Source organism: Leuciscus leuciscus, assembly GCF_965113295.1.
Source record: "Leuciscus leuciscus genome assembly, chromosome: 4".
Taxonomy (NCBI): domain Eukaryota; kingdom Metazoa; phylum Chordata; class Actinopteri; order Cypriniformes; family Leuciscidae; genus Leuciscus; species Leuciscus leuciscus.
The window spans coordinates 46,838,237-46,910,325 of record NC_138728.1 but is presented as its reverse complement, the minus strand read 5'-3'; the positions used below and the strand labels follow the sequence as shown (position 1 = coordinate 46,910,325).

At 39.3% G+C, this 72,089-nt stretch overlaps 3 protein-coding genes across 3 annotated transcripts in view; 2 read left to right on the top strand and 1 right to left on the bottom strand.

Annotated features, from left to right (window-relative positions):
• LOC309496535 (tripartite motif-containing protein 16-like) overlaps positions 1 to 7,518 on the bottom strand; it is a 20,546-nt gene extending 13,028 nt beyond the window's left edge. Inside the window, exons 1-3 of the mRNA XM_082166526.1 lie at positions 6,770 to 7,518; positions 2,759 to 2,854; positions 2,439 to 2,672 (exon numbers count right to left, since the gene is read on the bottom strand). Coding sequence (XP_082022652.1) covers positions 2,439 to 2,672; positions 2,759 to 2,854; positions 6,770 to 7,342 — 903 coding nt within the window. The 5' untranslated portion in view covers positions 7,343 to 7,518. The remainder of the gene's footprint in view (positions 1 to 2,438; positions 2,673 to 2,758; positions 2,855 to 6,769) is intronic.
• An 8,856-nt stretch (positions 7,519 to 16,374) lies between these two features.
• On the top strand, positions 16,375 to 29,915 carry LOC309496544 (uncharacterized protein). Its single transcript, XM_082166542.1, has 3 exons — positions 16,375 to 16,434; positions 19,379 to 19,535; positions 28,667 to 29,915. The coding sequence occupies exons 2-3, from the start codon at positions 19,451 to 19,453 to the stop codon at positions 29,839 to 29,841; spliced, it is 1,260 nt and encodes a 419-aa protein (XP_082022668.1). The 5' UTR covers positions 16,375 to 16,434; positions 19,379 to 19,450; the 3' UTR covers positions 29,842 to 29,915.
• Positions 29,916 to 53,396: 23,481 nt separating this feature from the next.
• LOC309496539 (uncharacterized protein) lies at positions 53,397 to 67,973 on the top strand. Its single transcript, XM_082166537.1, has 3 exons — positions 53,397 to 53,429; positions 54,814 to 54,948; positions 63,814 to 67,973. The coding sequence occupies exons 2-3, from the start codon at positions 54,864 to 54,866 to the stop codon at positions 65,052 to 65,054; spliced, it is 1,326 nt and encodes a 441-aa protein (XP_082022663.1). The 5' UTR covers positions 53,397 to 53,429; positions 54,814 to 54,863; the 3' UTR covers positions 65,055 to 67,973.
• Positions 67,974 to 72,089: the final 4,116 nt, after the last annotated feature.

Genomic DNA, 72,089 nt, shown 5'->3' with positions numbered 1-72,089 from the left:
AGTTCAAGCCGCCACCTCCATGTATATCACTAGATCCGGCAGAGTCTTTAGGCCAAATACAAAATACATGAACTGAACTTGCTGCTCAAGTCTAATGAATCCAAAAAGGTCAGAAATAATACTGTGTTCTTTAGGATTTGCATAATGTTTAATTTTCTTGACAATCCATTTAGTTGTGGGACACCCACAGAGTTCAGTTTGATGTAAACTAGGTCATATTTGCAAATTTATCATAAAACTGCTGTTAGTGCAGAAGTATGTGATTCTAAGTTTCTCATGTTCAGGAGCCACAGCTAAAGAAAGGGGATGTAGATAGTGGTACTGTTGGACTGTTTTGACCCTAAAGTGTAACCGTACCAGGAGTAAATCTCACGGGAGGGGCGGGTAAAAAAGAACGTGAATGTATGTGCAGCGGGAACTGAATGACTCTGTTATAGTGGCTGTTAATAAAGAAGAATCAAGCTTTCATTCTTATACTTTATTGATCAACAACACACTATATGTGAACTTTCTAGGAAATCATTTGGATGATAAAGCATCTGCCAATAACATAAATGTAACCGATCAAGCACATCAGTGGTGTCACATTGAGGGCTGTTTCTAGACACAGGTGAAATAGTTAACACAGTAACATAAAGACACTGCATTTTAGCAGAAAATCATCATGTGCAAAGAACATTTAAGCATAAGACACATATTGGCATAAGAAAGATATTTTTTAAACGTTATTAGAAAGACTGCGATCATGAATCCAAATATTTAGTGTATATTTAAATTACATATTTAAAAAAATTTTTATTAATGACAGCAACAGCAACATTCTGTCATGGTTACACAGAAGAGCAGACACACAGTTGAGGAGGTTTTTTGAAAGAGAATCAACAGATAAGCAAAACTTGGCTCAATGAGAGTCTGTATTCGTAGTCAGCAGATGCAGGGACGAGAAAAAACATTTGTCCAGAAACCATGAAAGTGATCCATTCAAATACTACCAATATACCAAAATCTATCTTTTATTAATTATTTTAAATAATCATAACCTTATCTGCTAACACTTTACAATAATGTTCAGTTTTACGTTTTCAGTTAATGATGAACTAGTCATTTACAAAACATGACTATAGTGTACATGACTAACATGACGTTGTGCAGTTTATTAATACTCAAAACAAGATCAAACGTTAAACAAAGGCAAGATTTGACTTGACTTAAAGACCATAACCTCGACGACAGTGGTACATGGCCAAAACTTGACAAGGAACAAGGCAAACATGAGGGCTTAAATACACAAGGCTAAATCACAAGACAATGGACACCTGTGAACATGATCAGATGAGAATAATTATATAACACAACACACAGAATTCCCGACAACATTGCAGTCTCATGCTCAATTCCACTATGGCCTCGTTTACACTGTCAGTGAAATATGACCCAATTCCGATTTTCTGCTCATATGTACAACAGATCGGATGTGTTCTATGACAGTGTAAACAGGAAAAAAAATGCATGCATTCGGATATTTCGAGATCGGTTTCAGGCCTTGCTCATATGTGGAAATAAATCAGATATAAATCATATGTGTGCCAATGCGACTCTCATGTAAACAGGCAGATCGGATTTTCTGAGGCATTAGGCAACGTATCCGCGGTTTAATGACGAGTGCAACCCCAATGCGCATCTGCAATGGGACGGATGGCCCGACGAAACGTTGTGTCGTCGTAGGAGATGAATGTGGACACATGTTGACACAACATATCAAAGGTTGGCTTCCTCATCCTAAAATTTTGGTCTGCTCCTCGTTAAAGCCTGCCACGATCACATGAAAGTGCGTATCTATAGCACAAATTTTATTTCTCGTGCCATTTATGCCAAAAATATTTTTTGCATGCATATGATACACCGTTTTTGCGTGCATATGATATGCACTTTATGGCGTGTAATACACACGCACTCCACACCCCTAATCATACCCAAGAGATTATCATGCACGGAAAAACTATTTTTGGCATATAAATGGCACAAGAAATAAAATGTGTACACTTTCATGAGATCGTGTTGTAGGCCTAGGTTCCCACCAGCCATGAGATCTCTCTCGCACACAATAACTGAAGCATATGCACAGACTGCAATGATGGCCCTTTTCGTCGTCCTCTGCCTCAAAATCATGGTGATGTTTGGCGAACTTCGCATTTATCGCAAAGCTAGCATCAAGCATATTTTGCGTCTGTCCATCTGTGCAAAAAAAACCTTTAAGTATGCGTGATGATTCAGATAGTATGTCAAGTGTAAACGCATGAATCGGATATGGGTCACAATTGAAAGAATGTGTAAACGGACGGTCAAAAAAATTGGATATAGGCAACAAATCAGAACTGGGCATCAAGACCTGCAGTGTAAACGAGGCCTATGACCCTGTTCTTCTAGATCTCTGTTACCTGCAGGAACTGGATGTGATCCTGTGTGTGTGAAAGCTGCTCCAGCTCAGCGTCTCTCCTCCTCAGATCATTGATCTCCTGCTCCAGTCGCTCCAGTCGTCCTTCAGCTCGACTCACTGCAGTCTTTTCCTGATCTCTGATCCGCTGTGTCGCCTCAGAGCGGCTTCTCTCAATGGAGCGGATGAGCTCAGTGAAGATCTTCTCACTGTCCTTCACTGCTGTCTGTGCAGAGCGCTGTTACACACACATCACAATCACACAGTGAGCTTCAGTGAGTCCTGACTGAGACATCTCAAACTTCTCTTCTTCTCCAGACTCACCTTATGAGACGCCACAGCCTCTCTCAGCTGCTGAAGATCTTTCTCTCTCTGCTGGATCCTCTGCTGGAACGACCTCTGCGTCTCCTTCAGCTGCTTCTGCACCACAAATCAATAACAGAGATGTCAGTTTATACTGCTGTCACTATATCTGTCAGGGTTCTGTCACTTTGGTCTAGTTTATTCTTGGTTTTGTGACAGAGCCCTGAGCGTACGGTCTCTTGTCTGTGTGCCGTGTTTCATGTTCGAAGTGTGATGTTCGGATTCCGGCACTCATGTTTAGTTTGGTTTTGGTTATGTGTTTCATTCATGCTTCGTGTGTTTGTATTCTGTTGTGAGTGCACAGGATGAGCATTCGCTCGTTCTTGTGCACTCTGTCTTGTTGTGAAGGCATGCGGTTTCGAGTTCGCTCTGGCCATACGCTCTTCTGTCTGTGTGTGGTGTTCTGTTCTGTGTAGCACGCGATTTATGTTTCCATCGACCGGGTGCTTTCATGTTATGTTTAGTCTTGTGCTGAGCTGGCTGCGTGCTTTCATGTTTTCACACGACTTATGAGTGTTATTTTGTTTTGTTTGAACACATGGCTTGTGATTGTGTTCACTGGCCATGTGCTCATGTTTTTGTCATGTTTGGTGTGAGCACATGGCTTGTCATATTTGTTTCCTTGTGCCATGTGCTCTCCTGTCTAATGGTGCGTTCACACCGGACGCGAATAGCGCGTCAGGTGCGAGTGATTTCAATGTTAAGTCAATGCAAAGACGCGTTACGCGCGTAAAAAATTCCTGCGGCGCGAATGAGGCGTAGAACGCGGCGTGGCAGACGCAAATACGCCTCATTCGCGCGTCAAGTTCGCGCGAATTGAGCGTCTGGCGCGTTAAGCGCATTACGCGCGAATGATTTTATGTAGTGCTTTTTGTGCATTCACGCGTTTGACGCGAATTTGCGTCTGCCGCCCGAGTTGAAAAATCTGAACTTCTGCGTCAATTCGCGCCGCGTTAACCAATCAGGAGCCTGCTTGCTGCTGTCACGTGGTGAAGTGACAGTTTATAATGTTATTTTATGTTTGGCCTCAATAAATTATTTTGTAATATGACTAAAATGCTTGGTGTGGTTCTTGCACAACAAAGCAAATCTTTCACATAAAAACTCGATTTCAATATATGAGAGATACTCATTTTGTATTGAATGCTATTTATTCCACATCTATTCTAGATTATATGAAAGATTATTATTCTAATGTAAAGACAACAAACACAATTTAGTGTATAAAAACTTTTTAAAAAATCACAGGACAGTTTTCACTTTTGGAGGCTGGCTCCATTTATTATCAAAACAAAAATAAATGACAGATTAGGTGGGTGCGGGCGAGGGTGAACCTCGCGCCGGGCTGTAGAGCGCGGGCTGTAGAGCGCGGGCTCGTCAGGCAGCGACCACTCGAGGCCGAGGCCTTATACGGCCTACGCTGTCCTCGTCAGCGTCCTCAACGTTAGGTCCACAAACCTAGCTCCTGGAGCAAATTGTGAAACTCCTAAAACCCTCCGGAGGGTCTGGTGGACCTGAGTACAGCGACGATGTCCCCTACGCAGCTGTTTCTGCTCTCCAGAGCATATACGAGCGGTGACTCTCTCGATTAATGCTAATGCTAGATAAACATCTAAAAAAGATGGCCGCCAACGGGTTTCGAAACTTTCGCCTCCGGATTTCGCCTCTGACGGGGTTACTGTGCGTTCACACCGGACGCGAATAGCGTGTCAAATTCGTGCCTGCCGCGTCTAGTTATACACTTGACCAATTTGTGTTAATTCGCGCGTCAAGAGTAGGGATGGCTGACGCGAAACAGTCGTTCCGAAGCTTTGCGAGATCCCGAAGCGCAGATGTTTTCGAAACACTGATCCGAAGCGTGATTCAAAACTCCCATGTCACGTGACTATGGCCAAACAAAGCCTCGAAGTGTTTCACTAAGTGTTTCATCAGGTGTGGTCCGCCGAATCAGCGTTTGATTGACACGGTCGGGAACAGACCACACAATCGCGCATCTGTATAAAAGTGAAATCAACGCATATTGACCTCGTGGGTTTTTGTGAGAGGAGTTTGATTTTGAGATAGCGGATTTTTGGTGATATAGTGACATAGTGTGATTTGATTAGTTATAGGCTATTTAGGCTTACATTTAAATTTACACAACACATTGACTGATAGGCTAGAGACAGACAGAGTATACATATAGTGACACATTAATAGATACATATATATAAATATATAGACAGCTAGATTAATAGACAGATACATATATAGATTATAGATCATACAAATACATAGATAGATTATAGATAGATACATATATAGATTATATCTAGATACATATCTAGGTACATATCTAGATACATAGATAGATTATAGATACATATCTAGATACATAGATAGATTCATATAGATAGATACATAGATAGATTTGGATAGGCTAGATAGATAAAATAGAGGCTCCCCAGAAGAGATGCCGTACATCTGTGGTGTGGGAGCATTTCCATTTAGAAACCCCAAATAAAGTGAGATGTGTGTATTGTGATATTGTGTCAACATCAGACCCATCATCATCATCATCACCATCACCATCACCATCAACATCAACACCAGTAGAAACACAGGACGTATTTGCGTAAATGCGTATTTGCCCAGAACTCATGATCCACTACTTACTGGAAAGAGAGAGCAGTAATCTTTCCTCATTTGTATGTCCTAGCTAAAACATATATTTGCATGCCAGCAACAAGTGTCCCTTGTGAGAGGATTTTTTCAAAGGCTGGAGAAATTATATGTAAAAAAAGAAGTAGGCTAAGTCCTTCCACAGCAGAGAAATTAATATTTTTGAATAAAAATGTCAAAAAAAGTGAGACATTGTGGCTTGATTTCTTTTATTAATATTCATTTTGCAGGACCAAAATAACATTATGCACAGTGAGGAGCCTATAGGTTACAAGCTTCACATATTAGAAAAATACAATAATAAAACATTTTTTTAATGGCTCGTCAAGGTTGTTTCAGATCAACACCTGCAAGTGACCACTAGGTGTCACCGTTGAGACGGGTGTCGGATTGATTCGAAGCCTCGAAACAATATGGCCCATTTGGTTCAACTGTTTCATTGCTTCACGAAGCTTCGATCTGCCCACCACTAGTCAAGAGTGAAATTGACGCGCGTAAAAACTAAAGTTTGAAGCGAAATTTACGCGCGTCAATTTCGCTCTTGACACGCGAATTAACACAAAGTGGTCAAGTGTATAACTAGACGCGGCAGGCGCGAATTTGACGCGCTATTCGCGTCCGGTGTGAACGCACAGTAACCCCGCCCATTTTGTTACCTGATCATTGGATCATTTGCCCCACCTGTTTTCCCTAATCACCTGCCTTATTTGCTCCCTAATTATTCTCCTTGTGTTTGCAGTCCTGTGCCAGATCGTCGTCAAATGTTCCCCTTGTGTCCTGTCCTGCCAAATCTTATTTGCCTAGCCTAATAGTAATAATAATAATAATAATAATAATAGATTTTATTTATAACGCACTTTTCATTCGTAGCCAAGCCTAGCCATGCCTTGTCCAGTCATTTGTGGTACATAAAATTTACAGTAAAGCTATAAATGAGTTTATATGGACTGAGACAGATTTACTGAAAAAAAAGTGTTTTTGTCTGTCGTTGCATTTAACTTGTGTTATTCTTGACAGAGATATATTTTGTCAAACAACCGGTGAATATTTTACATTATTTTATGTTACTTCATCAAAGTCTGTTTTACAAAAGTTTGTGGTGGTGGTGGTAAATATGTTTACGGTACATTTTCACCATATTTTCTGTTAAGTTCAGTGCAGAGCACAGATACGCTCAGCAGTGAATGTCCACTTGCAGCCTCTGTTCACTTCTGCTGACGTCTGCAGTGTGAATGATGTTACCTGATCATATGGGTGCCTATATAAATAATGTCAACTTTATTTCATCAGTGTCTAGTTTAAAGTTCATACCTGTTTCTCTGTCCTCTGTGCTTCAGCTGATACAGTGTAGTGGTTTTTATGTTCAGCCATCATGCACAGCACACATATACATTTCTGTTCAGTGCGGCAGAAAACCTCAAGGAGCTTGTCGTGTTTCTGGCAGATCATCTCCTGCAGTCGTCCAGTGGCATCAGTCAGATTGTGTCTCTTTCTTTTAAAGAAACTCTCATGTTGTTCAAGGTGATTCTGACAGTAAGACTCCAGACACCCCAGACAGGACTTGACGGCTTTGCGTTTTCTTCCATTACAGACGTCACACTGCACATCTCCAGCTCCAGCGTAACAGTCAGCAGGAAGTTTAGTCTTCTTCAGTTTCTCCACCACTTCAGCCAGAATGGTGTTTTTAGCTAAAGCAGGTCTTGGACTGAAGGTCTGTCTGCACTGAGGGCAGCTGTAGACTCTCATCTGATCCTCCTGATCCCAGCGGCCTGTAATACAGCTCTTACAGAAACTGTGTCCACAGGGAATGGTCACTGGGTCCTTCAGGAGATCTAGACACACTGAACACAGGAACTCATCCTGAGAAAACCTGGCTTCTGCCATTTTACTGCATGAACACAGACACAAACACACAACAGCTCAACTTCACTTCAGTTTCAGTTTCTCTGAACAGAAGAGTTTCCTGTTTCCTGGTTCTGTGTTTGAGTGACGTGTGAAAAACACGTGTCTGCAAATCTGTAAAGCAGGTTCCTCACTCCTGGTGTAGTGGGTTTCCGCCTGCGTTGTTTTCTTCTTAATAGAAGAGATCCCACACGATGATGCAGTTGTCATGTGATTTACTCTCGGCTTCTCTCAGTTTCTGTGTCAAAATATAACAGACCCCATCAGACACTTCTAACAAGGAGAATCTCTGGTCCATGCCTCTCATCGCTATGACATCCCGTGAAAGAGAGAGGGCGCCTGGTAATTACAGTACATCAGCTTTACCCTCACCCTTACATGACATACAGTCAAACCAAAAAATTATTCTGACACCTTCAACATTTCTCACATTATCAGAGTTTTTTTTCCTATAGTTTAGAATAAAATATGACAAGAACTCAGAGTTATCAAATCAGTTGATATTTCCCTGGTTTTGGCCATCCTTCTGTCAGATGTCTCACAAATGAATTAGGTTGAATAGCTGTCAACTGTTAAATTTAAGTACACAATTAGATAATACCAATTTAGGTCAACCAATTACCAAGCAATGCTTAATTTTGTCCAGTCTGTGGTGTAAAAAGGAATTTCGCATTAGCAATTAAAGAAAAAACACTTAAGCAAAATATGGTCTGGTCAAAGTGTCTGAATCATTTTTGGCCCCAAATTTTTATATATTTTACTGGTGGTCCACTGTATGAAGAATTTTTGGGAATAATGTGTCATAATTTACTTTATTTTGCTATCCTCCTTGCATAAATGAACCATAGTGTCATACACCCACTAGTATAAAAAAAATAAAAATAATAATAATAATATATATATATATATATATATATATATATATATATATATATATATATATATATATATATAGTCTGAATAGTTATTGGTTTGACTAACTTACGCAATGGTGCTTCCTTAACATTTTATCCAGATTAACACATTTATAAAAATGGTAAAACAAAGACTAACATTGAAATACATATATATATATATATATATATATATATATATATATATATATATGTGTGACCGAACGGTTACCGGAGAGACAGGAGTCAGCTTAATCTAAAAGACAATTCCTAATATAATTTTTGTTTGTTGACTACATCACCTAGGGACTTACACCCTAAGAATTCATTACAAGCCACTTTTTACCTACTCAAAGCACACAGGTTCGTCATCAGTGAATGAATGGGCAGAATCATGGGTTCCACGCAGAAAAACACTATTATTCCAATAAAACTTCCGACACTTATAAACCTCTCTCCCGCAATAGGGCATTGGACTAAACACTTAATTCAAACATACTCAAGAGAATTGGCAAAAAAATTTAGTTGAAAAGTAAATATACAGCAACGGTATATCACAAAAATAAACAAACAACTCAAAAAGAAAAGAGACAAAAAAAAGCATTCATTCCAACCAAGGTCAAACACATTCATGAACACAACCATGCAGGGCTGAAGGACATCACCTACAAGAAAAGCAAAACACTCACTTAATACTCACACCCCACCACATTATTGAAGGTGAAATACAGCACTCTCAAGTGACTCGGGAGACCCTACTACGATTTTTAAATAATTAATTAGCATTTTATTTCATGACATAAGTATTTGATCACCTACCAACCAGTAAGAATTCCGGTTCTCACAGACCTGTTAGTTTTTCTTTAAGATGCCCTCCTGTTCTCCACTCATTACCTGTATTAACTGCACCTGTTTGAACTCGTTACCTGTATAAAAGACACCCGTCCACACACTCAAACAGACTCCAACCTCTCCACAATAGCCAAGACTAGAGAGCTGTGTAAGGACATGAGGGATAAAATTGTAGACCTGCACAAGGCTGGGATGGGCTACAGGACAATAGGCAAGCAGTTTGGTGAGAAGGCAACAACTGTTGGCGCAATTATTAGAAAATGGAAGAAGTTCAAGATGACGGTTGGGGCCTCGTTGGGTGGGGCACAATTTCCCACCCAAATCAAAATTGGGTGATTGAGGGAGTGACAGTGTGGCTGAGTCTGTGACACATACATACTGATACATTTGTTTATGTTTTGTTTTTTTAAATAATAAAACATTGGACGGTAATTTCCAGGATCATATCTATTTACTTTCTTGTATAATGAAATAACCTTGGCTATCTTCATGTTAGATGGGAGTATACCCTTTTCTAAAGAAAGATTCACAATAAATGTGACAGTTGGGAGATATAATATCTGCAGCATCTCTTAAAGGAACACTCCACCGTTTTTTGAAATAGGGCTTATTCACCTTCTTTCCTACATTTAGATAGGTGGGCAAATGCATTTTTGTCTCAGTGCATGCATTGTTTTAGTTTGACAGGGTCGGCGCTAGCTTAGCTTAGCATAATGAATGGAATCCTTTGTTGCCAGCTAGCATGTCCTGAGTAAAAAACCCACCTAATTACTTCTTGTGGCCTGCGTATTCACAACGAGTACAAATAGCGATGCAGATTAACACTAGGTGATTTCCTAGGCAGATATTGACTTGGGACTATATTAGGGGGAAGCACAGGCGAAGCACTGCTACTTGGGCGCAGAGATATCACGCCCAAGTAGCAGTGCTTCGCCTGTACTTCCCCCTAATATAGTCCTTAATATATAAGTCAATATCTGCCTAGGAAATCGCCTAGTGTTAATCTGCATCGCTATTTGTACTCGTTGTGAATACGCAGGCCACAAGAAGTAATTAGGTGGTTTTTTTTTTATATATATCACTTTTACTCAGGACATGCTAGCTGGCAACAAAGGATTCCATTCATTATGCTAAGCTAAGCTAGCGCCGAACCCTGTCAAACTAAAACAATGCATGCACCCACTGAAAATGCATAAAGTCTGTATATATTTGTATACTGTTAGTTGTAACAAGTGTTTTTTTGTAATTTGCTGTGTATATTAATGATAATGAAAGAGAGAGAGAGAGTTTATGGATAAGACTTAAATGCGCACTTCTTATACTGTGTTTATTCAGCTCTTATGGTGATTTTCTGGAGTAAAAGTGACGCTTCATCTTTCGTGTGATATACAGTAAACTTCATTAAACTTATCAGTAAATTTTTGGCAAATTCTACAACATACTTGTACTAATAGTGGATAAAAGCAAGATGAAAAATAAGTTATAACCGTAATTAAAATAAAGAATACCTGTTCTATCTCCATACAGCATATTCTCTGGCTCTGTAGGCATTATTGTCCGACTCTGAGTTGAAATGAACATCGCTACTGAGAGTTACTGTTTTGATATTATCATTCTGTGAGGGATTGTCCTGCCACTGAGTGCGAGCTCCTGAAGCTCCGCCCTCTGTGCTGGCAGCACAGCTCATTTGCATTTAAAGGGATACACACTAAAACTGCGTGTTTTTCTCAGCCCCCAAAAGTGACAATTTAAACATGCTGTAAAAAATTATCTGTTGGGTATTTTGAGCTAAAACTTCACATACACACTCTTATTAAGACTTAAGACTTATTTTACATCTTGTGAAAAGGGGCATAATATATGCCTTTAACATACAGTATATTTACATAGCTAGAAATATATGATAATGTGCTTGGTTAATGTTTATTATTAACATTATTTTTAATGTAAATTGAAATGCTTACAAATGTCATTAAACTTTCAATTCAGGTGATCAAGCACTTTTTAAAAATCTACAAATGATTTAAAAATAAATTATACAAATTAAAAGCTTATTTGTTACATTTGAATGCTGATTGTGGTAACACTTTCTACTAAGTCTGTATTTATAATCCATTATAAGGGTATTCTTAATGCATTATAATATATGCATAATGCCTTATAAACAACCTTATAATGTGTTGTATCATCTCATGAATAATCAACATAATACCTGTTTGTGGTTATAACTATTAACAATATGATGATATATAACACAATGAAAATATTTTTATCCACTTAAATTATTCATGTATCTGACTCAGAATATGCCATTTATTATGTCTGTTGTATTGTTAAATAAAGCATTAAAAACAGTCAGATAGTATTTCAACATATCAGCGGGAGATTTATGGACACATATTATACTCTCTCATGCCGTTACAGATGCAGCATTTTGACTCTACTTTTGCACAAGACGAGAATAATATCTTGCGTCCAGAGTTGGAGTTTGCAATATATTTCCTCTTCCGTAGCTACCGCGAATAGCTCGCTCTGTCTGGATGTGTTTAAATGCACAGTAGGGACGCTTTCCTGTCATATAGCCTATCACATATGCAAACTTCAATAAGCCCAAAGAACGCAGGTTAATGTGTTTAGATGCCGGGAGAAATCAGGGTAAGGGGCAAAAATCTAGCTGTGTCGATCGGTTTATGCTTAAGCCGTTTATGACTTTACTCCGATAAGGGAAAACGGGTTAATGCATTTACATGACCACATGCATTGTGATAAATATCGTTTTGGCGCTTGTAAATGTGACATGACAGATCCCTAGCAGCACGTGAACCGATCATCTCTACTAGCTAATAGTAAATAAACACGAACACGGTTGAAAGATACAGCACAACTTACCGAAATGTATATTCCTCATACATGATATCGATCAATCAGTGTTTTTCATTCGCGGAAAGGGGTCAATAAAACAGCTGGAGAACAATTATGTCACATAACATTTACCTCAGGAAAGCCATTTAATGACCATAAAATGGGCTATAGCATGTTAGTTGGCTAGAAAAAAGAGCTATAGAAAGTATTTTGCTAAATATGTGTTATATTACATATTTATTATATTTTTACTTGACATATTTTATTTTACTTTTATTAAAGTTTTTATTATAATAAAAAAACGCATTATATTTAATTTGAGTTATTTTTAACCTTAAATAATACCAGCTGATAGGGCTCTCTGTATGTTTACAGCATTAGGTGAGATTTTTTTTTTCTTTAGAAAAATTAATGCCTATTTTGTGTACCTAATATTTATCCAAATGAGTCAATATTAAATCAAATCAGAAGACTTGAATTGAAATCGTGAAATTTGTGTCAAGCAATAATTAAAAAAAACGTAGCTTACCAGAAATTGTACCATGTAAACATTGTAACATGTTGTCACTAAATCTAATAAAATTCAGTTTAGTTACTAAAATGTTTTGACAATCACAATACACTTATGACAATACCCAACCCCCCCAAAAAAATATGTTTACAAGGTAGATGTAAGCAACATCTTAATAGGTCAATATAAGCCTTCTCATTAAATTATTTATTATTGTTTTTTATTAGTGACAGATTTGGGGAGACGATATATTCCAAAACTTTCTGTAAATACAGTATGAGAATTAACTGCATAGTTACTAGAAATGTTTACCTTGGATATTATACAATTTGCATGCATACAAAATAAGTATTTTCTTTACTTGTGGTACTCTCAGTGACACACCTGAATGAAAGGGTCATTGTCTTCTCATGTGTGAATCACAGCATTATTCATGATCATTCACGCCCACTCGCATATTGCCTTTCCAAACAAAACTTGTCTTACAAAAGTTTAAATCAATTTATTGTTTTATGTGAATGATTAGGCAGGATGATTTTCAGATCATTTTGAAGCAAAAACTCTGGGCGACAACATCCATTAGTCAATAACCATGCATAAACATTATTCTCTCAAAAATTCAAACATGTACATACATGTTGCTCACATATTATGGTAGCCCTGTTTGTGCTAAATAGAGTGTAATTACACCTTTGCCATTGCCATTGTTTATAAGCAACTGAAAAAAGCACAAATGTCAGGGCATGTCAAAACATCTGCTGGATGACAGAGACAGGCTAAATACACATTAATTGCGCAGATATTCACATAAATAAATACCTAATATTCAATAAAAATAAACATGAATACGACTTTTTTATTTATTTTTATCGATTGCAAAAATTAACTAGATTAATCACAAATGCGCCATTAAAACAACTTACGTTTTTAACATATTTTATAATGTAACAATTTCACAGTTAATCTCCAAATGAATGTAGAAACAACATAAAGACAGTATATTTAAAATATTTGTCTAACAGGTAGGAAATATACAGAAATGTAATAGTTATCAAATAGTTTGCACTGCATACGTTTTAAATTATATATAGATTAATCCTTATTAAAGTTACAAAAGTTCTTTAGTCAAGAGCAGCGAGTGTTTTTCTCTGTTACGTTTGTTTTTTGATTAACTTTACTGACAGAAAGCTTTATTGGCTGCTGTCCCTTTAAGAGCAGCCGCTGCTGACAGATGCGGATCTCACATATCTCATTCTCTCACAACTCTTTGCCTTCATTTAAGTCTTTATTTCGCTAATTTAAGACAGCTCAGTCTGCTTTTATGAGGATACTCGACAAAACGGACATTTAGGCATAATTGCGTGTGTTAGTGTTCGTTCAACTTCAAGCCAAAAGAGAACTCGATCAATTTGTCTTGGCTTGAATGGTTTAAAATCATTTGTATGAATAAAAGCGCATCATATAATGTAACGCCAGCCAAAGCATGACAGAAAAAACGGATGCTGCGTTAATTTCGTTAAATATTTACCACTGAGTCTTCTCCTCCCATTTCTACCAGTGATGCTTGTTCAGCTTCCCGCGGCCGCGTCTACTTCCTGCGCAGATGTCAACAGCGAAACTGGGTTGTAGGTTGCCAGGTCGAGCTCACAAATGGGTTGAAATTTGTATGATGTGTTGATTGCGCGAGTAGGGTGCGTTTCATACAAGATCTGGCAACTGGACAACCTTGGAATAATATATTGATGTGATTATTCATATAACGACGTTTGGGCCATATAAATCACGGGAGTTTCACGGGAGAAATAACAAAACGGGAGGGGGTCGGGAGATGGGTGTGAAATACGGGAGACTCCCGGGAAAAACGGGAATGTTGACAGGTATTAGTTAAACGAATCAATGTACATCTGTGTTAGAGGTTCTAAAATAAATGTACTTGTTTTTCAAAACCATCAGAGCCCGGGGCCCTACCACCTTTCAAAGACTTAATTGCCTCTAGCACTTCTTCGTTTGAGATGGGCTTATTCAGGTCTGCCTGTTGCTCCTCAGATAGGCTAGGGAGTTTAATTCGGTTTAAAAAAGAATTATATGAATCAACTGAGACACTAGTCTCTAACGAGTACAACTTCTGATAAAACTGTCCCATAATAGTGTTAATTTGTTTAGAATCATGAGTTGACCTGCCCTTGCCATCTTTGAGTGATGAAATCCTTCTTGCCTCATTCCTGCCTCTAGCCAATCGTGCTAGTAAACGGCCTGGCTTATTGCCGTATTCGTAAAGCCTCTGCCTTGCAGAGAGCATTGAGGTCTCCGCCTTCCTAGTTAAGATTTGCTTTAAGGCTGAGCGAGCTGCATCTAATTCTTTCGAATTAGAACAATGTTGGTGAAAGTAACTGTGGAAATCAACAGAAATGAAGAGTTTGATTTATCATGTCAAGAGAAAATTATCCCTGCATCCGTTCCTTAGCCATTTCTAATATGATGTTCTACATGATATGAGATGATGGAGGATCATTTCTGAGAGCAGAATCTCCAGGACTTTACCTCTGTCAGAGATCTTCTTCAGCTCCTCTTTGCAGAAATCCTCCAGTTTGTCCTTCAGCTGACAGACAGATTCTCTCACGCCATCAAAAGAGGAGAGAGAACTGAAGGGATTGTCATTTACATCTGTAGATTCAGGAGGAGCTGAGAGAGACTGGAAACTCTACAGAAAACAGGATTTGTTGAAACAGCTTTTTTCTTTGACGGCAGAGAAAAGGTCCTGCTGAATGAAGACTTTCTGTCCATCCACCTCCAGGTAGTACTTGGCCTTTATAGCAGACATTACGCATTGCTTGTCGGTAAAATTGTGGAGTTTAATCAGCACTGGTCTCTGTCTGTGGACCAAGGCCTCTGTGCGCACGGTCGATTTTAAAGTGTTTCCTGTTTCCAGCTCAAGCACTTTTGGTAACCATGATGTGAAGAATACAGTGGGCCTGAGAACCAGCCCTAGAATTCTTATATTTTCTCGCCTTGACCTGTTCTCCAAGTCGTCCACCTTTTCAGCCAACGCCCACATTAACTTTTCCATTTCTCTTAACTTGTTTTCCGACAATGTTGCGTTGTCTTATATGTCGGAGACGCGTCGCTAATACATTTGGTGTTGTCTTCGATGCGTTGCGAAATAGCATTCAGAGCATTCAGAGTATTCGTGAACATAGACAGCTTCTCATCCAAGACTTTATTAAAGCATTCCGTGACTTTGCGTGTAAGTTTGAGGGAGTGACCACACTCGCATGTACCTTTTGGACCTTTTTCAGTCAGAAAAGTACCTCCGTCCTTGCTAGACATGTTTTTGCTCCGAAATATAACCTCAAACCGATGTGAAAATAATTTTTTGTCTGGATATAATTCGAAAGATGTCGAAATATGCAGGAGCTAGGCCTCCGTGCACCCTCTCAGCTCCGTGACGTCATCAGTCAAACGCTAATTTTAATATAGATAATCCAGGGACACGTTAACCACATTTCATTATCATTTAGATTTAAATTAATTTAAGTTTTCAAATCAGACATTCACTATTTAATCCTTTACAGGCCCTTTTATTTAATGCAAATTAATCAAATAAAGTTGAAACATTTATTTTTATTTATTGACATTATATTCTGAGGAAAAACTAATATGGAATAAGATGGATATATTGTGATACTGAATCAGTTTTATTTAATATATTAAACCACACATTTAATTTTGATCTACATTTTTTTAAATGAGTTTGACATTTTTAAACATTCTTTACAATCTTTTTTTTTCTCTTGATTTTATCCACGATTGAGAATCACAAATGCTCTGACAGATGCCTTTATTTTTTATCTAATTTTAGTTCGTTTTTTTATGCGTGTGAACAGGACTTTTATTTTGGTGTGTTAGTATTGCGTCATAAGGCTGCGCTCCCGCATCTGTGATTCTGCTGAAGAGAGGTTTGTGTTTTTAATCATTTAAAGTGTTTAAACCAATACAACCCGGTCGTACAATTATATAGAGAACTTAGAAGTGAATTAATTATTTCTAAATGTAACATTGCAATGTATATAATAGTATTAATGGACATTGTTTTGCATGAGTAAAACACATGACTAACAGAAAAGCTGCGTCTCAGTTCGCTCCCCATATCGTCTATCAGTTTATCGTATAAATGAATTCAGTCACTAGCCAGGTTTCCATCCTTGTTACGACAAACATTTTTGCGCGTCAAAATGTTTATGTGCATAGTTGATGGAAATGCCATTTATGACATTGATGATATTTCTCTTGTATTCTTTTTCCATTTAACATTAGCACATACATTCTATATCGATACTTCAAATGTTAGCAGTAGTTTGAGAACATTTTTTGTCAAGAAAAGCTGCTTTACCGCAAATAATTGTGGTGTCACGACAGAATTAGCCTAACGTTACATGTGTTCGTGTTTTTGCTCCTGTTAAAGCTTCGTATCTCTGTAGTTTAAATGTGCATTAATAATCTATTATTGTTATATTATTAAATTGTATCTAAAATAATTTTCATACTGTTGGCATTTGTTAAAAACAAGATTATCCTAATTAATTATCCTAACATCTTAAAGATCATTTATGCTTACTTTTGAAAGTTTGGCTAGCGTTTTTTTTAGTTTTTTTTTTTTAGGCTAATGTACGAAAATTATTGAAATTAAATTGTATATTTTGTCAATAAATTCAATCAAAATAATAAAACATTATAAGACTACACTGAAAAAATTACAACTGCATTAAATGATGTTATGAGATTGTTTTAAATATATTGAATCACACATTTGTGTGCGTGTGTTGTGCCAAACTTCGACTCCCTGCTAAATTATTACCCCCCTCGTGGAAGTCAGTACACGATTGTCTAATCCTAACTCCACCCCTAATCCTAAACATATCAATACTAGGGGGGTAATAATAAAAAAAACTAGAGGGGTCAGAAGTCGGGAAACACCGGCACCTCTATATTTGAATCTGAAGTGTACCTCACTTTTTCATGCGCAAGGCCACTTCTCTCATGTTGCCGGTACTCTGAGCGTCCACAGAAACATAGAATCAGGCTGTTAATTAATTGTATACATCACGCGTTTGGAGCTTTAATAAGTTGTGCGAACTGAACGGATCATTTATCTGCACAATATGATTGTGACTGAAGCCCAATTGTTTAATTTTGTAAGAGTGGCGTGCGAATAACCATAAGGCGCGCTCCAAAAGTGTGATAATAAGTTGTGATGATAAATTATTGTGATAATAAGATTTGCACGAGCCATTCTTATGCGACGCTGATGATTAAACGTGTAACCCATTTAAATTCTATTGAGGATGTAGTAAAACTCTTCAAAGAAAGCCCAACATGATCTAAAACAATTCTCTTTACTAGAATTGATCACGTTCTATTGTATTTATTGTGTGTAAATTTTGACAAACTTGTATAATTTATAATAATCTGTTCGGGGAATATATTTTTTACTAAATAGTTATATTACAACTGTGGCATGTTGTAGCTATAGTTTTTAAATGTGTTGCTATTTTTCATAACAAATGCTATAGATAAAAAAGAAAGAAAAGTGAACATTGGCCTTCGCATGATAATGAGGAGCCATCGATGATCTTACTTGTAATTAAATCCTTATTGTAGCAAATGCTATAATTTGAACAATGACAAGATGTTAAAATCAAGAGTTTTAAAGTCTGGACCTTCTTGATTTATTGACTAAATAGGTTTTCCCCAATGTGTAAAATGTGTTCTGCTAATTCAGATATTCCAAGAGATGACAGGAAATGTACATGTTCAGCATGAGAGAATTTTAAGTACAGACAGTTTGGATTATTTGGATTAAAATCTGCAAAAAAAAAAAAAAACCACAAACAAACAAATAAATAAACTTCACGAGGGAGCATGCCCTGGGTCCCTGTTAAACAGTTCACACTTCAACTTTCATTTTTTATTGATGTTTTAATCAGGCTAGTTGTCCAGTCGGGCAAGTACATTTGGCAAGCGTTAATGTCGGCCGAGTCAAACCACCACTGGCTTGACTGCATGTTCAAGGCGTTAAAGATGGTTGGAATGTACAAGGACTGAACATTTCACTGTGCCGGTCTTTTTATAGACCGTAACGAGCTGCTCCACTTCACCGTCGTCGTCTGATATTCCATAACATTATATAAATGAGGCGATAATTTCAATCGTCTCATTTCTCTGTACAGTTTACAAATATTTGGAATGCATAAGAAACTATATAATTTGCGATACACAAAATAATGCTTAGCTCAAAGGCAGGGTTTTTTTTAGCAGTGCAACAAAACGTATGCAACAATTAGTTTTTTAGGGATGACGTCATCACACACCATTTTATCGGTAAACAGGTTGGAGACGGCAAATTTCTCAACGTTTTTTGCACATATTTACTTAATAATTGTGCATTAAAATTAATTGGGAACATGACTAGCTGAGATGTAACGATGGAGAAACAGCTTTTCAAACCTGTGTCATTTGAACCAAATACTTCGCAAAATGCTTCAGTGATTCGAATCGCAGCACGCTGACGACTCCTGATCAAACAGTGTGAATGCAGCGAGAACAACAAACATGAATAATGACAACTTTTACATTGATTTGTGTAATGTATTACATGTAATGTACAAAATTCAATAATATATAGAATAACTAAACAAACTGTTTGTATATTTTATGCTTTTAATTTGTAATGCTAGTTTTGAGTGTTTTTAGTTTAATCAGTTCATTTAAGTCCATTAACTTTCTCTCTGACTGACTCTCTTACCAGTGAACTGAACTACTGAACTAGACCTGATTGAGACACACACAGAGATTTAGTTGTCATTTATTTTTCTTCCTTTTATTTTTTCTCATCTAAAACAGGACAAAGTATCCAAACACACAGAAAAACTCCTGATGAAGCGACTGAGATCCATGTGACACACTATTATAAAGATGGCGTTTATTAAAGAGGAGAGTGAAGACGTGCAGATTGAAGAAACATTCAGAGTGAAACATGAAGAAACTGAGGAACAAACAGGTCAGTTTCATTCTCAAAGCAGAACTCAGTCATTTGATCCTTATTAAAAAGTCCAGCTCTACAGAAATGAATGATATTTTTGAAGAATCAATAAGAGCGAATTTACATTCTATTCCATAACATGTCAAATGAAATCTTATGCATCATAGAAATAGTCTTTCTATGGTCCTCACTTCCACTGAGTTTGATGAATTGACATGAAAATGTAAGGGTTAGTTCATCGAAAAATGAAAATTGTCATTTAATCTCCATCCAAAACCAAATGAAGAACCAGTTCACTGTGGTGAACAGTAAAGCATGTTCGCTTGACGTGCGAGAACCAATGGGGTTCAATCTTGTGTGTTACGCAACACGTTTAACATCGTAATATACATCTTATACATAATTCACCCGCTATATTGCTTAATATACCCGATTTTCCATATGCTAAAGGCCGCCGGCACGCTGACCTGATTGGTTACAACATATTTGTGATTTAGAGATATCAAACTTCTTTTTTTCACTGCAGTATTAAGGAGAAAATAAAGCAAACTTAAAATAGTTCAAACCCAGTTACTCTGGCAGCTTATGCTGGGAAACTAACAGGTCCAGGGCAGGCTAACTCTCAGGCTAAGCCTCAGTTGTTACACAGATCCTATTGACCAATAGGAACACAATGACTACGTTTACATGCAGCCAATATCCGGGTTATGGTCGGGTTAGGGTCACTATTTGGGTTTCTGAAACATTCGGAATAACGCGTTTACATGCGTGAGCAGAGAGAGTTACTCCTGTATACATGGAATTTACAATATCCCGATGTAAACGGCGACGCGCGGATAGCGTCTGGACGTACGGACTTCCTTAAGACGCAATATGCGTCATTTCCGATTCTTTTTCCTGTATCCAAAGACAACAACAGCAGCAGCACGCGGATAATGAATAGTTCGGGGCAGATAGCGATCGCCTTTGTTTGCGCTTTCCTCCTCGCTCCAAAAGTGTGGTGCTGTGCTGCGTCTCGCCATGTTCACCTCTACTTCTTGTTTACTTCCGGTATACTGCACGCGGGTTTCTGTATGCGCCGTCTCTCCTCAAAAGACCAAGATTCCTTGCGAATAGAACATGCGCAGAACACAAATCAATGTCCCTTTTGATGGGGATATGCCGATACGCGTTTACATGACCAAATATTCGGGTTAGAAAGGGGGTACCCCAGGTATAATATCCGGGTTTTTAAAAACCGGGATATGAGCATATCCGGGTTTTTGCCGGTTTTACATGGCCGTGCGCGACCGAGTTATTGCTAATATCCCGGTTTTGAACGGGTTATTGGCTGCATGTAAACGTAGTCATAGACTGACACTCTCTCCAGAAATGAATTCACAGTTCAGAAAATCAACTTACACTGACCAAAATTATAAACGCAACACTTTTTTTTTTTCGCCCCCATTTTTTATGAGCTGAACTCCAAGATCTAAGACTTTTTCTATGTACACAAAAGGCCTATTTCTCTCAAATCTGTCTAAATCTGTGTTAGTGAGCACTTCTCCTTTGCCGACGAGATAATCCATCCACCTCACGGGTGTGGCATATCAAGATGCTGATCATAGACAGCATGATTATTGCACAGGTGTGCCAGAGATTTATGAATTCACGAATCATAAATTATATATCAGCTAATAAATTAGTTTTTTTATTTCCTGTTCGTTTGATTGCACTATTTTATGCTGCGCAGTTTTACACGTTTAAAATAATCGTTCTAAAAGTACATTTGAACAAACCCACAGTATTTGCTAATGGCTAAATATTTTTGTGCAACATTTAATTTCACTGCCAGAGGCTTGGTCACCAGACTTGATAAAAAAACAAAGTGCAATATAATTGTATGTATATAATAAATAATTTATATTTGCTCATGTGAGAGCAGAGTATCTGTCAAGTCCGAGTTTGTCGCGAAGCTCTCTCCATCCTGAAAACACCACGCCGATATTGATCCTTGTTTTTATTTCTCTGTTTCTCCCAAAGCCTGCTTGCCTCTGTGGATCTACTTTTACGGGGGTTTTTTGTGGATTTTCTGTACTCTCCAATCAATAATCATGAACCATGATGACTGAACAACACAACAGTGGCGTGTGAGATACTATATGGCTGGGAGAAAAAATTCACTAACCTAATAGGCTACACTTGGGTATCGCAATTTTTTTTTAAACGATTTAAAAATAAAAATTTTTTATTACAGAATCGATATTGATTTAAATTATATTACTTTATTTTTGCCCATGCTTATAGATGATGTTGACAGAAGTCAGCCACTTTCGTTTCAACAGATGATGAAATGTGTCGTTATCTTTGAGTGTTGAGTGACGTAATATAAGTGGACGCGTGAAAGCGTCGTGAGACTGAATGCATTGAAAAGCACTCGCACGACGTGCAGCGCTACTCATATGCTGAGAGAGAGATAAGACAGTAGAGCTGCACGATTCATCTTTAAAAGACTGTGATTCAAACACCCACGCGATCTTCTTCCATTTCCTCCGTCTATTAAACCTTTGACAAACTCATATCGCAACATTCAAATCTGTGTTGGCGCTGCCGCTGACCCAGAGAGAGTGGTCATGAAACAGCAGTCTTTTCCTCATAGTATCATTATTTCTGTGATACAATAGTTCAAATTATCATAGAAGTACTGGGATAAAAGTTTAAAGTTCAAATATAAACACTGATGTCTATGATATCAGCTTTGGATAAAAACTTGGTGCTTAAAATAACGCATTTATCGAACAAAATTTTTTTTTTTAAATGGTGGCAACAAGTGACTGTTAAAAAATGAATTTGTTATTGAATAATTTATTAAAGAGAATGTAGTACTGTATGATGCTTCTAAAATAAGTCAGAAAAATGTGATGAATTGTTTTGTAAATATGACACTTATACAGACTGTACATGTATAAGATATGATTTAACTTTTCCCCATGGTCTAGTGTAAAAAGAAAAGAAAATCGCAATATCGAATCGCAATACACGGTTGATACACGGTTGTTATAGCGAATACAACCCCTTCAGGCTGATTCAAGACCTCTCCGCTTCGCGTCGGGTCCTGATCAGCCTGTCGGGGTTGTATTTGCTATAACAAACGCCTCGCTCTACATTATCCCTTACATATATACACATACATGCATACATACATAAATACATGCATACATAGATCCCTCATTAGCAGCTTACGTTAAGGGCCCATTGAAGCGGTCGCTAATGAATTCATCTATGTATTATTTCTACAAGCGGAAACCGAGGATAGTGCAGATATTATGTCATTGAAATGCGACAATGACAAGGGACGAGCCATTATTTAAAAGTGGTATTTCTCTGGATTTACAAATCCTTGGGAACTTTTGGGATACAACTAGTACACAACTGCATGAAATATATCACACTGCAAGTGGTTTTTGAAAATTTTATAACAAAAATCTGACATATTGTACCTTTTAAGAAGAGGATCTATGACCTCTGGAAGCATCTTTTTCAGTAGCTTAGCTGGTAAAGGGTCTAACATACATGTTGTCGATTTTGATGATTTAACGAGTTTAGACAATTGTTCCTCTCCTATAGCAATGAATGAATTGAAATTTTCCTCAGGGACACTACAATGCACTCTCTGATGCAATACTGTAGTACAGTGGTTCTCAAAGTGTGGCTCTCTCTAGTGGAACGCAGAGGTAACACTGAATTTCGATCTCACCGGTGTGAGTAGAACGTGATCAACTGCTAAATTCAACCTGCTTTTTTCCCCCAACTAACGTGATCATTATAAAGGCGATTCAATGCTATAGCTAACAAATTTGTGAATATTTTGAATAAAAAAATTAATAAAAGCAGATCATCAGTCATTGAGTGGTTGTGGTCGCGTGACAAGCAATGCCGCGTCACCATGGAAACAAAGTGATACGATCTATAACGGCCGCCTTGAAAAGCTTACGCTTGGGGAGCAGCTGCATTTTTTTAACTTAAGTGTGTAAAAAGGTTAAATATAAATGAATGTTAGGTGGATGATTAAATTATGAAAAGTTCAAAACTGCTATTGTGGCTTCAATCTGGCAAGAGAAATTTGGATTTATTTGGAGCGGAAGAGAGGGAGAGCCCAGGCCACAGTGTGTGGTATGTGGTAAAGTACTTAGTAATGAATGCATGAAACCATCGCATCTCAAACGGCATCTTGTAACTAAACACACGGTGCTTAAGGACAAACCAGTGGATTTTTTTTTCGCGAAAACGTGATGAACTGAAGCAGTCAAAATCCATCATTCAATCCTGTGGTACACCCATACTCAAAGCACATGAAGCTTCATATCGTGCCAGCCTCCGGATCGCCAAAGCTGGTAAGCCGCACACAATAGGGGAACAACTGTGTCTACCTTTAGCCAAAGAGACACATGACAGGCTATGACAGGCATCATGTGTAGAGAGAAAGCTGCCAAAGAGTTAAACTTGGTGCCGCTTTCAAATGACACTGTCACGGAGAATAAAAGACATGGCTGACGATGTTAAAAAGACACTGATTGAGCGCATTCAAAACAGTCAATATTTTGCCATCCAGCTTGACGAGACTACGGATGTCGCAGATTTGGCCAATTTATTGGTTTATGTGAGATATGAAAATGATGGTTCAGCTCAGGAGGACTTTATGTTCTGCCAGTCACTTGGGACCAGAACTACAGCAGAGCACATATTCCAGGTACTGGACGCGTTTATCCAAGAGAACGGACTGGACTGGAAAAAGTGGGTGGGAGTGTGTACTGATGGTGCGAGGGCTATGACAGGTCATCACAGTGGAGTATCAGCTCGCATCCGAGAGGTAGCACCTGAGATGCACTGGACTCACTGCAGCATCCATCGTGAGGCACTGGCAGTGAAGAAGAAGCTTGGTGACCTGAAGTCTGTGCTGGACTCTGCTGTGAAAACTGTGAACTTCATTAAGGCCAGACCGATAAATTCTCGTTTATTTTGTGTGCTCTGCGAGGAAATGGGCAGTGAGCATGTCCAACTCTTGCTTCATACTGAAGTACGGTGGCTTTCAAGAGGAAAGGTGCTTTCGAGGCTTTTTGAATTGCGCAAAGAGGTCCATATGTTCTTACAGGACATTTCCCCTTGTCAGAAATTTTCAAGGATACTGTGTGGCTCAGTCAGCTGGCATACTTGTCTGACATTTTTTCACGTTTAAACGAACTGAATTTGGGACTACAGGGACTCCCCATCAATGTTTTTGATGTGCATGACAAAATCAATGCACTGCTTAAGAAGTTGGCGTTATTTGAAATCAAAGTCAAGACAGGTGATGTTTCAGCTTTCCCTGCTTTGGAGAGTTTTCTGTCTGACAATGACCTGACGCTTGATGGTAGACTCAGGGAGAACATCACTGCACACCTCGTGTCACTCAGACAACAGTTCCTTGATTAATTCCCAGTGATGCCTGAAACTGAAGCTAGAAGCTGGATGAGAAACCCTTTCAGCATCTACACCTCTCAGATGGCTTCACAGGACTTAACTGTTGTTGAGCAGGAGAGTTTAATAGAGTTGTCTTGTGACGAAACATTGAAGGCAGCTTTCAGAAAGCAGACATGTCTGGACTTTTGGATAAAGCAGCACAGTGAATACCCTGTGCTTTCCGACAAGGCCGTACGTTTTCTCCTTCCTTTTGTGACTACCTATCTGTGCGAGAAAGGATTCTCTTCACTTGTTGTCATAAAAACAAAGTACAGAAGCAGGGTGGATGCTAAGCCAAACCTGAGACTGAAGCTGACCTCCATTGACCCAGACATCTCAGGACTGTGTTCACAGAGGCATGCGCACCCATCACATTAAGCTCATGTAAGTTTTAAACAACATGTACTTGTTTTAAGTACAATACATTTTCATTTAATCTGTTAGTACAGTTTTTATTTCACTTTTAAGTACAATACATTTTCATTTAATATGTAAGTACAGTTTTTATTTCACTTTTAGGTGAAATACATTTTAATTTAATCATTAAAAAAAATTACCTCTATGTAAGCAGCACACAGTGCAGTGTTGATGTTAAAACTGTGTTGTTACAATGTTTAAAGTGGCTGACAACAATAAATATTCTTATTATAAATAAAACTGACTGGTTTTTGAGTTGTGCATAACTGTAGCTGAATAGTTAGGCCTACTACGCTACTGTATTTTAATATTGGTCATTATGGTGGTACTTGGAGAGCCAAATATTTTCTGAGGTGGTACTTGGTGTAAAAAGTTTGAGAACCACTGCTGTAGTAGACTGTTGCATGGTTATAAATTTCTCTCTAATATTATCAATCTTGCAAGTAAAGAATTTCATAAAGTCATTACTGCTGTGCTGTTGCGAAACGTCTGAATCTTAAGCTTTATTTTAAATTTATTTAAGTTAATTTAGCCACTGTATCAAATACCTAGGGTTGTTTGTTTTCTTCTAAGAAAATCGGAAAATAACCAGACCTAGCAGTTTTTAAAGCCTCTCTGTATGCAATAATGCTTTCTTTCCACGAAATGCGAAGAACCTCTAGTTTTGTTTTATTCCAGCTGTGCTCGATCTGTCTGTGTTTTCACTGTTATACGGTAGGGGGCGCTATGATATCTTCTAAAAGAGTACTGAATCTCCTGATCAAAACACATGTGAAGATGCAGAAACAAACGATATCATATTTAATCATATACATCTGTAAAATAATGCGATCATCAACATTAAAGGCCCCCTGAAATCTAAATTTAAGTTTTTTTTATTTTAGTATGAAGTAGACTTGTAGTCAAGACCACCTAAACTGAGACCAAGACACTACCAAGACCAGAGGGTATCGAGACCAAGACAAGACCAAGACCAAGACCGACCAAGTCAAGACCAAGACCAAGTCGAGACCAAGACCGAGACCGGAGGGAAAAAAAACAGACTAGTGTTGAAGCTAAGCAATAACTTGTATGAATTCAAGAACAGCAGCATACTAGGGTTCAGCCGCAGATTACATTGAATACATATTAGACGGTATTACTTCAACTACACAGGCAGAACAATACAGAGACAGACCATGTCATGTGTGTGACTGTGAGCTCACTGTAAATGTTTTTGCAGACTGGGTGAGATCAACTATGTGTAGCAATTGCATGACGGCTGTTACTGCACTATTAGAGGATTGAGACTCTCTTAACTTTTGTGTACTGTTGAGGACTGACATGACTGGTACTGACTGGTTCATCTGATAAAACATCAAACACCTCCAACACCATCTTGCTCCTCCAACAACTGTCTAAAGAATGAGAAATATGTAACCAATTGAAATTATACTTAATGTGTAGATGAAATCGTAACATCAAATTAAAGATACACAATTACAAACTTGGATTAGGCCTAATGTTTAGTCAACACAACGGAGATATGCAGATGATATTTAAAAGACCATTTATTTAGTCTAACACCATCTTAAATACAATACTGTAATCAAACAACACACACACACACAGAGAGAGATATCAAAGACACAAATTAATCTAAGCAAATGCCTGCCGATTTCGGAGTCTCCAAATGAATCCATTCTGCAACTTTTAAATACATATTAAAATGTTTAAAAACGAAATTATAGGCTTAAGTGCAGGATCCGAAAGTTGGTCATTTTGTCGCTATGGTTACACACACACACACACACACACACGCCGTTGGCGGTGCGCTCAAAGTCATCTGTCAGTTGTGCAGTTACCCAAAATCTCCTGAATGAAGTTAAAACCCATCATGTCACTGATACGTGTTTTTTAAATCAAGTGATCAAAGTGCTCGTTGTCGCTGCGATCAGTGGCGCGGATAAAGTGTTTTCTGGTGTGGCTCGCGCACACGCCGCACTTTCACTCGGACGCGCGCTTCAATCCGTTCCGTTGAGGATAATAATGTTGCATTATCGAACGTTGTGTCGTCATGGATATTGTAGTATTGTATTGCTAAATCCCCCGACCACTATGTCGGTCTGAGACAGCGAGACCTAGACAAGACCGAGAGGTCTGAGACCAAGACAAGACCAAGACCAAAGACCGTCAAGGCCGTGACAAGACCGAGACCACGTAAAAGACCGGTCTCGAGACATACATCACTAGTATGAAGATGTTAACCTTAAGGTTATGAATGAGCTGGTGTGTTCCAAACCAATGACAAAATTCACATTTAGGAGATATAAGCATTCAAACTAACAGTACCTCACTTATGCTAAAATGGCTCACGGATTTTTATGACATCACCACTGACTCTTCTCATCACATCATCTGTCCAAGCAAATGCTCTCTAGAATGTAAAGCGTCCCGTTCCCTATGTAATAAATACTATCTGGCCAAAGCAAAGGTTCTGTTCTTTCTTTTGACACATTGCATGTTCAGAAATTCATACAACAAAATATTCTGGGGAACATGAACATTTTGTGAAAACGATCAAAAAGGCTGTCAATTAATTTTTTTAAACGCTGGTGGGGAAAGAGCTAAGTACTCATGATTTTGAGCCATTCAAAGCTTTGTGTAATAAGCAGAATTTTCCAATTAATACATTGTAACGGTACATGCCTTGAGATCAAGCATCTTATGTTCAGAGGGTTTTGGTCCAATAATTAATTCTTCTGTTTTAGCAGAATTTAATTGAAGAAAATGACTAGTTATCCCTTCTTTTGTGTCATTTATACACTCTGCTATCTTGGAGAATTAAGAAGTTTTGTCGGGTTGTGAGGAAATGCAAAACTGAGTATCACTGGCATAACAAATAATAATAATATCTCTCAAGGGAAGCAGGGAGAAAAGCAGAGGACCTAATACTGAGCCCTGTGGTACTCCATAATTGTATTTTATAATATTTTAGACATAAATGGCATATTTGAAATGGGTCTATAATTATCTTCTCCTGGGCAAGGTTGGTTTTGTTTTTTAATAACTGACATAACTGACTGAACATTTTTAGTTTAGAGTTAACAATATTGTGAAGAGGTTTTGAGATTGCATGTAACACCTATCGTAGTAGCTTAGTGCATATAGTAGCCAATATACATGTTGTTGCTTTGATACTGTTGATTTTGATGTGTGTTGCTTTGTACCATTAAACTGGGCTTAATTTATATTTGTCTCTTTTTTTGCCTTAGACCTGATGGCACTGAAAGAGGAGAGTCAAGAACTGAATGAAACAGAAGAGAAGGACCAGTGTGACAAACAGAATGATCTTATTACTGAAAAAAAATCATTTAGTTGCTCACAGACTGAAAATACTTTATGGAAAAGAGCAAATGGAAGTTATTTGACCTGCCAACAGTGTGGAAAAAGTTTCACTAGAAAAGGACATCTTAAAGTCCACATGAGAATTCACACTGGAGAGAAGCCTCACACCTGCCAACAGTGTGGAATAAGTTTCACTCAAGAAGTAATCCTTAACAGGCACGTTAGAATTCACACTGGAGAGAAACCTTTTACCTGCAAACTGTGTGGAAATAGTTTCAGTAGGGAAGGAAGCCTCAAAAGCCACATGAGAATTCACACTGGAGAGAAGCCTTACATATGCCCTCAGTGTGGGAAATGTTTCACTCAAAAAGGACACCTTGAAAGCCACATGAGAAGTCACACCGGAGAGAAGCCTTTTACCTGCAAACTGTGTGGAAATAGTTTTATTCAGAAAGGAAGCCTCAAAAGCCATATGAGAATTCATACGGGAGAGAAGCCGTTCACCTGCAAACTGTGTGAAAATAGTTTTAATCGAAAAGCAAGCCTTAAAAGCCACATGAGAATTCACACTGGAGAGCAGCCTTTCACATGCCCTCAATGTGGAAAGAGTTTTACACATAAACCAACTTTTAATAACCACATGAGAATTCATACCGGAGAGAAGCCTTTCTCCTGCAAACTGTGTGGAAAGGGTTTCATTCGAAAAGCAAGCCTTAAAAACCATGTGAGGACTCATACTGGAGAGCAGCCTTTCACATGCCCTCAATGTGGGAGAGGTTTTACATATAAAACAACCTTTAATGCCCACATGAGAATTCATACCGGAGAGCAGCCTTACACCTGCCCCAAATGTGGAAGAAGTTTTAGACAAAAACCAACCTTTAATGCCCACATGAGAATTCATACTGGAGAACAGCCTTACACATGCCCTAAATGTGGAAGGAGTTTTAGACAAAAAACTACTTTAAATACCCACATGAGAGTTCACACTGGAGAGAAGCCGTTCACTTGCCAACAGTGTGGAAAGAGTTTTACTGAAAACGGAAACCTTAAAAAACACATGAGAATTCACACTGGAGAGAAGCCGTTCACATGTGATTAGTGTGGAAAGAGTTTTGCATGTAAAGTAAACCTTGATTCACATTTTTGATCAGTGTAATAAAACATTAAACCCCATTTTTGTTAATTTTGTGGGAAGTGTTTAAATTGGCACTAGAAAATTTAAGCTACACTCATCGCGCAACTGAAGTTATAGGGATTGTAGTTGATCCATGATTCGTGCGGCCCAGCTTGATCCCCGGATTGGAACGCATTGTGATTCTTGCATTAATTGCAAAGTTTAACCATCATAGAGTGACTTTATCATTTGCATGTACTTTGAAGTCTTGTCAGTTTTAAGCATCAACCGCAAGAAGACTGGAACTCACACGCTGTTTTCTGTCCGGACACAGCACGTGAACACCGAATTCAGTTCTCTTTCTCTTCCTTTTGAGATTGAACGGACACTTGCACGCAAAATTAAGTCAAAATGCCCGTCACTGCGAGTGTCCTTGTAAACAGTTGGTCATGTGTTGTAAACAACTGAGAAAGAAAACGGATGCGTATCATTATATTAGATCCGTGCATTCGTCTTAAAGAGACAACAGCCTAATATCTGCAGCTGTTTGTCACCAATGTTAATCAAACATCAAAAGAGAAAATTACTTTTCTAGCTTTTAACAAAGATACATTTTCTTAATTTATTATTTAATTTATACAGTAAAGTTATTTTATATATTTTTTTCTGTTTTTCCAATATCGTGCAGCCCTACAAGACGGGTCCATTGGATATATGAATTGTCACCTGTAATGAAACCAATTATTTTCACCGTATGGAAGTGGGTCCCACCTTCAGAATGTATGAAATATTGGGTATGAAAAGTTGTCTCTCTTGTTGCCCTGAAGAAGGCTCCATGCCGCTACGCGTGGGCTTTTTAAAGTTGTCCAGTTAGGACATGTCATTTTTGTAATAAAGACATTTTAATTAAGGAGTGCCTTGGTTATCAGAGAATTCTTTCTCTACACTGCCTCTTAGATGTTCTACCTTGGACCGAAGAGCACCCAAATCAAACTCAAAAGGAATTGAGCACGCCATTCATCTTGAATCTCTTGGAGTAATGTTCTAAAAATAAACTTTTTCTGTCGATCAGAATCTGTTGCCGGTTTATTATTAGTTTAAAACAGTGCGAGCGCAGTCATCGCGACTACAGACACTTTGAATTTGCGCGTACAGAGAATGGCATTGTATCGGGAGCTGACTAGCAAAATACTGAAGTAAAAGCAAAGAAGTTTGTATTTAAAGTCAAAGATATAGAGACCAAATGTCTGTAACCAACCCTGGAAATGATACAATGTAAATGACAGATTATACATAAAATTATATACACTTTAAAATGCAATCAAATAATGCAGTGCAATAGTCATTATTTCATTCAGTGAGAGAATGCATAAATTGTCAATCAGGACTTAAATATGGCCACTGGTGGTGATATCTAGAAGCAGGTTCCAGCTAGCAGTCTCATTGCTGATCCTAGGTGTTTCTAGCCTATTAATTAGACGAAAGTGAAAGTGATGGCCAAGTATGGTAACCCATACTTGGAATTTGACCTCTGCATTTAACCCATCCAAGTTAATTCACACACATTAGGAGCAGAGTAGTGAGTAGTTAACACACACACACACACACACACACACACACACACACACACACACACACACACACACACACACTGCAAACGTGGATACACACACCCAGAGCAGCGGGCAGCCTTTGTGTGGCGCCCGGGGAGCGATTAGGGGTTAGGTGCCTTGCTCAAGGGCACCTCAGTCATTTCCCACCGGTTCTGGAATCGAACCAGCAACCTTTGGGTTACCAGTTCAACTCCCTAACCACTAGGCCATGACTGCCCAGCCATGACTAATTAAAAGTAATTAGTTATTGCAGCTTAACCCCGTTGCACAAGTATTTGTCGCACAATCTGCTCAATATTTCACATCTGCGATCACATATGCAATGTCTAATCCTGCTTACTTTTTGAAAATATATATTATTTAATTACTTGCCTCATAATGCTTCCCACAGACATGAACTGAACCAGTGGACTTATCTTCCTGATGCATCTGGGAAGACAAGTCATGAAGTGATACTTAGGAATGAGATTTCTTCTGTAAAGTTCTTTAAACAGTGTGTAGTGTTCACAAATCAAATGCTTTGGATCAGGGATGGGTAACTTCGTTCCTGCAGAGTTTAGCTCCAACCCTGATCAAACCACAAGCTTTCTAGTAACATTTGATTAGCTGGTTCAGGTGTGTATGATTAGGGTTGGAGCTAAACTATGCAGGACAGTTGCCCATCCCTGCTTTAGATAACCATCTTGTCATCTGAAATGACTGGAGAAAACACAATATTTAATATCTGCCGTAAAAGCAGCAATAAGCTCCAGTGTTCATTTCCTACTTCAACCAGATCTTCAAAAAATGTGAGGTTTCTAATGAGGCAAAATGTCTAAATGGCATTGAGACTCAACCCATTCCCAGCTTGTTTAAAGATAACTATTGCTGGTCAGTTTTTACATTCAACATAACCGTAGTTGAATGAGTAAATTCTATTCGCAGTCTACAAGGACACAATTCTTCTGTCTGACAGATCTTCAAAATGCAATACATTTTCTGACTGTCCTTCTCCCTTTAATATGTCAAGCATTAGATCTACTGCATAATGGACTACTTGCACTGAGCCTCGTGATGTACTTCCGTTTTGAAATAATACGACTCACTTATTTCCGTTATGGATACATTCAATGTGCTTTAATCACCAAAGCCAGACATTTTAAGAGACAGGAGAAGAGATGTTCTGATGATTAATGTTTACAGGCCTTCTTTTTTCTGAACATGGCCTTGAGGTGGTGGTATTGATTAGAGACTTGAGGCCGATCTAGGGGTTCTTGGGACTCGAGTACTGGATCAGGGGAGTTCTGGGCCAAGCACGTAGTCTGACAGGTGGAAGCCAAACTGAGGACTATGCCAATGGACCAGTCAAAAGTGTGTATTATACTGGAGGAGCCAGGGGTGATCGAGGATAACTGGCAACTCTGTAGACTGTATTAGGTGAAAGCACATTCTGTCCTGGTGCTGGTAAGTGCAGAGAGAAAGAAGAGACGTGAGGTGGGATATTTTCCCAGGAGCCAACAGTCTTCCATCCAAGGCTGTCACAGTAAGGAAGGCAGGAAGGGAATTAGTAGGGATTTGGAGACTTTTGGCCAAGGAAATATCCATGAAGTTCCCGGCCGTGCCGGAATCAGTCAAGGCCTGGAGTTGGTGTTTTTGGTCTCACCAAGTGAGTGTGATGGGAATGAACAACCCAGAGTTGGAAGGTGAAGCAGTGCGTTACTTCCGTTACAGTCCTTCCATCCCAGACAGCATTTACATCTGTGCCAGATCCGTTTTTGAATCAGCAGATTCACGCAACAGTCACACTCACTATGCAGATCTGCACCAACTTTGGGTGCGGGGCAGCTGCGCAGACCAGACGCGCCACAACTGAATTGAGTCCGCCCGGCAGGTGTGGGTTGGATCCGCGCAGACCGGATGCGCCACAACTAACGGAACGCTTTTTTCCCCGCATAAACCCGCAACTCTATCTGACAGGCATAAGAGTGGAACACAGCAGGCAGCACCTTCTTTGTTATTCTTGGTAAGTGCATTAAGTAAACTGGTGTTGATGTCATAAAAGTTTACAAACGTTTACACTGACATTCTGAGAACCTGAGATGTGTCAGACAAGCTGGGTAGTATAGCCTAGGCTACGGTTAGCTGGTAGTGTAGGTTCTTTTAAAGGGGTCATAAAATGGTACATGCACTTTTACAAGTTGATTCTACTGAAATGTGTGTACACAACCATCATAAAATGGTAAAAATCCATCCAGTGTTTTTTTTAAAACTTCTTATATGTTTTCCCCCATCTCAAATCAAGCCGTTCGATTTTGTGACGTCATTGTTGATACGCTGGAGCACTGTCTATGAGCAGAATGGTGTTCTGTTCTTGGGTGTAATAAGGACCACAGCATAATTTTTATGTTCCTAAATCTGAACCAATAAAGACGCAGAGGATGAGTTTGTTTTCGAAGGGAATATTCCCCACGATCAACAGCAATGTTTGCACGAATCATTTCACACACCAGACTGCTTTACAAACGAGGTCAGTAACGTTATAAAGCTGGTTTTGCTAAGAAGCTGCTCCTGAAAAAAGGATTGGTACCAACTATTCGTGTTCCTGCTGCACCTCCAGAAGAAGAAGTGAGTGTAACGTTTTATTAACCTTTATATTAATATTGATATTAATCTTTGCAAATCGCTTGCTGCACGCTTCAAGATGAATGTGGCTGCTTACACTCGGTACATTACGGCATGTTTTCTATGTACGACGTTCTCAATATAATTCATAATCCCACGTTTATAATGAACAATGCGTTATGGTTATTGTGGTGTTGTGTTACAAACGGTGTACGCACAGAACAGAGGGGCGGGGTGAGCAAAGCTCATTATCATTTAAAGACACATGCACTTAAATGGCGTGCTGAAAACAGAGCTGTTTTTGACCAGGTAAAATGAGTGTTTTCTTACAATACTAATGAGAATTTTTAATTAAAGTATATTACAGACTTTTAATTTAGACCCTAAAGAATCATATTAGCTTGTACAAAAATGGCATTATATGACCCCTTTAAACATCCACAACTAATGTGAACATAGGCTTTAAGGCTGAATCAGTGATCTTTGCTTATTATTCACCAAAACTGCTGAATATCGTGTCCATTGTGTGTTAGCTGCAAAATCGTAGCCATGTCAGCGCTACTCACTACCTACCAGCGGTGGCTACTGCTAGCACCTTTGCAACAATAACAAATTAATTACTTACCACATCCAAATACTGGCTGTACAGTGCAACATATATGTCGCATGTGCTACGGAAAAATTGGTCTGTGCAATGAATACATTTATCACTGTAACACGCGTGCGATACAGTTAAGTTCTGGCGCCTCCGTCCAAATACTGTACAACTCATCGTACATTCACATCACGGGCCCTATCTTGCACCCAGCGCAATTGACTTTGTACACCGACACATGTATCATTACTATTTTGTACCCGCGCACAGCGGCCTTTTCCCTCCACAGACGCACGTCGGTAAATTAGGGAATGAACTTGCGCTCCCGGGGGCGGTTCAGCGAAAAGAGGAGGTGTGTTCCGGCGCAAACGTTCCCTGGTGCTATTTTGCAGGTTTAGAAAACAATTCCGCCACTGACCAGGAAAAACCTAGTCTAAAGTCAGTGGCGCGTTGCGCATGTTATTCATATGCTATTTTAAGGGCGCATGCTTGGCCATAATCAATGTAGCGTGTGCACAACGCGCAGACACTTTGCTTATCTCATCAACACACAGATGCAGCAGTTCTCTTTTTAGAAAACCATATATTATTACAAGGAAAAATATTAACACACAAGGGAAATCATTGTGGTGTCCATGAAGATGTGAAAAAATAGGCATAAATCTAGCTTACACATTTACCCAAATTATTATACGCCTGTTTAACCGAAGCTAATTTGGGTGGGTTTCTCCCATCCCCAATGTAACTTCTCTGTGTTTTACGGCCCTGACGAGAACGTCGGTCTCCTCGGCTGTGAACCGCTCCTGGCAAATCCGCCGTTATAATAGTGATCTGCCATGGAACAAGCGTGCCTGCTCTTAATGAGATGTCGCTCTGATTGGTTTATTTCACGTTATGCCCAAACCACACCTATGAATAATGAAGCTACTTCAGACCAACCATTTTAGATTTGCGTCGGGCGCAAGAGTCATTTATCCCGCCGGTATAATAGCAACAGTGTCCGAGATCCGCCCACAAAGTTACTTGCGTTTCGCGCTTGATACTTGCGTTTCAGATCGTTAAAATAGGGCCCCACATGTTAACGCAGCGGTAGAGTTAAACTCAAAGGACACATCACAAAAGTTCATTATTTTTTCGTGCTTTAAAGTTTTGCTGGTTAGACATTTCATTGACGTTCTGTTCTGACATGATGCACTTTTTCTGAGTACACTGTCAAACAGCGCCTGATTGCTGGACTTTATCTTTCGCATCTGATTGTGCTAATACTGCCAAATACACACAAGGTTTACATAAAAACAGTGGTTATGTCTAAAATTAACGAAAACAGTTGTGAGAAAATCGGATGTGTGTCTGCATCTAGATGCGTGCAGGTCTTAACGTGACAGCACTTACTAGTAAACATGCTGCCGCTTGTCCTTAGACGGATATAGTTCACCCCTCAAAAATGTTTTCTTGATTTACATGTTGTTCCATGCCTGTATTAATTTCTTTCTTGTGCTGAACTCAAAAGAAGACATTTTGAAGAATGTGGGTAACCAAACAGATGCTGGTCCCCAATGACTTCCATAGTAGGAAAAAAAATAATTATGTAAGTCAATGGGGACCAGCAAATGTTTGGTTACCCACATCCTTAAAAATAACTTTTATGTTCAACATACACGTCAGGTTTAAAACAACTTGAGAGTAAGTAAATGATGACAGAATTTTCATTTAGGTGAACTATCCCCTAGTTTTGGATAGTTTATAAAGTTTTTACTGTAAAAAGACTACAGTAAAATCAAATACCGTAAAACTTCAATTAATAGCCGAGTCCCAAATAGACGCCTGTCTCTTTTACACGCCTGGTGTGGCTACAGGTCTGTTTTTTAGTTTCGGGTTGTATTTAATCTTCTAAAACCTGTCAGATCGTCTGTTTAAGCCAGTTCTATGGAGCAGATTGCACACGCAAGAGAGCCCTGCGCCTCTGGGCGGGAACTGTTAGCGCAAGCAAGGCAGGCAGAGTTAGCGGAGACCGGAGAGGGAGAAGTGGAGGAGAGCGATGAGGAGGAGGAATTCACCAATGGACTTGTAGTTGAGGATCGCGGTGATGATGATAGTGATGAATAGGGTCCTTTTGTATCACATGATTGCAGTTGTTTTACAGGGTAGCCTTCATTCTTTCTTGTTGATGTGTTTCTGGCAACTAGTTCATAGGCTCGATTGATATTACCCGTAACTTGTATTGTTCAGACCATGGCTGTCAAATTGTTTAATTTTTTTATGCTGCCAATAATCTAAAGGGGGTCGCACACCGTACGAGAAGTGCAGTGCCACGCCGTGTCTATGACAACGCGAGGTATCGCACACCGGACGCGCACTTTGTCAGTTTATGGCCAGCAATATAGTTATGTTTAAGGATATTATGGAATTAAGATCATGTCTGTACTAGGGGTGACCCCGAATAGTCGAAGATTCGATGCTTCGATAGGAGAAGCCTGATTCGACTATCGATCTCACGGTCGAATCTTCGCAGAGGTGTTATGAAACGAGGATCATGCCACTTTCGCGCAATGTCTAATTTCACATAGAACTACCGGTTTTCTGTCAATACGTTAATATTCAGCCTATTATGATAATGCTGTATATAAAAATGTGCAAAGAAAGAAGCTTTTAATAAATATTTTTTAACGTGCGTGAATAAATCCAAACACCCCGTGACAGATTTAAGTTTCACTTTCAATCCGTGACCGACAGAGGATCGTCTTGGCGGCAAGGATTTAAATCTTTAACAATGTCTGAAATAAGAAAATCTAAAGTGTGGATGTACACCATTAGAAAGGATATTCTCCAAGGCTGGATTTAGCATCAGGAAAACCATGATCGCACTTCTGCCGGCCAACGTTAACAAGTTGGTTTTCCACTGGACATTCTAAAATGCTTAACGTGAAAAAAGCATTTAAAAAGCTTAAAAGGCACTTTAATGTGGCTTAACATGTACACAGTGCACACTTTATTAAGAAACCATACTATGTGGAGATAAGCAGATGAACCCAGAATATGAACGCAATGCGTTTTCATATTTTAATTGAACTATTTTAGGAGATTAAGTCGTTAAACGTTTTTCACGTTAAGTGTTTTAGAATGTATTTTATCCGCGCGCACAATTTGAAAAGACTCCAACGGACACAGACAGAGTGAACGACTGATTTGTTCTCTCGATCAGGTAGGGGTACAAGTGATTTCAAAACTTTTCAGCCGGTTCTAATTTGAGTTTTGGATGCTGTGAACATTTTTAGCTAAAAAGACTGCCACTCCAGTTTAGCATTTATTGTTGTTTCTGCAGTTAAAAAGACAAAGTTGAAAATTCTGGCTACTATCGTTATTTTAATAATTTCTTAAATTTTATTTGATTTATTGATCTGTCAGGGTTATCTAATCTAACTATTTGTGGCTTGTGTTTTGAATATATGTTCCCCTGCACTTTAGGCATTTTGCACACATTTGCTCCTCATCTTGTGACTTATTCTCATTTATTTCGTTTTGTATTTTTATTTATTGGAAAGGTATATTCTGTTCTAATTTAATTTAGTAAATTAATTGTTTATTTTTTCGGCGCATGATGCATCGATGTTGTGCTGTACTTAGAGCCTGCTCGCACAGGTAATTTAGCCGATTTAATTTGATTTGCATGTGAAATGTAAATCCTGTCTGCAGTGTGGCCTTTCTGGAGTTATTTATGTTATTTCTTAGTTTTATTGATCCAAAATGTTTTTATACATTTTCTTCTATATCTTTGTGTGATTTTCTGTACATCACGGCTTTGAATTGTTAAAGCCCCGCCCCCATACACATGATTAGACTATTAGTCGACTATAGGCCATACTTGACGATTCTGATTCGACTATGAAAATCCATAGTCAGGGACACCCCTAGTCTGTACTATGTTATGATTGTACTGTACAATTAAATACAATCGTTGCTTAGTCTGCAGTCTGAATTCACTTTACCTCAGAGCGTCCGTTAACTGAATGAATTGAGAATATCACCTGAAAATCCGATAACATCTGCAATTTTCATTCAAGCAGCTGATTTCTGTTAATGAATGTAAAACTGAATGTATATTGCAGCACAGGGTGAAGTCAGTATATACATTAACGACGATTTGAGAAAATGTACACTCATAGAGAATAATGGGTTCGAATTTTAAAGACGTGGCGCTGCGCTTCTCGTCTGGTGTGCGACCACCTTTAGACATATGGAAATATAGTAGGCTAATTCTGACATTAACTGATTTGTTAAACACAAACACAGATATGGTAACCTCCTACTGTCATGCTCATCTCAACACTAAATTAAAGGCCCGTCTCATATAGACGCCTGTCTCAAATACAAGCCGGTGCACTTCGGCAATTTGGGAAAATATCTGGTCCCTGTAAAAAAATAAAAACATGTGAACATGCTGATATCAAGAGAAAGTATAGGGCTGCACAATTTTGGGAATACATTTTAGATTTTTCTGGTTAAAATTGATTGAATTGATTTAAAATTTACAAAACAAACACACACACACACACACACACACATATATATATATATATATATATATATATATATATATATATATATATGTGTGTGTATGTATATATATATATATATATATATGTGTGTGTATATATATATATATATATATATAAATAAATATATATATATATATATATATATATAAATATATATATATAAATGATGAACACCAGGTTTGTTGTGCCTTGTTGGCATATAGACCACGTGTAGTGCTGCATAAAATAATAATAACAATAGCCTATATAGTATGCAGCATGAATATCGTGAATACCAAGTGTTATTGGACTTAGATGTTATATAAGCATTATTACTTAGTGCTGTTTTTTGGCTGTGTTGCCTGGGTTTTTCAACCACCCTTCAAAGTGATCAACCTCCTCGAGGGAGGTTAGGGGCAAGGAGATCTCCTCCGGCATCTCCACAACAGGCTCAGCGGCTGCCATTCTGGCCATGATCACGCTCATATTCATTGTAAGCTGGTTCATCTGTTGTTTCATGGTCTCCATTAGTGTCAGCATGTGGGGGTCAGCAGCTACAAAAACAACACCAAATTTAGAGACATGATATGAATTTTATTTGTAGTAAAAGCAGACAACACAGAAAATACTACATAACATTGGTTTTAATGTTTCTGAGTTCCCTTTCAGTCGGGTAACGTTCGACTTAGTCGATCGTATACCGACTGTATGGGATAAAGCTTAGTGAGCCAGATCACTCTGATTACTCTTAAAATCAAGCCAACAAGCTTTGGCAGGTGCGTAATCAACGCCCCGCCTTACCCTGCGGGTATAAACACGGAAGTGGATGCACCTACCAGTTGTCTTTCGCTTTCGGAGCTGATTGGTTCATTCTGATGGTCTCTGATCGAGCAACTATACAACGAGTGTGCCGGTGTTCTTCTGGAAGACTCTCCTGGTGTCGGTGTTTACAGCAGTTGCAGTGGTGGTCGCGAGCTACGGAAGCTCTCTTCAACTGTTTCCGAGTGTTTTGTTGACGCGGTTGAGGGTGGAAGTAGTGAGTGCTTCACTATCAAGTGTTGCCGTGGTTGTTCCCCTGTGTGCTCCGGCACTTGTGACGGGTTCCATTTCTAAAAGAGCAAACACGGTTGTGATTTGTGTGTCTTTTTCAAGATGCCATTTCATCCATGCGTTTCTGGGTGCGGTCGGTCTCTGTCATCCTCTGACGGCCACGAGAGCTGCGTCACGTGCCTGGGCATTCAACATGCTGAAACGGCTCTTGTGGATGATTCATGTCCTCATTGTGGGGATATGATCATCTCGGTGCTAAGATCGAGACTCGCTTCCGTTAAACGCGGAAGTGTAGTCCCCGTGCCTTTGCCCCGTTCTAGAGCACCCCCATGGGTTAACCTCCCAGGGGAAACCTGGAATGCCACAGGGTACGGGTGATCTGAGAGTTACGGTGAGGGGTAATCCGCCCGGCATGGCCCCGTGGATCCCTCCCGTTTCTCAGGTATCGCAGCCGGGGGAAGCTCAGCAGGAATGCGCCGGTCCCTCTGTGATGGACCAACCGGACATTTCTTTTGGGGCAACTCCGGACGATGGGATGTCCATCGCAGCATCCGAGGGGGAGCTTGATTTGACGGAGGAAGACTCGGTGCCTTTGCCCTCCTCCGGGAGGGTGGCGACGCCGATGTTGGATCCTGAGATGACGGCTATGCTCAAGAAGGCCGCCGAGGCGGTCGGGCTCATGTGGAATACTCCACCTTCCCGGTTGGATGATTGGTTTCTTGGAGCGGGCCAGTCTGGTTCTCAGCCCGCCACTCCTGTACCTTTCTTTCCTGAAGTGCATGAGGAGCTCACTAGGTCATGGAAGGCACCTTTCTCTGCCAGAAACAGGCTTGGTAGCTCCTCCTCCCTCACTACCTTCGATGGAGGTGCGGATAAGGGTTACGAGGCGATCCCCCCCAGTGTCTGTTGCGATGCAACTGTGTCCAGCGACCGCTACCTCCTGGAACGGAGACCCTCGTCTCCCCTCTAAGGCCTGTAAGTTCTCATCTGCTTTGGCGGGCAGAGCTTACAAGGCCTGTGGGCAGGCCGCATCTTCGCTGCATGCCATGGCGTTGCTTCAGGTCCACCAGGCCCAGGCACTCATGGACATGCACGAGAGTAGTGCAGATCGTGAGCTCATGGGTGAGCTCTGCACTGCAACTGATTTGGCCCTCCGGGGTACAAAGGTTGCAGCTCGCGCGATGTCCACCTTGGTGGTCCAGGAGCGCCATCTCTGGCTCAACCTAGCGGATATGAGGGAAGCGGACAAGGTTCGGTTCCTGGACTCCCCCATTTCCCAGGTTGGGTTATTCGGCGACGTGGTGGAGAACTTCGCCCAACAGTTCTCCACTGTACAGAAGCAGACGGAGGCCATCCGGCACATCCTTCCCCGACGGCCTGCTGCTCCACCCGGCCGTCGGGGGTAGATCCTCCGCCTGCCCGTCACCGAGGGCGTCCCCCTGTGTCTGCCTCTTCTCCCACTGAGCACATGCGGCAGCCTTCACCCGGGGCTCAGCGTGGATCCAGATGCAGGTGGTAAGCACAAGTGCAAGCGCTAGTGAGGTGGGCCGCCCAGGGATGGGATTTTGTTCATGGAGATGGTATCGGTTCACTCCCTCCCCTCATTGGAGGATCGGGGGGAGTCTTTGTTTGTGTAGGTCTGTTCCGCCGCTGGCTCCCCATAAAAGCGGGGCCAGCGGTACCTACACTTTCAAAGAAAGAGCAAATTTCTTTATCCCTGAGCATTAGCAGAGGTGAGCTGTAGGTGTGCAACCCAGGAGCCTGACACCAACAGTCACGTCTGTATCACCAGCCCTCATTATGGTGATTTGGTATCGGTTGGGCATCTCACGCTTTTTTGAGATCCTCTGAAATGAGGGAAACAGGTAACTGCACTTACTTTTACACATGATTCAGTCTCGGGCCGCCTACGGGCCTTCCGAGTAGAGTCCCTGTTTACTGTTGTGGTTGATGGTATCTGGAATTATGTTGATTCACCGGTGTAGCGCCGTGAGGTGTTCCTGGCTGTTTCAGCTTTTTTCCTTATGCTAGAGACTCAGCTTCATTAGTTAACAGTAATGCGTTCGAGGACCTGGTCTTTGTCCACCTACGGGCTCTCTGAAGCTAGGTCTCTGCCTCCGAACCGTTGCCTCATTCTGAGTAGGTCTGGTACGCTGAGCCTTTTGGGGTGGTCAGTTGTAGCGCTGAAAAGTAAAATGGGACACATGACTTATTATGAGGGGCACGAGACGCGACACTCTCTTTCTGTTGTGTGCGATATGAGGAGCTCGTCTGGGGATGCTCACGCCCAGCATCCCCGGGGGCTGGACCCGACGAGGGAGAAATTTCTTAAAAGCCTCTGATTGTTTTTTGGTTTCTTGAAATCTCTCGACAACTGAATTCACTGAATCGCCAAAGAGACCAGAAGGAGATATAGGAGCATCTGACAGAAAAGCCTGATCTTTCTCTTTTATCTCTGCTAAATTCAGTCAGAGGTGCCTCTCAGTAGCTATGAGGGCTGCCATAGACCGCCCAATACCATGAGCGGTCTCCTTCGTAGCCCTGAGAGATGGATCTGTGGCCTGACGAAGCTCTCGAATTTCGTCGGGACCCACACCCTCACTTTTGTCCAGATCCCCCTACAGGTCTGCCTGATAGGCGTGAAGCACTGCCATAGTGTGAAGACAGGCTCCAGCTTGACCTGCTGCCGTATAAGCTTTGCCCACTAAATTAGATGTGGTCTTTAATGATTTAGTGGGCAACACGGGAGCCTACAAGGACGATGCTGAACCGAGACAAATAGCTCGCGAGCGTCTGTTCAGACCGGGGCATCGACCCACAACCATGTTCCTTCAGTCCCCTTATATCTGAATATGTATGCACCTGGGAACTGAAGAGACGGGAAGAATAATGTCTATTCCACGATCTACATAGCTCACTATGTTGATCAGGAAAAAATGGAAGGCCCCGTGATGGAGACGATAAATTGGAAGATAAAAAGCGCTCTTCTAACTTGCTTTTGGGATGAGCACCTTTTCTTTCGGCTGGCCACTAAATTTTTTATTTATCTTTTTTATTTATCTACAGCACGAGTTATCACATCCACAAGCTCCTTATATGCTGGGGAATTAGATGGTGAATCTTCTTCCTGTGTGTTTGTGTCACTTTCTCTAATGCTCAATACATCTACCTCCTCAGAGCTAGAGCACCGAAGCATTGGGCTCTTTCCCCCGGGCAGAAGAAGCCGCAGGGCAGGCTTCCGACACTGGCAAGAGAGCACTGGATCCTCCGGGTAAGGGAAAAGATAAGGCAGAGCCCGTCTCCAACCCCGCTGAGAGATCCATTTGCGAACCCCAGGAATGCATTCTCCGTGCTGCCTCGGCAGCAGCAGGTCCGGCACCATGAGGTTCGCGAGCCTGGCCACTTTCATCAAATAGTCACAATGCTGGCAGTCAGCTGACATAGCATGCTCCACTCCCAAACAGATTACACAAAGTTTGTGTGTATCCCCACCCGTAAGGAAACGAGGGCAGGGAGGAACACACGACTTGAATAACTGTTTTGCCATAATGATGATGTGACAGACAAACAATAAATAGTAACAGACAGTTTTGACACAGAGCGCTTTGCTGAGGCACAAAAGTTAAGGCCGGTTGCACTGGGTGTGCTTTTATCCTTTCCTGGTCATGACGTCACCCTCCCATGACGATCATTCTTTCCATTGGACTAGTTGACATATGTGCTTCAGACGTAATCACGCGAAGGCGCTCCCAATGCGTCATCGACGCAGCGCGAGTTCCCTCGAAAGGGAACTACATAAATCACATCACTTGGCACTTGCACTTTCAAACACTAACACTGTGGACACTTTGCACTTATACTCCCCTCTTTTGCTATTTATTAAATTACTTTCCTGATCCTTCTTTCTTTCGACCCATGTACAGTATAGTTGAACATTCAAATGCAAATTCAGTACGTCTTACATTACTATTTCTATGTACGTGACAAATAAAATCCTTGTATCCTTGTATTATATCCATTTAAACCTGACAAATATCATAAACATGATTCTCACTTGCATAGGTTTAGATGTTCTTTTGCCTTGACCAACTTCAACATTTTCATCATCGGAGTCTAGCTCCGATGTGTCACGTCAGTGACAGTATCATCCCTTGCCAGGCTGACAGGAAGTCACCTAAAAAAACATTTACATAGGTAAATCACCGGCATTAATCTTTACTCGAGATATTAACAAAATAGTTACTGCTGGCTTTTGGGAGACACAGTACAAAGTAATAATTACAACTAGGTGATTCAAAAATGAATCACCATATGTCTTCAATAGTCTGACAGGATGCTTTGACCAGTTGTGGCCCGGCACCTCGGCGAACTTCACAGCTTTGTTGATCCTCTCATCGCTTGTGTAATTTGGCTAGAAAGTAATACCGTCATTGTACCATGATTGAGGCACCACAAACACAAACTTCTTGCCATCAAAATATTGCACAACACAGAACATTCTTTTGAGAGAGAGAGAGAGAAAACAGCATTAGCCATTTACCGTGCCTGAAAAAAAGCATTCTTCAGCCCCCTGAAAATAATCAGGTTTCAAATATGAATGGTGAATACTTTTCATAAATACTGTATATTGCTGGTGTACCTGTTGTGTATTAACAAAATACATTTTACTGGATTCATAAAAGTGTAGTTACATGTATATAAAAAATTGACGTAACAGAAAATGATGCTTAACTTCAGATACCACGGCTCTTACACAAAACCTCTGAAAGAGTGGCAGTTTTCCCTCAACCATCCAACTGCAGTCCAGAGGTCTTTTACTATCTGTGCTTCCTTCATGAGAGAAGAGTACAAAAAAGGGATGAAATATGTAAGTCATTTAAAAGAAATTATTCTCACAAGAGAAGAGATGGTTTGCACCACATTTAGCTGCTAGCTAATTTCCATCTGTTGTGGCTGGGGAGATTGGAAGTGTCCTCAACAATACATTGTGTTTTGATCAGGATGCATGTAAATTAATGTTTTAAAATTATGTTTGTCGCCGATTTCAGTGTCATGTTCCTTAGGTGGCACCACCATTTTCGAATAAGGGGAAAACCAGACTTGCATAAGGGGGGAAAAAGTGTTAATAGATCAATTTAATAGATATTATATCTAGTTTATCTATTTGTTTATCTATTATCTAGTTATAATATATTTTTAAACAAAGACTTACAGCTGTGAAATCAAAGGGTGCCTCAAAGACCATGTACACGTGCGCAACATATTTTAGCATTGCTAACATCGCAGCCTGTTCATTATCAAAATAAAATACAGTCAACCAAACATATAGAAAGTTACACTGCTCAATTAGTCTGTAGTACAATCTGTGCCGTGCAACATGACCACCGCCCCACTGTGCTGTTATAGCCTGTGTGAAGGATGATGTTTTAAGTCGATAATGCAAGTAAAGTTAGTGGTGTTGGAGCCTGTTGTGGGAACCGGGCGACTCCGACATAATTTTCAAAGTAGTTTTTTGGTCCGTTTCAGACTTTTCATAACTAAACCATGTCTTGTCCATGCCTCAGAGGTCCCCCCTCGTTTAGGAACAAGCTCTTCGATTTGTCCTGGCTGGTCCTTCTACCGGTTCTGTCTCTCCTTCACTCGCCATATGTTGTTATTCACGTTTCTGCCTGCATCCCCATGGTGCCGTGTAAGATTGCAGTCATCCAAATGATGAAAAAGTTTTGCCGTAAACAATGTATTTTGTTACACCACAAAATAAACGATAGAGTATAATATGAAACGATAGACTTTTTATTTCGTCTGTACGATATATATCGGGTGATATTTGGTCACAGTGTTTGAGCACCGTCGTACTAAATCACATATGGCAGCAGAGATCATTTTGCAAAGAGCCAGTCAGAATACAATTATACAGAGTGTTGTTAATGCACAGGCTGAACAGATTGAAACTACTGCTGGAGTATTAAGAACAGCCTACAAAGAGGCAAAACGCAATAGACCTGCCCATGGATTTAAGCATTAAATAGATTGACAAGAGTTAAATGGCATCAATGTATGGGGCGTATATCTTACATTCTAATGTAACGTGCGCCAGTATTCAGGAACACATCTCATCTGAAGGTGCCCCCAAAATTAGCCTTATTATTGACGAGGCAACAAATTTAAGCAAGAAAAGCGCCCATATCATTTACATGAGACTGCAGTTACAAGACATGGACATTCCTGCCGATACATTTGTGGATCTAGATGGAGCTGGATGATTTGAGTGGCGAGGGAAATTGTTCAGAGCCTACTGTCGAGTCTAGAGAGACACAACTTTACGAGGGAATTTCTCTCCAAACGGCCGATGGAGCGTCTGTGATGTTTGGATGTAAAAGTTGTTAAGATCGAGGCTTTGTTCCCTGGTGTCACCGGTTGGCACTGTATGGCTCATATACTTGAGCTTGCTGTAAGTCACACGCTCAAAGCAAATGGAGCAATTGATCATTTCAAATTCCACATGGACAAACTTCACTCGCTCTACAACACATCTAACAAAACTAGAATGGAACTGAAAGAATGTGCAGAAAGTCTAGGCATTCAGCTGCACAAAATTGGGAGAATTCTAGACCCTCGGTGGGACGTGTCAAGCTTCAGAACTGTAAACTGTATGGAAACATTACCCTGCTCTCCATAAGCACTTCAGTGAAGCAGCTGCTGATACCTCACGCAACACTAGTGTTTCCATTACCTTTCAAATTCTGAATTGAAAATACACCCAGTGGAAACACGTCAATTTTGCAAGAACTCCCATTTATCACAAAAAAAGTTTTGACGCTCACATAAAGTGGTTTTTCAGGCAATTCAAAAAATGTGCATTTTTATTTTAAAGCTGCTTTAGGGGCCGTTTGCAAAGACTGTATCAATCAAAGCTCAGCTTTGGGAAGATAAGATATACAGGTAAAGATTAGGAGAATGCGAGAAGAAGAAAGAGAGAATGTGATGGAGATGAGAGAGGAAGAGCAGGTGTTGCATACTGTGCCCATGAGATTAACATTATTACAATGTATTCCTATTTAACACATAAATGTTACTTGCTAATTACAGTAGAAAATATAAGCTCAATTTAACAACACTATTAATTATAATGCCATAATAGTAGTATTGTATAAAAATGAATATTTGTATATGGTCCTCAAATATGTTATATTTCACCAGTATCAGCATTGGGAGTGTTTGCACAACATGTATCATTAAGCCAGTAGGTGGCGACAAGTGACTGTCTTCATGAGTGAACAATTGAACAATTGAACCATTAAATGGACAGATTAGTCCAAAAACAAGTTGCTGAAACCAATCTTTGATGCTCATATAAATTGCTCATTTGTCTCTGGACACATAAGTATTGCATTGGCATTTGATTGTAATGTAACACCTATGCAAAATAATCCTTAAATCATTTCTCATTCAAGGCCATTTACGTTTCGAATATGTGATTGTGTTTTGCCAACAATAAGCATAAACATTATGCATTTCCATTTTGTAATGTGGATCATTCATTGCAGCATTTAAACTGATTCTCATAAAACAGCTCATGCTGTTCACTTTTCATAAAATCAACATAGATAAAAAAAACTAAAAACGGCTAGGTTAAAACCATATATTATATTATGTAGTTTGTGATATTAGCTCACTTTTTGTCAAAAGCTCTGTTGGCTTTTATTATTTGAGAAAAAAAAACTTGTGTTAAAGTTATGCAAATGGTTAATTATTTGTATGACTACATCACAAAGAGACGACTCCACGCCCGTGAGGAAGACGACTCCACGCCCGTGAGGAGACGACTCCACGCCCGTGAGGAAGACGACTCCACGCCCGTGAGGAAGACGACTCCACGCCCGTGAGGAAGACGACTCCACGCCCCGTGAGGAAGACGACTCCACGCCCGTGAGGAAGACGACTCCACGCCCCGTGAGGAGACGACTCCACGCCCGTGAGGAGACGAAGACGACTCCACGCCCGTGAGGAGACGAAGACGACTCCACGCCCGTGAGGAGACGACTCCACGCCCGTGAGGAAGACGACTCCACGCCCGTGAGGAGACGACTCCACGCCGGCGATATGTTATGCCCTAAATTAATACATGATTAACTAACTGTATTTTTCTATGTACATTTCTGAAATGCACTTTCTGTAAAGCTGCTTTGAGACAATATGTATTGTGAAAAGCGCTATACAAATAAAATTGAATTGAATTGAATGTCTTAACAAATGTCAGTAGACCGGGAAGATTTTAAAACGAGCTGTTCATTCATAAATACGCAAGATCGCTGTGAAAATACAGACCGGAAGTCAAAAGACAACGAGCGCAGCGCTGAAAAGGGGCGGGGCAACCTTTGTATAGTGATAATAAAGAATAAAGAATCTTGTTTTTCAAGGAATCTGAGGCCTAGTCCACACGGACATGGGTATTTTTATAACCAGAGTTTTTCCTCCTGCGTTTTAAAAAAAAATCCCGTCCACACATGCTCGGTTTAAAAGAAATCTCCGCCTACATGAAAACGCAAAAAACACGCTATCACGCGCTGTCAAGAGCATGCCACACCAGCAGGCGGCGATCGCAAAGCCACGTTGGCCAATCAGAAGCCTGAATCAGAAGCAAAAACCCCGGTTTTACTGTCTACACGACAACACTGCAACCGGCGTTTCTGAAAATCCTCACCCTTGCAGGGGTTTTCAAAAATGTTCGGTTTCAGTGACCTGATACTGCGTTTCCGTGTGGACGAATGGCCAAACCGCATAAAAAAAGTCACGGTTATAAAAATACCCGTGTCCGTGTGGACAAGGCGTGAGTTTTTCAAGGCCATTGCGAGGAATATGGAGGAATGTCTATTGCTTATGTGGAAGAGGACCAGAAGAAACAGCCAGATACAGCAAGATGACTGATGAACTGAAAGTGCTCTTCCCCCAATACAGGCCTCACAACACTGGACCATTATTCAGGGAAACTGAAGTTGAGAGCATTTTCGAATCGACTGTCCCTGAGTCGTATTGCGTGCTTACAGAGAGTACAAGGACAGTAATGGACAACATGTCTCAAATGAACTAAACAACCTTTTCAAGTGCATCAATACAATTCCCATCCCATCTCCAGACCGAGGCTTCTCTCTTGTATGAGTTTGATGTGCACATAAAGACAATTTCAACACTGCTATTTCCAGAGATGGGGGACTCGAGTCATATGACTTGACTCGAGTCAGACTTAAAGGTGGTATCAGTGATTTCAGGCCCAAAAATATTTTTATCACATTCATCTAATCTTTCCTAACGATCCGCTAGCTGCCCGCCCCATAAGCATGCCGTCTAAAAACCGTGTCTCTGTAGGCAGCCTAGGCTCTGAGATCTGCACTCAAAACCAAAACAAATAGTGTTCCAACCAATCACCGACAGGGGGAGGGTGTTGTGAGGTTTTGAGCCAGCTTTTTCTTCAGCTCTGACTTCGCGTGCAGCCGTGCACGAGCACAAAACCTCACAACACCCTCCCCCTGTTGGTGATTGGTTGGAACACTATTTGTTTTGGTTTTGAGTGTTTGGCTAAACCATTTGTTTTTGTGTGCAGATCTCAGAGCCTAGGCTGCCTACAGAGACGCGTTTTTTTGACGGCATGCTTATGGGGCGGGCAGCTAGCGGATCGTTAGGAAAGATTAGATGAATGTGATAAAAATATTTTTGGGCCTGAAATCACTGATACCATCTTTAAGTCGCAAATTTAAGGACTTGAGACTTGCTTGACAAATATTGATAAAAGACTTGACTTGACTTTGACTTGATATTCATGACTTGAGACTTGACTCGGACTTGAGGTAAATGACTCGAAATAACATCTTTTTAAAAATAAATATCTGTATTTGAACGCACCGCAACAATCACGTGACGCAGCAGGCAAGCAGAGAGCACTAACGAATGATGTAAGAGCAGTGAGTGACTGAACATGGAAGGCGCCACGCCAAAAATAATTAAGTTCGGCTACAAGGACTATGTGCAAGAAGATGGTGACAAGAAGAGACGAACAGCTGTATGCAAGACCTGCAACACAAAGATTTGTGATACAGCAACCACCACGTCGATTTTCATTCGACACTTCAAATCCCACAAACAAATGTTAAAGTCCCTGTAAAGGCAATTCTAAAAAAAAATTCTAAACACATAATAAATGTTAGAAATGTATTGCTAAAACATATTACAAAGACTGTGAACTGTGAAGTGCTGAATTGTGGAGTTAGACCGTTAAACAGTTTTTCACCATTGCTGTGTTCCGGATTTTTTGGGCGGGGCTAAAACGGGGGCTCGATGACGCACCGGAGCCCCTGAGATCCTGGACACGCCCCTACTTGATGACGCACTGGAGCCCCTGACGCTGGCCCCTCCCCTAAATAGAGCACAATCACATCAGTTTACCGATCGCGAGTTACTGTCAGTACTATTAGTTACTACAGCCTACAGTTTGCTAGCTAGCTATGCATTCGTCACGGAAATGCGTACTACCTGGATGCGATCACGTACAAAACAGATCGGTGTCCTTATTAAAATTTCCAAAAAACGATCATATCAAGAAGAGGTGGATTAATTTAGTGAAGAGCCGCCTTGATGGAGAGCTGAGGATCACCGCCAAAACCTGCCTCTGTAGTGATCATTTTACACGGGATAGTTTTATAAACTTTCGTCGGAGACAACTGGGATTCACTGATAGTCCGCTGTTACTGGTGAATGGGGCCGAGCCGACTATCTCTCGCCTCGGTGTTCATACTCCCGTCGCGCCGACAACTGGTGCTATCGTCAGCAGAGCGTGCCCACCAATGAGTGTAAGTTGCCTTGTGTGCTTATTTTATAATTATAGTAGGTAGTCCAGGCTCGAACATGTAACGTATGGCTTTGTAAAAACAATTAAGCTGCTAGGAGCATCCATTCCGGCTGTAGCGGTGACAGACACTTGAGTGTGGCGACGGCAGCTTTCCCGCGAGTGGGCGTGGTTTCAGCGTAGCCAGTGGACACGCCCCCAGCGTTTGAGAGCAGAGACAACTGCTAATTTTTTCAAGATTTTGATAGCTTATTTTATGTACTTGCCGGCTTTTTTTATCATTCAAATTTGGCTGGGTGGCTAATAACACATTTTTCTGTGGTGTGACAAACTCAGAACACATACTTAATTTTGACTTTACAGGGACTTTAAGTGACAAAGTCAGTCATAGTTTTCAGCTGTTGCTAACGTCTTGGCTAGTAAAAGGTTACTTTACTAGTTGTGCGATAGACTTGACGTTTTGTACAAGGCAGTCGAATATTCAAATATTAAATATTAAAGACACCAAGACACAAAGAAAAAAAAACATACAGAATTTTTAACCGAACCATGCATACACAAATAAACAAAACAAAAATTCAAACTTGCAAGCACAACCATGCACACATGCAAACAAACAATACACTCTTCAATCATACACATAACACACATTCACTCACAAATATTAATGAATCAATCACACACTCAATCAAATCACCTCTCTCTCTCTCTCTCTCTCTCTCTCTCTCTCTCTCTCACACACACACACACACACACACACACAAAGTCAAACACAACCATGGACATGCAAACAATACACTTTTCACTCATACACATGCACACACATTCATTCATTTACAAATATTAATAAATCACTCACTCACACAGATTAATAATGTACAATAGTCAATCCACCTGATTGACAAGTTTTGTGTCAATTCAATTATTACTGTTTTTTTCTTGTTATTCTTTTGTTAAAAAGGAAAGATCTAACTTGTTGTTAAGGATGTGTTCATGTTCCATAAAGGGGATGCCAGTTTGAAGAATGCCATTTGGTGGCATAGGAACCATTATACTTGAATTGTGAATTGTTTAATACCTTTTAATGGTCTTCTGAAAAGTTTGAGGCATATTTATTTTTCATGCTTTAATGTTGGCCTAATTTCAGTTACATTTACATTTTAGGCTATGTAGTTTGAAATTGTATTTATTTTTTATTTCTTCGATTTTTATTGTAGTAACCACTCAGCTGTACGTGGAAATGCATATTTAAAAAAAAAATTGCAAATAAAACCATAGTCCACAACTTCTGTACTTTTAACTTATTTTAATATATACTCTAAATTCTGTGAAATCATCAAACATTTGTATGACTTGCCAGTGACTTGTGACCCAAGCTACGACTTGACTTGACTTGACTTGCTTTATACTAAATTGACTTGGTCTTGCTTGAGACTTGAAGGTTAAGACTTGAGACTTACTTGTGACTTGCACATGTGTGACTTACTCCCACCTCTGACTATTTCTATACCTTGTTGGACCATCATTGTGCAAATTTATTTAAATGTTGGATGTCAGTTGTGTTTAATAATTAGCATATTTTCAGATTCATATATTTTTAAAGAATATATTAGTCTGTAGCTACAGAAGAATAATACACCAGGCCGTTCAGAAACTTGTGGGGTTCTGTGTGTGTGTGTGTGTGTGTGTGTGTGTGTGTGTGTGTGTGTGTGTGTGTGTGTGTGTGTGTGTGTGTGTGTGTGTGTGTGTGTGTGTGTGTGTGTGTGTGTGTGTGTGTGTGTGTGTGTGTGTGTGTGTGTGTGTGTGTGTGTGTGTGTGTGTGCAAAAACACAGAGATGACAAGTTTTATAAAATACAACTTTGCGAACTAAATACCAAATGTATTAATAATTATGTCCAATGTCATCAGAATACAGAAAAAGCCAAGAAGAGTTAATGATTAGCTGGAAACTAAAAAATATCAAAAGAAAAATAAGAGAAGATGAAGAAAAAGAACAGGAGGGTAACATTCATCTATACATCAATCACAGTGTACAAATTAAAGTCCTTACAAATTGAATACGTTCTACTTACTTTTTTATGTACTGAAGATGTAATAGTGTTACATATATTTTAAATTCTTTCAAAAAGGTTTATTTTGGGTAAACTTACATTAATGGATATAAAATTGGCAAAGAAGATAAATATAATTTATAACAAAGCAAGCATTATTTTATGTTTTCTGTATGCTTATTTCTATTTTTTTTTTTTTTGCGTGGTAAGAGGACTTTTATTTTGGTGTGTTGGTATTACGTCATAAGGCTGCGCCGCGCTCCCCACTGTGATTCTGCTGAAGAGAGGTTTGTGTTTTTAATCATTTAAAGTGTTTAAACCAGTACAACTTGTTCGTACTATTATATAGAGAACTGTGAATTAAGTTATTTTTTTTTACTAAGTAATGTAACACTGTAGGCAAATGTAAATACTAGCATTACTGAACAGTTGTTTATGAGTAAAGCACAAGCTTCGTTTCATTTCGCTCCGTTATTGTCAGTTTAACGCAAATAAATGTGGTCACATGACTGAATTACTCTACATGTGTTCGTGATGTTTCTCCCGTTAAAGCTCCTTTTATCCGCAGTTCAAAGGCGCATTAATAATCTGTTAAATGCATGTTACTAAACCCTCTAAAATGATTCTTCTGTTGGTATTTGTTAAGAATAAAATGTATTATTCTAACATCAAACATTATTTATTACTATTTGTTGTCATTTTGTCTATGGTTATTTTCTTGATTAGGCTACACATGAAAATAATTGAAATTAAAATGTTGTATTAAGTGACAACATGGATGTGTTATATCTACAAGTTAAATCTGGGAAATGTATTCTAACTAAAGTTGAGAGCCAATTGCAACAATATTTTTTATATATATATAAATTTTGAATAGGCAGTTTCTCACTTTAAAAAAATAACAGGGGTATTATTAAGCATTAAAAGGCTCGATATTAAGCCTTGTGATGTGTAAATCGGTCATTCACTTGTGCGATTAAAAAAGTTGCTTTTCTGGAAAAATATAATTTTTTTGTGATGTAAATATAATTTATTCTGAAGAAATATTCTTATCAGTGTTTTATCATAAGATTTGACATTTATATATATATGTATATATATAAATATGTTTTGCAATGATCACTCAAATGTGGTGATCAAACACTTGTGTGACAACGCTATGTAATGGAGGCGGGGTGAATGATTGAATGAGAATGATACATTTGAGCTGTAAACTATATTCTAAATATAGAGTTGCATAATCTTCACTGACTTTGTCTTTTAATTTAGTCACGTTTTACAAAAAATAACTTGTATCAATAAATATATCAAAAGTGTCACTGGCAAAACCTTCTATTATTAGTCTTAATTCCTCTAGTCTCTACCAGTGGAGGAAGAACTCAGATCTTTTTACTGAAGTAAAAGTTAATAATACCATCATGAAAACGTTTTTAATTACATACAGTACTTTTATACTATTTTAAATAAGTAGTCAGCAAAATGTACTAAACGTGAAACTAGGCAACACTTTATGCAAAATGGCCCTATATAAAGTGTTATAATTACATAAATTATTAGAATATTGCTTGAATAGCAGAACTATTTCAGTAAGACAGTGATAACACAAGTTAGCCAGTTTTCTTTCTGTTAATTATTCTCATCTTAAACAGGACACTGTATCCAAACACACAGGAAAACTCCTGATGAAGCGACTGAGATCCACGTGACACACTGTTATAAAGATGGCGTTTATTAAAGAGGAGAGCGAAGACGTGAAGATTGAAGAAACATTCAGAGTGAAACATGAAGACACTGAGGAACAAACAGGTCAGTTTCATTCTCAAATGAAGTTGATCCTTATTTAAAAGTCCAGCTCTACAGAAATAAATTATATTTTTGAAGAATCACTAAGAGCAGATTTTGCATTCTGTTCCAAGACATGTCGAATAAAATCTTATGCATCATAGAAATAGTCTTTCCACGAGTTTGATGTATTGACATGCAAATTAAAGGGATGGTTCACCTAAAAATGAAAATTCTGTCATTAATTATTCACCCTCATCTCATTCCAAACCTGTAAGACTTTCATTCATCTTCAGTAAATTAAGATAGTTGATATAGGTTTGTTGTGGTAGATTCATCTCGTCTCTGAGAGAATGTGCCGCTAATGCAGTTTTCCTCTGGCCAACGAGCGAACAGTGTATGATTATGATTCAGGCAGCGTTACAGGTCAGAAGTCAGATTGGATCAATCAGATTATTATCCAGTTCCATCTGGTTTAAGATCGGAGTCACGCCGGTATGTAGACGAGTTTGTTGAGGATCAGTGCTGATGGCGGTCGTGTCGATGAGGCCTTCACAGGAGAGAGTCTAGTTTACACAATCTCTGCTGATACTTCAGGGATGTGTTGTGGTCGTGTGTAGGCGCAGGTCCACCATCTGATCTTGATACGGCCCTGATCCAGCTGACTACTGTAAACCTCAGAATAAACAGAAAGACTAACATTAGTGTAGACGGCATTCTTCTTATGATGTAACGAGTACATCGGGTGTTATAGGGAGTGTACCCGGCTCCGGCTGACCTAGTTTATGCAGCCTTATAATCATTAAACTGATTTGAATAATATAATTGTATAATGTTCTATGTGTATGCCAGATTAAAGAGATGTGTTTTTAGTCTAGATTTAAACAGACAGTGTGTGTCCTGCTTCTCGAACAATGCTAGGAAGACTGCTCCAGACTGTTTGATATTCTAGGTATTTTCAACTGGCCGGAATTTTGAGATCGCAATAGATGTGAAGGCCAGCTTGGGCCAGTCTTTTATTTGGGGTGGCACTTGATTGTCAAAAACTACTATTTTAAAACTCACGCACCGCGTCACTCAGAGTAGCGGTTTTCCCACGGCTCGTCAGGCCATAAAGAATGGATTGAACTTCCTTATGGACAATAATGTCTAATTAATAATGTCTTATTGATAATCTAATAATGTCTTATTGATGTTATTGGGATGGGTGCTTAGAAAATGTGCGAGTGCAATGTGTCATGATTATGTGAGGGGTTAGGGACCTTAACATGAGACGGGGATGTTTTTAGTGCGAATGACAGAAAGACACAATATGAATTGTCATTTTAGGCGATCATTTATTTAGGTAAACCATAGCATTTTAATTGCAATATTCAATTTATTTGTGATATAACATATTTAAAGAGAAAAGAAAAAAAATTACATCACAAATAAATAACAAGAGCAGATAGTATCTCTAAATAGATCACGCATTTAATAACATTGCAGGCTCATGCCCCATAATACACTCTAGGTAGGCAAGAAAAACTAGAAGAAAAAAAATATATCAATAATATGTACAATGTAAAGTGAACAGTATCACTACAAACAGTAGTAGACTACAACAGTATCACAAACAATGAATAATATCACTAGCTTACTGCATTGTGATATCGATTTTGAATAAAAGAAGAGATTGATGCAGAATGATAACACAGCACTGGTGGTTTATGGATTGCAGTACTGAAGACAGCTCTGACACACTGACAAACCAGGTCTAGAAGGGCCACTCTTTGCTTGTGCGTGTGTGTGTGTGTGTGTGTGTGTGTGTGTGTGTGTGTGTGTGTGTGTGTGTGTGTGTGTGTGTGTGTGTGTGTTTGTGAGAGAGATAGAGAGAGAGAGAGAGAGAGAGAGAGATCCATGTAAGTCATTTTACATAATTGTCTTTTTATTTGTTTGCTTATTTGTTATTCTTGAGAAATATCTGAGAGTGTCAGTGTGAGAAGCTGAGAGCAGATATGTCTAAATGTCAATAAATAACAAGATGTCTAAATAGAACAGACATGTAATAACATTGCAATACTCATATCCCATAATACACTCTACAGTAGGTAGGCCAGAAAAACTAGAAGATAAACAAAAGATGTAAGATGAACAACATCACTAGCTCATCCTCTTTATTGTTAAGGCTGTTTATGATCCAGAACTGGCAGGTATAACATAAACAGATGCTGGTTACTTAACTGTTAGTTTACAGTAGCTGTATTCTCCGGTTGTGATGATTACTAGCAAATCGATCAACAAACTCATCTAAATGACGAGTGTTCTATGCTCAACACCTCAAGATCACTCATCCTCTCCCATTGTAGTTCTCAGGTGTGTTTTGACAAGCTTCAAGCAGGAAAAACTGCGTTCACAAGCAGCTGTGCTGACAGGTATTGCCAGTGCAATTTTGCAAAGCCTGGAGTAAAAATCAAAGACCTCCTGGTACGGTTCAATAAAAGCTGCCTGGTCTACAATTGTAGGTGGTCTCTGCATCCCTTGTTTTAACTTACGATCTAAAACTCTTTTAATTTGGTAGAGCTCATGCTCAAGGTCGACAAGGTCACACCCATACAATTTGGCAAATGCAAAAAGGCTATCTTTGTCACAGAAGCTTTTGCTACTTGGATTTAAAGCTTGTATCCCATGCATTATGTCACAATTCTGATGGGAGAATCTGTTCCTGAGCTCACTGAGCATCCGGTCCAAAACCAGGTTAAAGATTCCTGTCCTGTAATAATCTTTACTGTTGCCTGTTTCTCGGCTGCCTTCAGTTGACATAACATGGCATCCCTGTAGCTGTGAACTTTTGGAGCAGTGTCTATAGAGACATCACATTGCTTTGCGAGCTCCAAAACAGTGTCCCACAAATCACCAAACATCTTCTCACTCTTGTAAGATTCAAAAGTACTAATAAGTGCCTCCACAAGGTCCACTGCTTTGGCCAAATCAAGAGAGGAAGACTGGAGCATGTCTGATAGTAATTTTGCATCTCCCAAAAGTTTCTGAAATATGGCAAGAAATACAATGAATTGGAAATCAATTTGAGGCAAAAGACCTCTGGCACCTACTGACCTCTCGTCCCTGTTCTCATTACTCAGTTCCTCAAGCACTGTTACAACTGCTGGCAACCTATCCCACAAATTACGGCAGGCATAATATCTGGAAGCCCACCGTGTGTCATTCAACGCTGGCAACTCTCTCGGTGCACCTGTAACCATTTGGGATGCACTGCCGATCCAGACATGTAGATGTACAGCTGTTTTAATAAAGAAAAGAAGCATTCAGCCTCTGGGATCCCTCTCATGGTGTCCACAAGCACTAGATTGAGGCAATGTGCGTTACAGTGAACGTAGAAAGCCTGCTTTGCTACCTCCTTAATTCGGGCCTGCACACCGCTGTGCTTGCCACTCATGACTGCAGCCCCGTCATAAGACTGCCCAACAAGGTTACTCTTATATTCTAGACCATATCTTGACAAGAGGTGAATAATTTTTTCTGTCAAGCTCTCCGCATCTAGCTTCTTTGCTACATCAAACTCCAAAAAACTTTCGTGGATCTCACCATTGTAATAGTATCTCAAAACAAAAGACATTTGTTCCATTTTTTTTTTTTTGTCTTTAGTCTCATCCACAAGTATACTAAAAGCACCACTTTCCTTGACTACTTTTATTATTGATGTGCACACCATCTCTGCTAAGCATGACAAAACCTCATTTTGTATGTCAGGGCTTGTATATTTAGCATTTCTGGGACCATCCATCTTTTTCAAAATCTTTTTATCATGGTTTGCTATGATATTCAACATACCCAAAAAGTTCCCTTTCCTACTTGAGTCCACGGATTCACAATGCCCTCTCAGAGCAATGTTCTCGGTTGCACAATGAAGAACCACTTCAGCAAGAGTTTTCTCTTGTACAGTTCTGTTGTACTCTTTATTTAATTGTCCCATTAGAGAGCCCTGATATTTCTCTGCAATTTGGTGTTCTTTCCATGCTAACATGGCATTCTTGTGATGCTCAGTATGTGCAGCATACCCTCCGTCTGTATAGGTAGTTTTTTTCCAGTTTTTGAAACCTGAACCTGAAGTAAACGTAGACTCAACATGGCCAGGTAAACTGAAATGCCTGCAGGCATAGCAAAAAGGTGGAGTCTTCACTTATGGAGTATTCTAACCAGGGGTGGACTGCATACCACTCACCCTTGAAGCTCCTGTTTCGGTCTCCTTGGAGTGTCTTGGGGGAATTGAGTTGACGTTGCGCTGGAGCTTCACCCCTGGACATGGAAATGTCTGTAAAACACCAAAGAATTCCATTAGTATCAGCTTTTAACATAAATGCTACCCCCGATCCAATGACATTTTGTTCTTTTGTTGTTTTTTAAGTCTAAACATGCTATCATTAACATTTTACAGATTGAATAAATATATATATATTGGACTCAACGCTCACACAGGTTATCAGTTTTAGGACACACAACAGGAACGAGCGCAATTGACAACAAAAGCAGAGGAGACTTAGTTAAGTTAATTAACTTAAGTTAATGAGTTGATTTATCTGCGTTTTAATATGCTCTCGTTCATAGATATTTTAGATGGATGTCGAGACTTTTTAGGTCAGGTAGAATCTGCAATGTCTGACCCAGTTTGTTTGCTCCTTTCCAAGGCTGCAATACACTGTGTTTCCTGCCAACTGGCATCCCGGGGTGTTGAAATACTATTGGGTGAACTGGCAGTGGGCGGAGTCACACAGACCAAAACAAAAACCCACTGACAACACGGAACGTGTAAAATAATAAGTAAAATAACTGGCTGTAGAAGTGTTTTTCAGAGAAACGAGTATGTGAACTTATGCATGTATGCATGTTTCCTAAATATCTGCAAAAATATTATGGTATTTTTATGCTTTAGTAGAGTAAAAAAGTTACATACAGCACCTTTAAGCATGCAGGGCAACCAGCCAGTAGAGCATTACAATAATCTAGCCTTGAGGTCAAGAACGCATGAACTCACTTTTCCGCATTTGTCTTTGAAAGCCTATGTCGTAGTTTAGATATATTTTTAAGATGGAAGAATGCGGTTTTACAGATGCTAGAAATGTGGCATTCAAATGAAAGATTGGTATCAAAGAGCACACCCAGGTTCCTATCTGACAACGAAGATTTGACAGAACATCCATCCAGTGTTAGACAATTTTTTATATCAGCTATGCATTCCGTTTGGTATGTTTCATCGGGGCGTGAAGAAATATAACGCTCAGTATCTTCAGCGTAACAGTGAAAGCTAATTCCATGTTTCCTAATGATATCTCCCAAGGGTAGCATGTACAGAGTGAACAGCAACGGTCCTAGTACTGAGCCTTGTGGTATGCCAGACTGAACTTGTGATCGATAAGACATCTCTTCATTTACTGCTACAGTAAACGGTCAGATAAGTATGATTTGAACCATGCTAATGCAATTCCACTGCAATTCCAACATAATAATAATAATAAGTTCTATTCAAAAGAATGTTGTGGTCGATAGTATCAAATGCAACACTAAGATACAACCATGATTGGATAAGAGCAAATCATTTGTAACTCTAATGAGAGCAGTCTCAGTACTATGATACGGTCTGCTTTCAAGTATCTTTGACAGAAACAGTAATTTCGAGATCGGCCTGTAATTGACTCGGGGCCAACGCCATGTTTTTTTGGCCGACGGTCCAAAGCGGGCCAGCTCGGGCTTAAGGAGTGGTTACGAACAGAGTTTACCAGAGTCTAGAGACGGCAGCACCGGATGATTCTATACCAGCTAACATCAGCTTTAAAAACTTAAAAAATCATTTTAGCTCAAACCTCACTTTCATGTTTGAATACCTTCTGTTTGTGATCCGATGTGGATTCTGATCACCGTATAAGGCAAAAAAATGTATACGCGATGCAAAGGACTGTGGTCTAACCATTATCAAAGTAAACATGGTAAATATGACTGCTTGAAGAAATCAGACAAATCATAAAGGCTATCACAATCATGTTTTTATTTTATCTGTCAGTATGTCTCGTCTCTTTATACCAGACTGTCTGATTTCCATATTTAGCTCCACATAACCTATCATAAAATAAACTAAAGCAACTTCCTCTGTTTGTCGGACTGAAAATATGACTGTATTGGGAAGAGAGTACTAAAGCTCATCAGGTCATATTTTTGGTGGCATATTTATAGAATCATTATTTCTAAATGTGATGTAAATATGTCCTGTAACTACAAATAAACCGAAACAGACGCGACTGAATAAGGAAGTGTGTCCTCTTTCTTTTGTGAAATAACGGTAAACCACTTTATTTCTGTGTCACTAATGTGAAATTTTGACTCAAATTAATTAATTATGATCAATGTATCACTTTTTATTGTAAACCTGTGGTAAAACATTGATGCTTGGGTTTTAAATCTTAAGTAGGCCTAAACAACAAAAATGGCAAAAACGGTCGCTTTTATCATGTTCGTTTTGCGATCTCGCTGTTTCCTTCCAGTTTTCTGATAAAACTTCCATTTGGTGGTGAAATGATGGGTTTGTGTGACATTGTTCCAGAGAGGCGTGTTACGGGCGTGTTTTAGTGAAGCGCTGCAGAGCTTCTGGCTCGACGGTGGAAACGTGGCTTATGACCTCGGGGAGCATCTTTTTCAGTAGCTTAGTCGTTATAGAGTCTAACATACATGTTGTTGATTTAGATGATTTAAAGAGTTTAGACAATTCTTCCTCTCCTATAGCAATGAATGAATGGATTTTTTCCTCAGGGAGACTACAGTGCACTCTCTGATTCGACGGTTGAGACGGTTGCATGGTTATTTTTAGGGCTGTAATCTCCTAGTCGATTAGTCGATTAATTGGTAGATATGTTCTGGCTCGACCAAAATTCTGATTGGTCGATTTTTTGCCGCGTTCATTTCATCAGTTTTGCCACGTTCATTTCATCAGGTGGAAAGCACTAATTGCTAATGGGGGTGTTTTCAGAGCACCCCTGTTTCACAGGTAACAGTCTGTCTTCAGAACACCCCCCTTGCTTTCACTTCTTTTGGATTAGCCCAACCCACTGGAGAAGAGAGACAGATTGAAGAAAGTAGGCTACTACAAGGTTTGCTGAATATTATTTATTTAATTGTGAGAGCGTTTAATTCATAGTCAGTCAGTTCTCTTCTACCATGTCAACAAAGACATCAGCAGTGTGACAGCATTTAAAAAAAAATAGAAAACGGGAAAAAAGTCGAATGCAAATTTGCACTGTGCCCACTGCTTGTATTCGTTTTGAGCCTATGCTTTTTTTTTTTCAGTTAAGCACTTTATTTAGTTTCTGCTCTTGATCTGGTTTGTTTAATAAATATAATTTTTTTATTAAAGTGGATGTGCCTTTTGTGTTTAAGAGTAAAAGCTTTAAGTTAATAGTCTATTCGTGTCTCAGCCGCGAAGCTGAGCTCCTATGTTCATGCGAGCTGCACAGAGCGGCTGAAATGATAGTGTCTGTCAGTTATTATAATACATATGACAAAAACAATTGTCTAAATTATGTTGTATATTCCTCAAAAGTTCTTGTGATGATATCACTAGTTGACAACAGTACTATTTTCGGAAATCATAGGCTCTGATATTGCGCAGGTGCACGTGATGCAACGCTGTCAGAGCCGACAGACTCGTGTGACTCATTTCAGTGCAAAATACTACCAAGTAGTATTTTGGCTATCAAGTACTTCGCACAGTGCGCAGCTAATTCATTTAACGTTTTTTTTTTCCTAACGTCATTTTTAGTCGAAAATTTCAGGATTTCAGTCGACCAAGATTTTCTTTGGTTGATTACAGCCCTAGTTATTTTCTCTCTACTATTATCAATGTGTCAAGTAAAGAAGTTCATAAAGTCATTACTGCTGTGCTGTTGGGAAACGTCCGAAGCTTAAGCTTAATTTTTCGTTAATCTAGCCACTGTATCAAATGAATACCTAGGGTTGTTTGTTTTCTTCTAAGAAAATCGGAAAAAAAGCAGATCTAGCCGTTTTTAAGGCCTTTCTGTATGCAATAATGCTTTCCACGAAATGCGAAAAACCTCTAGTTTTGCTTTCTTCCAGCTGCATTTTTCTGGCTGCTCTCTTCAGGGCCCGAGTGTGCTCAGTGTACCACGGCGTTGGACTATTTTCTTTAAAAAAAACTTTAAGCGCATAGGAGAAACTGTGTCTAAAGCGTGGGTTATCAATGAGATGTCACAATTTCATTTAATAACGAAATAACAAATAATTTAATGAAATAGTAACAATTTTCCTTGGTTGTATATTTAAGCTGTGAATATTTTCAATGTCTTTTGTGGATTTCAATATTCAGATTTCAATAAATAGAGGGTTATTTAACTACCCCAGAATTATGGCAGAATTTAATTTAAGGAAATTACTAGTTATCCCTTCTTTTGTTTAATTTATACACTCTGCTATCTTGGAGAGTTAAGAAGTTTTGTCAGGCTGTGAGGAAATACTGGCATAACAGTAAAATAATATCTCTCAGGGGAAGCAAGAAGAAAAGTAGAGGACCTAATACTGAGCCCTGTGGTACTGCATAATTTTATTTTATTATATTTTATATATGTTAGACATATATGGCAAATTTGAAATGGGTCTATAATTATCTTCTCCTGGGCAAGTTTGTTTTTTGTTAACTGACAGTTTGAACATTTTTAGTCTAGAGTTAACAATATTGTGAAGAGGTTTTGAGATGGCATGCAACACCTATCTTAGTGCATATAGTATCTAGCATACATGTTGTTGCTTTGATACTGTTGATTTTGATGTTTCTTGCTTTTGTACCATTAAACTGGGCTTAATTTGTATTTGTCTCTTTTTTTGCATTAGACTTGATGGCACTGAAAGAGGAGAGTCAAGAACTGAATGAAATGGAAGAGAAAGACCAGTATGACAAACAGGATGATCTTATTAGCGACGAGAAGTCATTTAGTTGCTCACAGACTGAAAATACTTTACGGAAAAGAGCCAATGGACATGATTTGACCTGCCAACAGTGTGGAAAAAGTTTCAACAGAAAAGGACATCTTAAAGTCCACATGAGAATTCACACAGGAGAGAAGCCTCACACCTGCCAACAGTGTGGAATAAGTTTCACTCAAGAGGTAGTCCTTAACAGGCACGTTAGAATTCACACTGGAGAGAAACCTTTTACCTGCCAACAGTGTGGAAGGAGCTTTACTGAAAAGGGACATCTTAAAGTCCACATGAGGGTTCACACAGGAGAGAAGCCATACACTTGCCAACAGTGTGGAAAAAGTTTCTCTCAAAAAGTAATCCTTAACAGGCACGTTAGAATTCACACTTTAGAGAAGTCTTTCACATGCAAACTGTGTGGAAATAGTTTCATTAAAGAAGAAAGCCTCAAAAGCCACATGAGAAGTCACACCGGAGAGAAGCCTTACACCTGCAAACTGTGTGGAAATAGTTTTATTCAGAAAGGAAGCCTCAAAAGCCATATGAGAATTCATACGGGAGAGAAGCCGTTCACCTGCAAACTGTGTGAAAATAGTTTTAATCGAAAAGCAAGCCTTAAAAGCCACATGAGAATTCACACTGGAGAGCAGCCTTTCACATGCCCTCAATGTGGAAAGAGTTTTACACATAAACCAACTTTTAATAACCACATGAGAATTCACACCGGAGAGAAGCCTTTCTCCTGCAAACTGTGTGGAAAGGGTTTCGTTCGAAAAGCAAGCCTTAAAAACCATTTGAGGACTCATACTGGAGAGCAGCCTTTCACATGCCCTCAATGTGGGAGAGGTTTTACATATAAAACAACCTTTAATGCCCACATGAGAATTCATACTGGAGAACAGCCTTACACCTGCCCTAAATGTGGAAGAAGTTTTAGACAAAAAACAACTTTTAATGTCCACATGAGAGTTCACACTGGAGAGAAGCCGTTCTCCTGCCAACAGTGTGGAAAGAGTTTCGCTGAAAAAGGAAACCTTAAAAAACACATGAGAATTCACACTGGAGAGAAGCCGTTCACATGTGATCAGTGTGGAAAGAGTTTTGCACGGAAAGTGAACCTTGATTCCCATATGAAGATTCACATTCAATTATAATCAGTGTAACCAAAAAATGTGAGACCCCATTTTTGTTCATTGTGTGGGAAGTGTTTAAAATGACACTAGAAAATATGCATTTGCGTGAAATTTAGGCTACGCTTATGCCGCAACTGAATTTGGTCCAAATTGTTTTGCCCACCTCCTTTCAAAAATTGAGTGGTTGCAGTAATCGCCCTCTAATTTTGACTGTTGGAGTCACTCTATTCCAGGGGTGCCCAATCCTGCTCCTGCCGATCGACTGTCCTGCACAGTTCATCTCCAACCCTAATCAAACACACCTGCCTTTAATTTTCAAGTGATCCTGAAGACCTTAATTGGTTGCTTCAGGTGTGTTTGATTAGGGTTGGAGATGAACTGTGCAGTCGATCGGTAGGAGCAGGATTGGGCACCCCTGCTCTATTCCATATAAGGATGCCTCAGAATCAAATATTAGTCAAACTTCTGTCTTGCTGTGAAATGCTCAGGGCCTATAGGCAGAGTAGGCAATTGCCTCGGGCTCGGGGTTTAATGCAGGGTTTCCATCACCGTCCACCAATCAAGACGGGCAGCAAAATACTGGGCTCTCTGTCCATTGGATGTAGATGAATTGTCATTCACCTGTAATGAAACCATTGTCGCCGTATCAAAGTGGGTACATTCACGCGTACAGTGAATGACATTGAACAGGAGCTGATTAGCATAATAGTAAACTAAAAGCAACGAAGTTTGTATTAAAAGTCAAAGATCAAACACACTGGAGCAGTGGTTCCCAAACTTTTTAGTGTCCACCCCTTGAGGCGTTTACCATCCTTCAGCGTACCCCTTATTTTCCACTTAGACTGCAGTCATACCTTTTCCATTATGGGACAATATTTGCCCCCTACATTTTTTTTCCAGTGCATTTTTTTTACCTTTATAAAACAAATAATGTTTTAAATTAGGGCTGGGCGATAAAACGATATCAAGAGTTCGATAAACGTTCGATAATGTTTATGCGCCAAAAGCGTAGCTAAACTCATTTGAACCGCGCGCCACACAGACAATTTATCCGCTCGGCTCAAAGTCCAAACGGCGGCGCAGCGCGAGCTCACTAGAGCAGAGGCGTTTACTCTGATCGGTCTCAGTCACGAGATCCAGTGAGAAGCACTTGAATTCAGCGAAGAACACAAATGTCTCCGTGATTTAAACCAGTTTAATGCCGCAGATGAAACAGCGCTGACAAACAGGAGAAACACTGTGCGCAACAATACAGTCTGAAGGCTTTTCCGTCTACAAATTCCCATCATTTACCATGGATTTACTGTAACGTTAGCCGAGTAATATTAACTGCACCATGAAATGTGGGATATACATATTGAATTGTATTATATTATTAATGTAGACAATGTATTAAAGGACTAATGGAATATAATTGCAATATTTAATAATATATTTAGGCTACTGTTTTTCATAAAAATACCATAGAAACCATAAAGTTACATTCGGCCATGATAGTGAGGTGCTGTAGGCTATGCCTGGTTTTATCTGTGGTTATCATGATCTAAATGCATGATACTGGATGACCAATGGTTAATTTTAATAAAACTCAAACAGTCAGAATATAAAATTTTACAAATAAAAATTAGCACATGCAGAAACTAAGAAATAAATTTTTCTATTAAGCTATTTATATTGTTAAGGAAAAATGACAAATGTTTGAATGTTCTTCCTCAGATTTGTGAAATGTTCACCTGTGTTTCATGAAATGTTCTGACAATAAAGAGTCGTTTAAAACCACAATTAACGCTCTGGTTTCTACAACTTTCACTTAGGAGCACAAATCTGCCTTTAAACTTGAAAGAAATAAAGATTTGACATTTATCGTGATAATTATCGATATCGACCGATATAAAAAAATTATCGTGATAATTTTTTTGGGCCATATCGCCCAGCCCTATTTTAAATATATAAATAATTAATCGAGAAATATGCAATAACGGTAAAAACAAAGTGATTCTTTTAAATATTCAATTAAAACCACCAATAGATGTCAATAAGTCACAGTCTTAAAGGGTTTAATTCACCCAAAAATGAAATCAATCCCCTAATTTTTATTGACAGAGTTCACTCTTCGGTTGGCGGCGAGTGATTCTAGTTTATAAAATATGGATATTTTTCTTCCAAAAACGCATCGCTTCGCTTCAGAAGGCCTTTATTAACCCCCTAATGCCATATGGATTAATTTTATTATGGATGGATGCACTTGGACTTCAAAATCTAAGTTACTATTCACTCCCATTATAAAGCTTGGAAGAGCCAGGATGTCTTTTAATATAACTCTGACTGTGTTTGACTGAAAGAAGAAAGTCATATTCACCTAGGATGACTTGAGGGTGAGATAATTATGTGATAATTTTTGGGTGAACTAACCCTTTAATGAGTCATCGAGTCATTCATTCATCTAGTAATGAAGCAACTGACTGTATTTATGAATGAATCATTGAAACATTCCCTTTGCCAATACAACCTATCATATGATTAGTATGGATCATACGCTGCTTGAGTGGATGCAGTCAGTTTTGACGCAAAAGATTAGATAATTTGATTGGATGTCATGTATTTACAGCATTTAGACAGTTAGAAATACATACTCGGTTTTAATGTTATTTTAAAGTGGGGTAGAATTAAATGAATGGCAAAACTCAGCATTTTGTTTGTGTACCCCCTCTGTCACCTCACGTACCCCCAAGTTTGGTAACCACTGCACTGGAGTATTTGAATGTTTCATATAAGTACTCAACTCTGTATCTTAAAATTTCTGCTGATGTGCGTGATTATTTCACCACACGGTGTCAGTGCTCTAAAGTGGTGTTCATGATGCTGCAGTGTGTGTATGAGACCTGATGATTAAGATCAGAATGAACCTTTATTTATTTGTATTAAATATTTTAATCAGTATTTTGTCTTTTTTTTTATTGACAATCATTTCACTGTATGTAATCACACATTTATGTCAAAATTCCTGATACTCAAAGTTGTCGCTTTGTCAAGGCGTTATTGTTAAAGATTCATTTTTTCAATACTTTTATCCCTTAAAACTCATCTTTGATCACCAAAATGACATAACTAAAAAAAATTCCTAGGAAAAAATATATCTTCATGCCTTAAAATAGCTTGAATGTAACTCGAAACCAGGGTTGCCAGGTCCCAGAAATATTTCCAGCCCAGTGACAACTCAAAACCCGGCCAAATGGAATGAAAACTAGCCCAATTTTCCAGTGTCCAATCAGATCAGACAACGGCTGGATTCCCACAAAGGGCCTTAAAATAAATGTATATATGTATAAGTTTAAGTTTAAAGTTTTGGTCTTTGGTCTTACCCAAATTCTTAATATCACACACTGTGTTTTTTTATACACAATCTCATACAATAAAGGTCAAATAAGAACATGTCCTCTCTGATATTTTCTGACCCTAGTCAGTAGTACTAACTTGTACTTTTTCTCTTCTCACCACTTCTCTCTGATGCTTTTCTTTCCAGATCTGCGGTTGTTCTGTTTACACACAAGCATCAATATTAAAATTAACACACTGTTAAACTAAATTAACATACACTGGCTTTTATCAATATTATTACCAATATGCTTACTGGGTGAACTTGAACACTTGTCCCTTTGTTTTTGTTGTTGTTTGTCTTCTTTTTCCAGAACTTTTCACAACATTTTCTTCTTAGATGGTCTAACTGTTCAGCCTCATTTTGATTACAGCTTTGAACAGAACTATATACAATCTCAGGGCTGTTTTATTTTAGACATTTGTGCTCTCTTCCCCACCCTTCTCAGGTGGTGCTGAATAGATTTCAGCAGTGAAGAGAGAAAGCATCCGTGGTGATGGTTTAAATTCATGGCAGCATATGCTTCTTCTTTGCATGTAAGGTCGAATCCTCATTATATTTAGCAAAGAATTCTGCTCTAGCCTGTTTCGTAGCTTGTTCTTTATCAGTGACATTTGGGAAAATGAACGCTCAACTGCTGCATTGCTGAATGGTAGAGCAAGAAGACTCAATGCAAAAATGACCAAGATCTTCAAAGTTTCTATCACCTGCAGTATCGGTGTATGCAGAAACATCTACCCAGAAGTCCTCTGTTTTACCATCTTCTGCATTGTTCCATTCCAGAGTGTGAATTACTCTCCGCTGTTGCTCTGCTTTTCCTACATCTCCCTTAAAGAGGTGGAAAAAGGGAAGATCATCAATCCTTGGCTTACTTGACGACATTGCATGACTCGGTGACAGGAATTTGAGAGCCTCTAACTGTTTAATGTTATCTGGAAGTCTCTTCCTAATTTCCTTAGATAACTCTAGCATGTAGTCCCTGCACCTGCGTTTCATGTCCTGTTCAGCTAGGTCACGTATTCCTTTGGCTTCAAACAAAGCAAGACGGAACTGCACCCCAAAGTCTACAGCATCAAGTGGCAAAAGATTCTCATCAGAAAGGTTAAACTCCATGATGTCTTGCCAGCTCTGGAATGTCTTCGGCAAACCTATACGCTCAAGCAGGGACCGGAAAAATGTTAGAAGTTCCGTTAGAAGTTTTGCAGGATCAGGTTTGTCAAGTTGAACGATTTTATTAAATCTGTTTAACTCTGACACAATTGGTTGGAGGAATTTCAGGTATATCAGGTTACTTCTAAACTTATGGATTCCATGTTTAGAAGCCCAGGCGATTCAAGGTTTCAGAAGACAATGAAAGAGAAAATGTGTATCTGAAGAGATTTGGAAAAGAATCAGCCAGCGATGTAATAACATTGGTGGCCCCTCAACTACTCTGTAATTTGGCATTAAGAGACGCCCACATTTCTTGGGTTCACAACTTTCTCTCACCAAAGCATAAGCTGATCTAAGATGGCAGTACCTGGTGGAACAGCGCCTATTTAATGGTGGAGAGACAACTTGAGCAGCGCTGGCCCATTACTGCCACACTTTCTGATGCTGAGGGGACTCCAAGGGGTAAAGATTACTCTGACATGAAGAGCTGACCCAGGGCCTGTGCCACTGAGTTCCTTAGTAGTCAAGAGTATACAACACCGTCATGCCTTCTTCAACTGGTAAGAGGTCTGTGCAACAAGTATCATCAGCCTCCAGATCTGTTCTTCACCTGGCCATTGTGTTTGTGGATGCCCTACTGGATGTGGTCCTACAAGCTCTACAAGCTGATCTGCAGCTCTGGTCAGCAACTGACATCTTGAGGCCTCGACAAGACAGTCGGCTGGTATTTTCTGGCAGCAGAATACCTGGAGTATCAGCACTGCCATAAGAAGCTGGTCCTACGACTTCCGGGACCAGCTGGATCTGGCTCACCGCAGGATGTTCCCAGCTATCCTCAAGAACCAAAATGTTACACCATTAACTAGGAATGAACAATTAATTGCAATCGCAATAATGTCGGCATATAATTTATATAATCTCTGGTCACGTGACACGCGAGAGTAAAGCAGTCTGCAGAGGAAACATCAACTTTGCACGCTTCGCATATCGGCCTGACCTTCAGGAAAGAGCAGTTTATGTTTAATCTATCTAATATTGTGTTGGTCATACTATACAATAGGGGTGGGAGAAAGTATTCTCTTGCAAACGATTCTGAGCTTAGTTAACCGCAGACTCGCGATGACACCGTGTGTGTTTTAGAAACACCCGTATTCTGCTTGCTTCCAATTCCTCGCAACACTTGAACCTTCCGTAAAATAATCTTTCTCAGAATTGCGAGATATAAAGTCAGAATTGCGTGCAATAAAGTCGCAATTGCGTGTTATAAAGTCAGAATTGCAAGATATAAAGTCAGAATTGTGAGATATAAACAAAAAAAAAATTTTTTATTGGACTTTATATCTCACAATTGTGAGTTTATATCTCACAATTCTGAGAAGAGATGTCAGAATTGCGAAATATAAACTCGCAATTATGTGATAAAAAGTCCAATAAATTTTTTTTTTTTTGTTTATATCTCACAATTCTGACTTTATATCTTGCAATAAAATTTTTTTTTTTGAAAAAAAGTCAGAATTCTGACTTTATAAGATGCAATTGCGACTTTATTTCACGCAATTCTGACTTTATATCTCGCAATTCTGACTTTATAACACGCAATTGCGACTTTATTTCACGCAATTCTGACTTTATATCTCGCAATTCTGAGAAATAAAGTCAGAATTGCGAGATGTAAACTCGCAATTGTGAGATAAAAAGTTGCAATTATCTTTTAAAATTATTTATTCTGTGGCGAAAACAAGCTTCCATACTTATGGGATTAAAAAGACAGGACAATCCACATCATATATTTCTCAAGAGATCTGGGGTGCGTTCTCCGAAACTACCTTAACGCTACGTCGTTCTTAAGTTGTACCTTAAGAAGTACCTTATCGTTAATACGTGGTTTCCGAAACCTTCTTAGTTAAGTATACCTTCTGTAAGTCATACGTTCGTAAGGTTGGTCTGGAGCGCTCTTAGCTATACCTTATCGCTGCTGACGGTTCATACCGCTAGTGGCCACCACTACGCAAAAAGCTTTTTTACATCGCAGTTTAATTACACATAGAAAATTTTATATGAACATTTAATATTTAGTATTTAGTATTACAATTACATTTTTACTTTACTTAAAAAATTTACACATAAAATACTTATGTTGTTATAGCCTACACCCAGTGTATGGAAGTGTTTTCATTAATAAAGTTTCCATACACTAATGGTTGTTAGCTTGTTTTAATTAGGCTACTATCCTAAGGCACATAAGCTGGCGAACCATTTGACAGAAAAGGCTTAGGAGTCTATATAAAGAAAGATGAGTTTACACAAACTTTATAGCTATGGCAGCGAGACAGCGAGTACTTGTTTTAAATCAAAGGCGGAGCCAGTTAGTGTATGTCAACTACATGGCTGGTGGATAATCAGCATACGTTGTAGAGAACATTAACACACTTATGGCCGTGAGGGTTTGGGATTGCACACTTGCTAAATTATAAACACATACTCATATTTATTTCTGCATGTACATATTTCAATGAGCCCTGATAAAT

What these genes read in the sequence shown, in the direction of transcription:
- LOC309496544 (XM_082166542.1), top strand. Translation starts at nt 19,451, where the DNA reads ATGGCGTTTATTAAAGAGGAGAGTGAAGACGTGCAGATTGAAGAAACA. An exon ending in AGAAACTGAGGAACAAACAG is followed by an intron (nt 19,536 to 28,666) that starts GTCAGTTTCATT and finishes TTTTTGCCTTAG; the next exon opens with ACCTGATGGCACTGAAAGAG.
- LOC309496539 (XM_082166537.1), top strand. Translation starts at nt 54,864, where the DNA reads ATGGCGTTTATTAAAGAGGAGAGCGAAGACGTGAAGATTGAAGAAACA. An exon ending in AGACACTGAGGAACAAACAG is followed by an intron (nt 54,949 to 63,813) that starts GTCAGTTTCATT and finishes TTTTTGCATTAG; the next exon opens with ACTTGATGGCACTGAAAGAG.